Source organism: Camellia sinensis, chromosome 8, assembly GCF_055761805.1.
Source record: "Camellia sinensis isolate YWXY chromosome 8, ASM5576180v1, whole genome shotgun sequence".
NCBI lineage: Eukaryota > Viridiplantae > Streptophyta > Magnoliopsida > Ericales > Theaceae > Camellia > Camellia sinensis.
Window position 1 is genome coordinate 122,552,957 of NC_138968.1, and position 72,089 is coordinate 122,625,045.

Genomic DNA, 72,089 nt, shown 5'->3' on the forward strand with positions numbered 1-72,089 from the left:
AAGAACCTGTGCCATTAAGGCGATCCACAAGAGAAAAGAGATTTGCAATTTCGGATGATTATATTATATATCTCCAGGAACATGAGGTAGAAAATGGAATGTTGAAAGATGATCCAATCAACTTTTGTCGAGCCATGGAAAGTTCCAACTCTCATAAATGGATAGAAGCCATGAATGAAGAATATAAGTCTATGCAAGACAATAAAGTTTGGGAACTTGTCTCATTACCAGTTGGTGCGAAGCCCGTAGGTTGTAAATGGATATTTAAAACCAAAAGGGATTCAAATGGTAATGTGGAGAGGTATAAAGCACGTCTTGTAGCCAAAGGCTTTACTCAAAAGGAAGGAATTGACTTTAAAGAAACTTTCTCTCCAGTTTCTTCGAAAGATTCTTTTAGGACAATTATGGCGCTTGTTGCATATTTTGATCTTGAGTTGCATCAGATGGATGTCAAAACAGCTTTTCTTAATGGTGACATTAAAGAAACAATTTATATGGTGCAGCCAGAAAACTTTGTGTCAGAAGACCCAAAGAATATGGTTTGCAAATTGACTAAATCCATCTATGGACTCAAACAAGCTTCTTGTCAGTGGTACTTCAAATTTCATCAAGTTCTCACTTCGTATGGTTTTGAAACTAATGTTGTTGATGAATGTGTGTATCACAAGTTCAGTGGGAGTAAACACATATTTTTGGTTTTATATGTTGATGATATATTGCTTGCCACAAACGATATAAACTTATTGCATGACACCAAGAGATTTCTATCTAAGAATTTTGAAATGAAAGATCTTGGTGATGCTTCCTTTGTATTAGGAATCGAAATACACCGAGATCGTTCTCGGGGTATTCTGGGATTATCACAAAGGAGCTATATCGAAAAAGTACTCAATAGATTTGGCATGCAAAATTGTAAATCAGGTGAAACCCCAGTTGCTAAGGGAGACAAGTTTAGTTTCAGCCAATGCCCGAAGAACAGTCTTGAAATTCAAGAAATGCAGAAGATTCCTTATGCCTCGGCTATAGGGAGTCTAATGTATGCTCAAGTATGTACACGTCCGGATATTGCGTTCATAGTTGGCATGTTAGGCAGATATTTAAGTAATCCTGGCATGGATCATTGGAAAGCAGTCAAGCGTGTTATGCGATATTTACAGAGAACAAAGGAATATATGCTCACATATAGGAGATCAGATAAGTTAGAGGTCATTGGATATTCCGACTCCGATTTTGCTGGATGCCAAGACAGTAGGAAATCCACATCAGGCTATATTTATCTGTTAGCTGCGGACCAATTTCTTGGAGGTCTGCAAAGCAGACGCTCATAGCTTCATCCACCATGGCCGCAGAGTTTGTAGCATGTTATGAGGCATCAAACCAAGGGATATGGCTGCGGAATTTTGTCACTGGGTTGCGTATTTTGGAAGGCATTGAAAGGCCACTTAAGTTATATTGTGACAATAAGTCTGCAGTTTTATATTCCAATAACAACAGGAGCTCGACAAAATCAAAGCATATTGATATCAAGTTCCTAGTTGTAAAAGAAAGAGTGCAGAGTGGACAGATTTCCATAGAGCACATTGGGACAAACTCCATGATAGCGGATCCACTTACGAAGGGACTTCCACCCAAGGTCTTTCATGAGCACACTGCTCATATGGGTGTTGTTCTATTTGAGAACATTTTGGTTTAGTGGGAGTTTGTATTTATATTACTGCTTTATATCAGCCTTGAGTTTTATCTATGTAATTAGATTAATTTCTGCAGAAATGAAGTACTCAGTTTATTACACTCTGTTACGTATTGTGAAGTATTGATCTCAATAAAGTTAAGTAGGACCAGTTGGAAATAGGCATGTATGGATCACAGTACATGTAATTTCCATGCTACGCATCCATGATTGATCTATGTTATTTAGCTGTATTGGTATACGTGACCATTGGTGGGTCGAGTTACGATTAATGTAACGAAGACCGCTTTGATCCTATATCAATATAGTTAATGGACAAGATTGTTTGGATACCCTCAGGTCATGATAACAAATTTCAGAGCTCACTAAAGTTAAGCACATTTTTCAGGTTACATATGTGGTCCAGTGGGAGATTGTTAGATAATGTCTCAATGGGACCACATATTTAAATGTGGTGTTGTCATTTATAAGAAGCCTGCAATTTAAGTGATTCAATTTAGTTAATAGGCTTAAGAGTATATGTGTCATGGACCTAATGTGTAGATACTAGTTGAGTAATTTCTATTTCTATGAGGGACAGAAATAGAAATTAAAACATATTGGTTAAGTTGGTTTTCATAAAAAAAAAAATGCCACACGGTTGTGTTGTTGAAAAACCTATTTCAACCTTATATTGTTATGGTCCCTAATCCTGCCAATGGTGAAGAACTGCCATTCTTCTTCTATTTCCTCTCAAGGAGAATTGATAAGGCACTGGTAAAGGAAAGGATTAGAAGACAATAACAAAATCAATAACAAAGGGTTTATTAATAATCACGCTTCCGTTTAACCGTTTATCGATGGATTCGGGTAAGTTTTTGTCTTGATTTCTTGATGATTCACATGGTAGATGATCCAAAGCATAAATTTTCATGTTCTAAAATTAATGTTTACAAACCATACACCACGCCCTTCCAACGCGTCGTGTGTGGTCACCAACTCTGCTGCGACATCACCGTTGGTTCCGGCCTCGCTCGTCCAATGTCGACCACACACGTTTGCCCGCTCAACGCCATGTGTGGTCCTCCCTAGCATTGTTCGGCTTCAGTTTGCATTATTATTCATCTCTTTCTTGATCATTGTTGCCTTAAATCTGCTTCCTCAAATCTGTGGGTAAGTATATATATGAAAATATATTTAAAACTTGGTGCAAGCTTTTTTCTGTGTAAACCCACTTCAGAACCTCTTGTAAAAAAAAAAAAAAAAAAAAAAAAAAAACCATTGATGCTGAATTTGATATGTGTTGTGGGCTTTGCTTAAATATATATTATTTTTTGGGTTGAAATTTGATCTCCTGATCTTGAGATAACCACCACTCTTGCTGAATTTTATTTTTGTAAGAAATCTTGAGGTGTGAATCTTGACATGGAAGATATATTCTTGAAATTTGTATGATAATATGTTGAATCCTGAACCTATGAGCTTGTCATTTACACACTTTGCAGAGCAAAAATCAAAGTTGATAATCTTATACAAATTGAATCACTGATGTTGAATGTTGTTGTTTGAACATTATAGCTTTATGTCGGCTTGAGAGGAGCTGGCCCGAAGGGACAAAACTTTGATCGTTGCATTTTCATGAACTCACTCAAAGGAATAAAATTGTTGCAGCTTAAGTAGATCATTACTATTGTTGATGTCACCTCTATTTCGGTAACGTTTGAATCATAATCTGAATTCGATATTGTTTGTCTCATTTGTTGGCTTCACTATTTTTAGGCAAATGAATTCTTGATCGAAATCCACGACCTCGGGGCCCTTAGAACTCACACTAATTAGAGCAAGGGCTGTTCCTCGGAAGTCTGAACGGAAGCAAGACTGTCCCTCATGAGTCCGAAAGTAGCACACACTCTACTTCGGCAAGAGAGATCCCTTTGGAAGATAACTGATTCTACCAAGCTTGCACCAAAAGAAGTAAAGATTGTCTTTCGAAAGTTCGAGCAGAAGCAAGGCTCTCCCTCCGAAGTTCGAACGGAAACAAGGCTGTCCCTCGAAAGTCCGAGTGCATGCGCACTTCTACTTCGGCAACTAATGGAAGCAAAGGCTATCCCTCGGGAGTTCGAGTAGGAGTCCACTCTACTTTGAAAAGAAAGATCTTCGAAGCTCGTATCGATGAAAGTAAGGGCTGTTCTTTAGACCCACACTAATGAAAGTAAGAGTTGTCCCTTGGCAGTTCAAATGGAAGCAAAGCTGTCCCTCAGGAGTTTAAATAGTAGCACACACCCTACTTTGGCAAGAAGATCCCTTCTGATAGGCCACCGATTCTCGAGGGCTGTTCTTCGAAAGTCTGAGTGGAAGAACACACTCTACTTCAGTAAGAAAAATCCTTGACACTCTTTGAAAGTCTGAGTGGAAGAACACACTCTACTTCAGCAAAAAAGATCCTTGAGGCTCGCACTGATAGAAGCAAGGTCTGTTCTTCGAAAGTATGAGTGGGAGCACACATTCTACTTCAACAAGAAAGATCTTCGAAGCTCGCAATGATAGAAACGAGATTTGCTCTTCGAAAGTCTGAATGGGAGCACACATTCTACTTCAACAAGAGAGATCCTCGAAGCTCGCACTGATAGAAACGAGATTTGCTCTTCGAAAGTCTGAGTAGGAGCACACACTCTACTTCAACAAGAGAGATCCTCGAAGCTCGCACTGATAGAAATGAGGTTTGTTCTTTGGAAGTCCAAATGAAAGCAAGGGCTATCTCTCAGAAGTCTGGGCAGAAGCACACTCTTTTTTTTGGCAAGAAAGATCCCTCCTGGCTAGCAATCGAGTCTACCAAGCTCGTACTTACGGAAGTAAAGATGTTCCCTGGAAATCCGAGTGGAGGCAAAGTTGTCCCTTGGAAATCCGAATCTTCTTGATACTGTGCTTCTCAACTGCTATCAAGACTAAAATAAGAGCCTCATACTCGGCTTCATTATTCGAGCAATGGAAATCCAGTTTATAAGACAAATATAACTTTTCCCCACTTTTGCTTGTAAGGACTATCCCGGTTCCTCCTTTACCTCCGGCTGCTGCTCTGTCAAAGCTCAATGTCCAAAAGCTTTCATCGGAAGCCATAGATGCATGCACGTCTCCTCTTAATTCTTCATTTACTGGTTCATAGTCACCACTTGGAAATTGGGCAAGGAGATCGGCTAAGGCTTGGCTTTTGATTGCCTTGGGAGCTACACATGTGATCTCGAATTTACCCAGTGCTAACAACCAACTTGCCACCTTCCCAGTTATAGCAGGCTTGCTGAGGAGGTATCGGATTGGATCACTTCTAGTAACAATCTGAATCTGATGTGCTAAGAAGTAATGTCTGAGCTTTTGGGCGGTGAATACCAAAGCTAAGCAATGTCTCTCTATCGGAGTATATCGGATTTCTGCTCCTCGAATCATCCAGCTGATGTAATACACCGAGCGTTCTGCTCCGTCTACATCTTGGACCAATAATGCCCCTATGGATTTGGGGGTTGAAGTTAGGTACAACATTAGAGGGACCCCGGGCTGCGGGGCTATCATGGTCTGAGGTGAGGTCAAGGCTGCCTTGATTTCCTCGAAGGCCTTTTGGTGCTCTTGGTTCCACTAGAACTTGGCATTTCCTTTTAACAATGAGCCGAAAGGGGTAGAGATCTCTGCAAGTGCTGGGATAAACCTCCGAATATAAGACACCTTCCCAAGGAATTTCTTTAACTCTTTCTAAGAATGCTGGGGAGGCATTACTCTGATAGATTTGACCCTGTCTTCATCTGCCTCGATACCATGCCTATGTACAAGAAACCCGAGGAACTTTCCGGCTGTCACCCCGAAAGCACATTTGAGAGGATTCATCCTTATTTTGAATTTCTGGCACCTCTTGAATACCTTTTCAAGGTCTCGGAGATGGTCCTCTTCTTTCTTGGATTTCACCACTAGATCATCAACATAATCTTCCACCTCATGATGGATCATGTCATGAAAGATTGCAGTCATAGCCCTTTGGTAAGTTGCTCCGACACTTTTCTTGAGTCCAAAAGGCATGACCGTATAGAAGAAATTTCCGACAGGTGTTCTAAAAGCAGTCTTTTCTGCATCCTTTTCAGCCATCTTAATCTGATTGTATATGCTAAATCTATCCATGAATGAGAATATTTGGTGTCCCGAGGTGGCATCCACAAGGGTATCGATGTGAGGTAGAAGGAATTCATCCTTTGGGCAAGATTTGTTCAAATCTCAAAAGTCTACACATACTCTGATTTGACCATTCTTCTTCTTTACTGGCACTATGTTTTCCAATCACGTGGGGTACTGTATTGGCCGGATGAAACCTGCTTGTTGAAGTTTCTTAATCTCCTCCTTAATCTTCTCTTCGAGATCCGGATGATATTTTCGAGCAGCTTGCTTAATTGGCTTAGGGTTTGGGAACACATCAAGATAATGGAAGACTAGGTCAGGATCTAGTCCAGGCATTTCCTTATATGACCAAGCAAACACATCTGAATACCGGCTTATCAACTTTAACAACTGTTCCCGCTTCTCTGGGCTAAGGCTCGAACTTATGAATATCGGCCTTGGAGCATCTTGTCCATCACTCAGATCTATTTCAACAAGTTGTTTGGGCTGAGGCTGAGGCCCATCTTGCATGCATTCTGGAGTCACTTCAGGCTTTATTACTATGTCATTGTCGGGAGACTCTTCTTTTGACTCGGAGTCAGTGGCCGAAGAAACCGACTCCTCGCACCTTCACAAATAGTACACCATATTGCCCCCTTCTCGGACTTTCATTACCTTCCGAGGAATAGGCGGACTTTCTGGTCGAGACATTGCCCGTTTACTTGATTCTGCCTTTGGCTCCTTGTCATCTTTGACATCCTCCCAACGAGAAATTTTTACCCCCCGAGGCTCAGAAGTGGTGGGAATTTCTTCGACAGCCAATTTGGTGAAGTAGATGGCATCAAAATAATGAGCTTCATGGATCTCGAAAGGCCTTTCTGTAGCTTGAATTGTTACCATCTTCTTTCCCCATTTAGCCTTAACACATTGATGATAACTCGATGGTACAGCCCCATATCTATGCATCCAAGTCCTCCCTAGAATGATGTGGTAGTTTGCCTCGGAATCGATAATATGGAACTTGGTGGCCGAGCGAATCTCTCCGATGGCTAAATCAACTATTACGCATCCGATAGTAACTCTCATTTCTCCACCGAAGCCAGTGATGACTAACGGCTGCTTCACAATGCGTACTTTAAAGATTCCGGCCTTTTCTAGAGTAGCGCGAGTCATAATGTTGATAGAGGCTCCACTATCTAGAAAGGCCCTTTTGAACTCAACCCCGTTAATAAAAGCAGTCACATAAAGCGGGCGATTGTGAGAAAAAAGATACTTTCGATCAGCCTCGGAGAAAGTAATGGCACTAGATTGCTCTTTTGCCTTCCTCGGGATAGATCCCTCAGTCGACATGCATTTCTCATGGTGTGCCTCGGCTATATTAATGATAGACTTGGTGATTTCTGTTCTTGCCTCCCTAGAAAGTCCAAGCTGGTCGAAGAATTGCTTGAACTTTACACAATCTTGCAGGGTTTTGGCATAATGATCTGGATCTTTTTCCACTCTTGAAGGCTCGTAGTTAACCATCTCTTCGGTCTCTTCAAAATAAGATGCCACATAAACATGGTGTCCTCCTCTTTTGTAGTACTCTTCTCCTCCTTCTGGATCAAAGGGATCGTCGACATGAGTTATGAAGGTTCTGCCCTCTAGATCGAGAGCACTTCCATAGTAAACGTGCTCACCCTCGGGCTCGAGGATGTCGTCCAGATAATAATCATCGTCATCGAGATTGGCGATAGCCTCAATCATCGGGCCTTCATAAGCTATCATAGCAACATTCTTGCCTTTGTCTCGATGCTGAGGACGTGGTTGTTCTCGGATGTCTTGAGTCCCTTGCTTTTTGAACCTCAATTCGTCTACCTCGACTTTATCTCTGAAGATTTTCCTGAGAGTCCAACACTTCTCTGTCGGATGTTTCAATGTATGATGATAGACACAAAATTCAAGGCTCTCACGGTCCTTTTTTGATGGCATTTCTTCGACATAAGGCAATTTTGACTCTCCATCGGCCACCCATTCCTTAACTAGAGCTTTTACTCCCTCGATTCCATATGGATAAGAAGCATTCCCCTTTTCACCATTATATTGCTTTCTCTTCTGGTCTCTATGACCTCCTCCTTGTGACTTTCGAGTATCTGGGGCAGAGGCAGCAACAACAACAATAGGTCCACGAGACGATTTGATGCTAGTCTTGTAACTGGCTTTAAATTCGGACTCCTGAGCCTGAGGAATGCTAATGTTCCGAGCTGCTTCTATTAATGCCGAGAAAGTGGGTAGTTTGTGATTAACTAGAAACATTTTGTACCTGTTCAATGCCCCTTCTAAACAGATTTGAACCAAATAACTCTCCTCCACTGCTTCATGGCAATCCACGGCCTTGTCCTGAAACCTTTTGACGTAGTCAAGGATGTCTTCACTTTCTTGCTGCTTTTCTTTACACAATGTAAGTGTGGTCACCTTCTTCGCCACTTGAAAGAACTTGGAGTGGAATTTGTTAACCATTTCCTCCCAACTTCGGACAGAGTTTGGGGCCAAATTAACATACCAACTATATGCTTGATTAGTGAGGGACTTAGAGAATTCTCTCAGCCGGAGGACGTGGTTTGGACCATGAATACCCAGAGTCTCAATAAATCGCACAACATGTTCTTGAGCATTTCCTTGTTTGCCATCGAACTTGATGAACTTTGACACTATATACCCCTCAGGGTATGGATAGCTCAGCATCTCAATGGGGTAAGGTGGCTTGACATCCGGATCAGGCAAAGAGGGTAAAGTCCTCTTGCCCCGTTCGAGATCGAACATGGCTTGCACATCGGCGAGAGTAAGAAACTGTTGAGGGAGAGAGTTTGATGGTGGTATTCCCGGAACTTGGCTTATGGACCCAAAGACTGAGCTAGGGGCGACTTGGCCATTCTAGTGCTGCAAATTCATCATTGGTGAGGACATTTGACGATACTAGCCATCAGCACCTATAGACAAGCCAGTTGGTGATGGGGCATTGAATTGAGGCCAGTAAAGTCCACCGCACGGCGCTGCTATACCGGGTTGTGCTTGCAAATTTGTTGTTGGCACCAAAGAAGGCCCGCCTGGTACTTGAGTAACATTTACTGGTGGCGTAACAAGATTAGGTACAGGCAGAGCTCCCTTTTGCGCCATCATGCCCCTTATATTTGCCTGGACATCAATAGTAGTTGGAACGCCATTCATTACACCAGAACTTCCCCCAGTCACCATTGGATCTTGGCTTGGCACGCCATGGAGCCCAGGCGTGGGCAAACTGCTGCCGCCTACTGTGGTTTGAGCATGTGTTACTGTGGCCGTGTTGCCATGAGCCATAGGCTGACTGGGGCCTACTTCTCCTTGGATTTGATTTTGCACTCCGGCGGGAATAACTACACCACCAGTTTGATTTCCGTTTGGCGCCGGTGCAAAATTAGAACTCATCACCAACATGGTGTAAGTGAGATTCTGAAGAGTGGTAAGAATCTCCTGCTGAGTATTTTGAAGTCCTTGAATGGCTTCAAGCAAAAGTGGTTGATCTAGAGCCATGGTCCTGTCATCACCACCATTAGAGGATCCTTGTTGGTGAACTTCATCTTCTCCCGCCATCCTTGTTGGAGTTGTGTGGATTCCAGATCTCGTTGAGACCATTAACTAATCCGCCTCCCCAGTGAAGTCGCCAAATCTATGAGAGGGTTCAAGAACATCGTTGGAAAATTCGAATATCTTCGAAGATCCTTGAAGAACAACTTCGAATTCTCTAAAAGATGATGAGAGGCTTAGATTCTTCAATAGTCTCAACTCAAGAACACAAGAGTAAAGGAGATGATAGAGATAAGAGATTGGGTGAAGAAGAAGGCAAAATGGCTAGAGAGAGAATAATGGCAAGGCTCTTCCATGGATCTCCCACTTTCACTCTCAAGGTTGATAATGGAGAAGGGAAATTAGTTCTTTCCCAAGAATTAATTCTCCAAAATCCATCCCTTGTAAAGCTATGGGTAGGTGCTATTTATAGGTGCCTCATGATGTAGGATAGAGCCCATGTGCAAGGCACATGGGGAATATTCTCTATAACCACCTTGTCTGAAGAGGTGACCTCTCCGAGGATGAGGAAAACCCCGAAGAGGAGATCAACCTCTCGGCGAACCCTTCTTCTTAGCCACACCTAACCAATGATCCCCAATCATCCCAAAGGGTCAAGGGTAGTCCCAGAGGACGTCCTGCAGCATAAGGGCCAAGGGTAGTTCAAGAGAACGCCCTGCCGCAAATATTGCCGAGTCTCAGGGACCCCCTAGATCGTGCCACCTCGACCCGGGTATAAGCTAGTTTAACCGAAGGGTGAATTTATCTTCACTCACCGTCCTCGGGATCGGGTCCTTCGTTCGAACTCCATTACGCCCATGGTTCTAGTGCGTAGATCCCGGAAAGCTCCGAGCCCGCAAGTGTTCTGGGACTCATTAACGGAGCGACTTCTAGATTGTGTCTGAATCCGTTCGTAGCCAAGTGCTTCGGATCTCTAGGTTCGTGGATCCGAACCCTTTCGAGTCTGAGCCTGAGTAAGTCTCTAAATTCGTGGATCCGAATTCTTTCGAGGCTTAGAGAGATTCGGCCCGTTTGACGATGATAAATCCGGGCCCACCAATCTTGGACTTGCGATAAATTCGGCCCACCAACCTTGGACTTTGGGCCTAATTAATTTAGTGGGCTCAAAATTAGCTCCTCTTACAATTTCAAAAGAAAAATTATGTTGTTTTTTTCTCTCCATAATTTCATAGTGACTTTAAGTCTTATTTGATAAATTTTGATGAGAAGATTCTAAAAATATCAATTTTATAAAATAAATAAATATTCACATCCAAAGTTTTGGAAAATTCCAAAAGATAAGGTACTTCATAATGAATTTTTATTATCTTATTTTTATATTGAATCTGTGTCTTATTTTGATTGTTTTTATATTGAATATGTGTCGTGCTTAATAGCTATCATTGAGAAAAAATTTAAAATACTAAAATTTATTAAAAACAAGCATCTACATTAATGCCTCATTTGGGAATAAGTTATTTTAATAACTTTTAATTAAAATATGAGGTAAAAATAAATAAAAATAAAATAAAAAGGGGGAAAATCACTATTTAGTGGTGCAGTAAACAATTATTACAAATACATGGTAAAGTTTATAATTTTAATTATTAATATTTATAATGTTTACCATTTATTTGCAATTAGTTTTTGCTGACATCACTGGAGTGTAATTTTTTCTAAAAAAAAACTAATATGTTTGGAATACTTTTTGATCTTTTCCAAAAAAAACAAATAAATAAAGTACAAAAAGTACAGAAAAAATGAAATATTTGATATTTTTTTGTGAGGAAATATCATTTTGCTCCCTAAACTATCACTAAAAAATCAATTCAACCCCTTTACTTTCAATTATATCAATTTTACACCAAAACTATTCAATTTTGGATCAATTTCACCATTGCCGTCGTCATTTACCGTAAAAAATTAGTTCGAATTTGCTGACGTGACACTAAATCTCATTTTATCCCTCAAATTATACCTCAAAAATCAATTAAACCCCCAAATATTTTTAAAAAATTAAATTTAAATATTAAATGAATAATTTTTTTATCTAAAAAATGAAAAAAAATAATTTTTAAATAATTTACTTTGCAAAAAAAATATTTAAAAATATTTAAAAATTCTCATTTAGAATTGTCTCTTTAAGTCTCAAATTATCTTGAGTCAATCCTGAAAAAACTAATTGAGTCAAAGATTCTTTGGCTACTCTATGTGTGTGTGCGGGGAACAATTTTAGCTAGCTTATTTCCCAAATTAATTTCAATATAGGGTCCTTCGGGAGCAACCGTTTTTAGTGACTGATTGGTTTTTTGGCTTTTAAAATGATATTTTGATTTTTTACAAAAAATTATGTAAAGAGTAGAGTAAAAAGGAATATTTTACTTTTTGGTATTTGTTGGCATTTTGGATTTTTTTATGACTTTTTGGCTTTTAAGCTACAATTGTAACTGTAACAACCCAGATTTTTAATTATTCTATAGAATTTATATTAATATTATTTAATCACAGTTAGAAAAATATATAATTATTATATATTATTATACGTAATTTTGTAAAATAATATAATTATTAAAAATTTAGGGGTCAAAATATAAATAATAATAATAATATAGATAATATAAATAATAATATCAAACCTATCCTATGTGATAAGGTTAATTAAACTAGTATTTAATTAGCAAGATTTGTAAATTCTCAGGAGATTTGTAAATCCTCCAAGGAAAAGGGTGCTATGCCACATGTAAGGTCTAGGCTTAGGCGAGGTGAGTCACTAATTGTTAGGCACAGGTGGTGTGTATATAAGAGTGAGTGGGACTACGAATTGCACGAGGGGATGAGAAGAAAAGAAGAATAAAAGAAAGAAGAGAGAGAGAGAGAGAGGGGAAACGAAAGGAAAAATAATGGAAACTAAAAGAGTTTTTGGTAGTAGAAAGAAAGAGTAAGGTATTAAAGTTGAGGTGAGTTATATTATATTTAGAGTCACTAAAATGTATTTTACGTATGTTTTGACTTATCAAAATCTATTCTATATAAGTTATGTTTTATAAATTATTATAAACTATATTATTATTTCAGTTATGTGGTTTTATTTTTTAACCCTATTTGCTTAAAGTGAAATACATGGATATGTTTGTTTATATTTTAAAGAATATTTGACTATGATCTTATAAACAATTATGTTTTATAAGTACCACCACGGGAGTCCCACGCCTTGGAGGACTTAAATAACTATTGGCTTCTATTTGACCACTTTGTGGTCCTCTGTTTGTTATGGATCCATTGACCTTAAATAACCATTGGCTTCTGTTTGACCACTTTGTGGTCCTCTGTTTGTCATGGATCCATTGACCTCTGTTCTGTACGGACCTGTACGGACCAAAGTGCTGTACAGAGCTAAGTGCTACACTATTGTGGGAGCCACCTCTAGAATCCGTACAAGCCACCTCTTGAATCCGTACCTCTGTTCTGATTGTCACATCTGTGACCTCTGTTCTGTACCGTGGTTATGGTTATCTATTTATATAATATCTGTATTTCAATTTCTGCTACTCAAATGATTTGTTTATGTAAATGTTTTAGCTACATAACTATCTATGGTTATTTTGTGTCCCTTATACTCTTGGTATAATATTTCTCACTCTGCCATGTGCTTATAGTTGTTTACCAATTTTCAGGAACATGCAATTCAGAAATAGGTTTTGAAAAGTCTTAAATGCGAGGCTGCGAAATAGACACACATAACACTTTTATTAGTATTTTTATATGTAAATATCGGCCTTTTTGGTCAATATATTTTGTAATAAAAATAGAAACTCCAATTATTATTTTGGTATCCTTACTCAAATATTTCTTCCGCTTGCGTTTATTAATTTGTTTATGAATTGGTCGGAGGTAACCTCAGTTACTGGCCATTACGATACTTAACCCTTGGGTACAGGAAGCGGGTCGTGACAGTAACTCCCCAAATAACCCCAAAATTGATTGACTAATAGTTATTTCAAAATTGAGTGGGTAAAAATTTAGACCACATTTATTATGAGAGTAACTTTTTTTTTTCTTTTTTTTTTGACATTTGAAGAATTATATTGAATGATGAAAATGAATATGTTGAGATCTGCCCATAAAATTAAGATTAGTACCTACGGGATTGTATCATCGATTGAATGACAATTTAACACAAAAATTAGCAATTACTCTCTAAAGAATATTCTACAAGACTAATACCCAATTTTTTTTATTTAAAATTTATTTTTCTTACTTTTTTAAATGAAAAATTGTTGTTAAATATTTAAATTTATTTTTGTTTTCTATATTAGGGGTCTAATTGATTTTTTAGGGATAGTTTGGGGAGCAAAATAATATTTTAAATGAAGTTTGGAGTTACACCAGCAAATGCCATCCAATTATAGAGGGCAGATGACAGAAGAGGTGAAGTTGATCCAAAATTGAATAATTTAGGTATAAAATTGATAAAATTGAAAGTATAAGGGCTGAATTGATTTTCAAGTGATAGTTTGGATGGCAAAATAATACTTTCTCTTCTTCTTTTTTTTGGTATAATTTATTGACTTTTTAACTTTTTAGTGACTTTTAAATTAAAATATTAACTCCCCAAACAATACCTAAAAAATAAAATAAAAATTAAACTCGCAAAAATCAACTAGATAAATTTTAGTATGTATTTTATGTGTTTGGAACACAAGTTGTTCTTGATGCATTAAAGACATTTTAATACATATTTTGTGAGTGTTGATTTCTAACTTCACAAGCAAATAGATTTATCTGTCGAGATCTAAGGAACTTAGCTGGAGAGCACGCAGCAGAATAAATTAAGCCAAACACCTGAGCACAAGAGAATAAGAAATACCGCAACAGTTCATCCACTCAGAAACACTCCGACGATCCAGTCAGTCAACTTATCTCACAAGAATATTAACTCAAATAACAATTCCCAAGAATATTAACTCAAATAACAATGCACAAGTCAAAAGCATACCTTAGACCCACGGGGTACCTTACTTTTATTATCAACAGTGTTCTTGTTCCTTAGACGTATCACTTTATAGGAGTCAAGCATAACACTTATCTTGGATTTTCTGTTTGATAAGAATGATCTCATTTAAGAGTCTCATCTTTATCCGAATTGAGCGCCTCAACTTATCTAGGACTATTGTCCTCTATCTGACAATCTCGAATTCCAATATTGCCGCACCATATCTCGCCAATATGGCTCATCCACATGGCACCTCAGTTAATTACCTCGGCCATACGGATAACCCAAAAAATAGGTCCCCATATATCTATTACTCATAATGAAAACTGCAAGGACACATTTTTTTTTTCGAAAAGAATTATAAATCAGTTGTGTCATCTTAAAATAATTATGGATTTATGAACTTTTTTATAAATTTAATTATTAAAATTTGTAAAGTTCACCACTAATTTGATTTTTTTTTTCAAACTTATATTAAATTGTTATTCCCTCCCTTTTTTTTTCTCCTATCCTATCTGCTTCTCTTTTTGTTATTACATATTGACCCTTCTTTTATCCTATTTTTACTTCTTTACCCAAAAATAGAACTGCTAAGGTCAACTGCCACAACATTTCAGGTGGTTAGTGGGCTGGTGCATGATTATTGGCAAGCCCTGTCTAATGTGAAGGTGTGTTGCAGAGATGTGAAATGGGAGTGCTTCAAATTGAATTTTGATGGAGTGTTTAGGCATCTTAGGGCAGGTGGAGTGGGTGTCATTGTGCGCGATGATAAGGGTGAGATCATTGCAACGTTATCAAAACGCATCCCTTGCTGAAATGAGGCTGATTGTATTGAAGCTATTGCGGCTGATATTAGGATTAGCCAATTTGCATTTGGAGGAGGGTGAGTCACTTAGGCTTCATTTGATTCACCGAATGAGTGATAATGAAATAGAATGATCAATTTTTTTAAGTTTTCATATAAATGATTATTCTTTTAAATTGGTGAATGATAATTCTATTTATAACGTATTTTCTCATTATTTTGTTAATCAACCAAATGTGAAAATTAATATTTTGATAGAATGATGATTTCATTTCGTTTTATTCCAGCAAATTAAATACTATCTTACTGTTATAATAAAGGCTTGTTTGGGTTTGGGCTAAGGTCAAGAGAGGTGATCTCTTCATTCTTAAAATGGGCCAACCCTTTACCTAAATCTTGCCACAAAGAATTCAAATTGTGAGATGGAAAAGGTTGAAAAACTGAAGGTGTGCCCTGTGGAAGCGAAAGAAACTTCTCTCGGGTGCAAAGCAGCCGAATGCTGTTTATCTTGAGAATTTAGAGACCAAATCAAATCATAAAAATCTTGGAATTTAATAGTGTGAAATTTAAATTGATAAAATTAAAAATTTATTTTTTAATTTATCATTGAGATAAAACATCAAGTTTTTTTTCTTCTTTTCTATAGAAAAAAAAAAAAAAAAGAATCCCCGCAATTGAAGTAGGGGTGAGCACGATTTGGTTTAATATGATCTACAATTCTATAAAATTTGAAATTAAATCAAATCATGAAAATCTTGAAACTTAATTAAATCGAACCAAAAAAATATAGTTCAGTTCAGTTTGGAACCACAATTTTCATAAATTTTGTTATCATTCGTAACATAATCACAACTTGCTCAAAAATAAAGTAATATATCATCATTTTACAAACTGTCTAAATGATTGCTTAGGATCAGTTATACTATTATTCAAATACATTTGTAAGTGTTAACAAACTTTTATGCATATATATATATATATATATGATACTAATAAAATACTTGAGTATCTACCATAAATAAAAATTATATATATATTAATGGTTCAGTTCAGTTTTAAACTAGAACCATAATTATAAAATTACGGACCAAACCGTGAGGTTCGAATAACTTATTTTAAGAACGAGAACCAAATCATGTATTGAGAAAATCAAACCAAATAGTGCAGTTTCATCTAAATTGAATCCGTTTGTGATTTTTTGATTTTTTTGCTCAGCCCTAAATTAAAGTCACATGACATGAATTAGGAGATTTGGCCTAGTGGTTATGTAGCACCACTCTATGGAGTAAGTCCAAATCCTATAGAAAATACTTTGATATTCTTTGTAGTGCTTATTTTTCTGCCATTATTAGGTTGTATAAAGTTATTTATTTCTTTTTAAATTTGGGCTAAATTTTCCATGGTAACTGTGACGGAAAAAATATGAGTCTAGATCCAGGTCCACTTACATCAGCCAAAAAAGAGGAAAGGCCCAAAATTGGCTCCTTAAGCCCATAAAGGACTGTTGGATACAGATATAGGTTCGTGAACAGTTAAGTGCGAAGATAATCATTGGATTGAGCTTCAATCCAACAAATAAGAATACATATTAAGAAACCTAGAGATGTAGGCTCGGCCTAGTTGAAGGTAAAGCCGTCTGATCAAACTCATCATATGGCTATGATGCCCAGCAAGTTGGTTGCTAAGCATTTGACGTGATCTTAGCCATCCATGCGGTAAGGTTCTAACAATCAAGGATAAAAGCAACTTAGCAATTGGTCTGGTCATTGCCACACGAAGGCTGAACCCTTTGATCAAAAGATAAATAAACGAACAAGATTTAAACCAAATAACTATAAAATGATAAACAGGTAAAGCACAAAGAATAAGCCAAGATAACCCAAGAAACCCATTTAATACTGTCAATACAAATTTCTCATAATGGCCAATCAGTATATTGACTTAATCATCGGAGAGTCCTCCCGATTAGCCCTGACATTTGGTTTCTCTTTGCAGAGATAAAATAAGGGACACGTCATCTCACTTTCCTTGTAGATATAATTTCATCTTCTATAGTTACTATTGGGCGTGATAACTGTTGATTTTATACTATTATCAAACTCTAGTGGTTTAGTTTAATATAATACTTCTCATATATGTAATTACCGTTGGACCAAAAAAAAAACACAAAAATCACGTGGCATGATTCACGTGAGTATTGTGAGGGTAGAGGGTTGTCTCTAGTTGGTTTCTCAACTGGAGAATGTTGTTAGGTCTCTGTGGGCTCATCGTAGAGCCCATATTGATGATCTGAACCGTTCAATTTGTAGAGCTCACCGAGTACTTTATCTTTACAAAAAAAATATGTTAATCGGACATCAATATACACTTGATCAGATCATATTTGCGTTAACAATTTATTTTAAAAATCATACTTACTGTTGACACAAATATGATATGATCAAATGGCTACCAATATCCAATTAACGTGATTTTTTGCATGAATGAAGTATTCAACGAGCTTTACATATTGCATGGTTGGAATTATTGATGTAGGCTCAATAGTGGACCCATAGATGCCCAATAGTACCCTCCATTTCAATAGACTAAAGAGAAGTCTATCCCTATTGTGAGCATAGAATGCAGGGGAGCCATCTCTTTATATGTTGGTCATATATGCAGTGGAAAGTGTGTTATTAAGAAAAATCTATAATGTGCACCTTATAACTTTACACAAAAAATATAACATTGTATAACTTAAAAAAATTATTACAAATTTTGTGCAAAAGGACAGAAAAATCGTAGCTTCTCTCACAATATATATAATACATCTCACAAAAAGTACAACATTCAAATTTTGACAATTTTTTTTGAAGACGCAAAAATCGTAATTTCGTCCACAAAATGTATAACACCACTTACAAAAAGTATATCATTTAAATTTTCGCAACTTTTCTTCGAAGATACAAAACCGTAATTTCGCTCACAAAATGTATAACACCACTCACAAAAGGAATAACATTTAAATTTTTCACAACTTTTCTTCGAAAACACAAAAAATCGTAATTTCGCTCACAAAATATATAACACCACTCAAAAAAGGTATAACATTCAAGATTTTCACAATTTTTCTTTGAAAACACAAAAAATCGTAACATCGCTCACAAAATGTATAATACTACTCACAAAAAGTATAACATTTTCGCTCACAAAATATATAACACCACTCACAAAAGGTATGATAGTAAGGTGCATATGATATACAACTTTAAGTAGGTGTACATGGTAACTGGACCCTTAGTATTATGGCTTAAAAACAGCTATCACGTATGCACAACACTTCACTTCAACAGGGGCACTTCAACAGGGGGCCATGGCCCCTCATCGTCTCCCCATAGTTCTGTGAATATGATGATATAAAATTATTTAATAAACCCCTCACTGTCTCCCCATAGTTCCTTGCCATGTAAGCAATATCATATGATATTCTAAAATTATTTAATAAATTTTCAAACAGTAGTTGGCAATTTGACAACATCCAACACCCTTATAGCAAGTAATTAAGACGTTCCCAAAAAAGCGAGGCACATATTGGGGAAGAGCGCAACAAAAGACACATAGCTATAGCACATCACTCAAACAGGTGGCTTTCACAACCTGCAGAACAACCAAAACAGAGCACATGGATTGAAATTTAGATTGTCATATCATGTGAGTTACCATAATGACTAAATAATTAAATTTAGTCTTACACTCTGAACATATGAATTAAGATTTGACTCTTTTAACTCCATCAAGACAGTGAATAAAATCAGAAACCGAGTAATCCTTGATCATGGCCTTGGATTTAACACACTAGGAAACTCAAACTAAATCAGACAATTTCATCCAAATGAGTGTGATGTGAGGTATCATCGAAGATTAGATCATTTCTTGAAGTCTAAAGAGTCCATAGAATGGCAAAAGGAAATGATTTCCCTGATCAGTCTTTCGATTAGAATCAACAATAATGTTTTGGATTAATTACAACTTAGAATCGCTACACTTTCATCTGAATCTCACTCTGGTCTCTTTATTTTTAATTGTGACAGTTGGCCCCTACACTTTAACTAAAGTTGTAATGTGACCCTTCCGTTAATCCACCATTAGTGAGGTTGACGAAAATTCAAAATGAGGGACCAAAGTGAGATTTTAGTGAGAGTATAAGGACTGAAGTGAGATATTGATGAAAATATATGAATGCTAATGAGATGAAAAAAAATGTCACGTTTAGCTCATATGACAAGATCCGTTAGTGTAGGGATGCTAAATGATTAACTCTAGTATTTCTTTTCACTTCAAGGATGCAAATTTGACAATGAAATTTTATTGATGAGGTCTTCTTACCAACTCATAGTGCAACTGTGTTTGCACTTCTTCTCCCTCCATGCATTCCAACAAGAATGTTTCTGATCAAATGCAACTCAACTACAACATCACTCATATCCATCCTTTCTCTTGGTGATTCTACTGAACAAGAAATACCAATTTTGAATATCGAAATCAAGCACTTTCGAATTGTCTCTCTGCTAACATGGTTTTGACTATGCGTGTCGTTTGTGTTTGTGCTTGTCTCTCCTTCTTGTTCAAGAAGTGTTGGATCAGCAATTTCTTCCACCGTTTTTGGCATAGCCATTTTAGCAAATTTATGAAGGCTTAGGTTGTCCTTAAACATCTCATGGGTAGGTTTTTTTCCGGTGAACATTTCCAACAAGAGGATGCCATAGCTGTACACATCGCCATATGTCGACACCTCACATCCCATTCCATACTCTGCAATTCAAAAATCAAGCAGTGTACATAATTTAGAATATCTTACTATGCAACCACAAGAACACAAAATAAAAAAATACATGTAAATTACAAAAACACCCTATGAGATTTACTTAAATTACAAATTACCTTATGTGGTTCTACAAATTTCATTCTAAGGTTTCTAATTTTATAGCAAATAAACATTTTTATTAATAAATCATTAAGTTAATTAATAGTTTTTAATTATGTTAAAATTTTATTTCAATTAATAATTCAAATAATTTTATTATTGTATAGAAAAACAGTTAGAAATTTCATTTTTTCAGTTAATTCTGTTAAACAAAAAATTCTGACAGGAGGTATTTGTAATTTTCCAAACTATAGGGGCAATTTGCATTTTAAGCAAATCTCAGAGAGTGCATTTGTAATTTACCCAATAAAATAAATATATATTTGATAAATATTTTGTATATGGTTTGAATTTAGAAAACAAATAACAATGGCTGTTTGTTTGTATCAATATGTCAACAAAAAATTGTATGGATATTCAAAGCACTTGAAAAGCAGTATATCACAAAGTAGAAAACTCCAATGGTTTAAAGAACAGAAAACAAAATAAATTAAAGGAAAAGTTAGGGATCATGAAAATTTTTTCATAAAAATGATCATGAAAGATTTATGATCTTTGGAATACCTTGATTACTGTGTGGTGCTTTATTCTAAGGCCATGTTTGTTTGGGCGGACTAGATTAGCATTCCCATGACTAATAGTGTTAGGACTACAAATCCGTTGGATTATGCATCCTATCTTAACTAATAGTCAAGTTTAAAATAATTAGTCTGTATTTCAATTGTTAAACCAAACATCAGATTAATAATTTTATTAGACTATTAATCCAATCCCAAGCTCATGTCCACCCAAACAAACATGGCCTAAGTGTAATCCAAAGTTTTCATGAAAGGTTTTTCATGATACCTAGCATTGCTGATAAATTAATTAATTAAAACACTGATATGATGGGGTGGATGACTCAGGTTAACCAGAAACTCCAATTGTGTCAAAATAGCAGTATATCACAAAGATTTGTTTTGTTTTTTATTCTTTACGTTTTGTTTCATGAAAATAGGTGTAAATTGTGTCAAAATAGCAGCATATCACAATGTGTGTGTGTTTCAATTTTATTTTATTTTTTTGGTTGCTCTTTGTTTGTTTGTTTGTTTTTTCATGTTATGTTACATGAAAATAGTAGTGAAACTGGGAACAGAAAGGAAAGGAAATTATTGGAAGGGCCTAATTACCTGGAGCAACATAGCCAATAGATCCTCTAATTCCAATGGAGCTCGTGCCTTCATTTCCAAATAAGTTACTAGTTCCTTGTATAGCGAATCTTGCTAACCCAAAGTCACCAACGTGCGCGGTCATTTCATCGTCCAGAAGAACATTGCTTGGCTTGAGGTCACAATGTACTACTGGCGTTTGACAACCATTATGAAGATAATCCACTGCACATGCAACATCAATGGCGATATTTAGCCTTTGAAGAAGATTTAACTTCTTCATTGGCTCTACATTTGCCTCAACATCCCAAGCATTTACATGCAACCACTCCTCTAGATTCCCATTCGACACAAACTTGTAAACCAAAGCCTTGAACTCATTTCCTTTGTAATCAACACTCGAACACACTGTTAGTACTTTCACCAGATTCCGGTGCTTAATATTCCTCAAGGCCTCACATTCAGCTATGAAGCTCTTTGATGCATTAGGACGATGAAGGTTAAGAACCTTCACAGCAATTACTGTTCCATTTTGGGAATCAAGAATTCCTTTGTAAACAGACCCCGAACTACCGGAACCAATCAAATTGGTCGAAGAGAATCCATTGGTTGCTTTAAGGAGAGTTTGGTAAGACACCTTCAAAAGCGAACTTTCTTGTGATATTGATGGTGGCCTTGTTCTTCTTTTTCGAAACCAACCAAACAGTAGCAAACAAAGAGAGAGTCCCATAAGTCCAGAGACAGTAAAAATTATAATTTTCACAGTCAAACTCAATCTTCTCCTTGTAGACCCTTTAAGGTTGCATACAGGAAGTTCTAGTTCAAGAACACCACCACAAAGCATATTGTTTCCGATCACTGATACAGCGCTTGCATTCTTAAAGACACCTTGTGTTGGTACAGAACCCTCAAAGTCATTATAAGATAGATTAAGAGTTTGCAAGAACTTCATGTCCTCCAAATAATCCGGAATTTCACCCGACAAATTGTTGCGAGAAAGGTCTAGAAACTGAATCCCTCTCAAAGAACTCAAAGATGAAGGAATTGTCCCCTGAAAGAAGTTGCCCTGCATATACAGTGTTTCCAATCGTACACAGCTACCGAGACTGCTAAGGATTTTGCCCGCAAACATGTTGTCTGAAACATCCAATTGCTCAAGATTGATCAAATTTCCGAATTCCATAGGCAAGGAACCGGTTAAATTGTTTTGGGATAGGTTCAAAACAGCTAGTGTTGTGATACTAACAACTTCCTTGGGTAACACACCACTCAATTTGTTTTGAGCAAGTCCTAATCTTACTAAATTTTGACAGTTTCCTAAACTTGAAGGAATGTCGCCTTGAAGATCATTTTTCCCAAGATGGAAGCCGATTAACATACTTAAATTTCCTAGAGAGGAAGGAATGTTTCCGAGTAATTTGTTACTAAACATGCTCAATACTTTCAGATTCTGAAGATTTCCAATATCATCAGGAATGTTTCCTCCAAATTGGTTGCCCCGCAAATCTAGGGTCTCCAAGTTAATGAGATTCCCTATCCCAGTTGGGATGCTTCCAAACATCCGATTATTGGCCAGTGACAACCTCAAAAGCCTAGTTGAGAAGTTGCTAATTGAATTTGGTAACACCCCTCCTAAATTGTTGCCATCCATAGACACCTCTTCTAATTCAGTTGCATTGGTCAAAGAGGAGAGCAAATCCGAGTCATCGGCTTCACCAGTTCCAAGATCATTGAGGGACATGATTATATGGTGAAGTTTAGGCAGCCCTTCAAGGGTAGGCAATTTTCCAGAAAAATTATTAACAGAAATCATAATATTCAACAGACTTGAGGCATTGGTTATTGACACCGGAATGGGCCCACTTAATCGGTTGAAACGGATAGCGAGAGTCTGAAGTTTTGGGAGATAGATCCCAAAATCCTGGGGAAGACTCCCCTGGATGTTATTGTATGAGGCATGAAATTCTTTGAGGTTAGTAAGGTTGAAAATGGAGGCAGGGATGGTATTGGACAAGTTGTTGTAACCTAATCCAATGAATGTAAGGTATGTTAGGTGTCCTAAAGTTTCAGGGATGGCCCCACCAAGATTATTATAAGATGCCCTTAAGTCATTAAATGAAGATAAGTTCCCTAAAGAAGAAGGTATACCTCCAGTGAAGTTGTTTTTGTCCAAGTACAGGGCTTGGAGGTTTGACAAGAGGCCAAGCTGGACTGGAATGTTTCCAACAAGCATGTTGATTGCGAAATTGATGCGAACGAGGCTAGAACAAGCGGATATATTGACAGGAATTTGTCCAGTGATCGAGTTGTTATGCAGGCGTAAAATCTGCAGTCTTTGCAAATTTCCAATTTCTGGGGGGATTTCATCCGTGAAACTGTTATTGTAGAGTTGTAGAACTGTAAGAAAGCTTAGATTTCCAATATGGGGCGATATGGAACCCGCTAGGTTTTGGGACTGGAGGTCGAGCATGGTGACTCTGTCAGCACTGCAGGTGACACCGTGCCACTGGCAGAAGTGGATGGACTCATTCCATGAGGTTAGAATGCCCAGGGGATCATCAGTGACTTTGGATTTGAAATCAAGGAGTGCTAATCTGTCTGTTTCATTTCCTGCTTGAGCAAACGCAAGCAAATTGGTGAAGCAGCAAACAAGAACGATGATAAAAGGAAGTTGCATTTTAGTTGAGAAAGGTCTTCAAAGATTGCCACAACAACCATGCACCAACTATAAATTAAATTCACAATAGAGTAGTTAGTGTTAGTATTTATTAGGGGTGGGCGCGGGTCGGTTACGGCCACGAAACCTCTAATCTGCCATCCGTCCGCCATATTGGCGGATTAAAGAAAATCAATCCGCATCCGTCCGCGAATCCGGCGGATGTGGATTGAGCGGATTGGCGGTTTGGCGGATGGATGCGAATCGGTTTGGCGGTTTAAAATTTTATAAATTTTCAACATAATTCAACTTGTGCACTTCCTTAAAAAAAAAAAAAAAAAAAAAAAAGTATTACAGTCAATGACTTAAAAAAGTATTACAATCACTGTATGCCTTATCTAAAGAAAGAAAGTTTGAAACTTTAGAATATCACGATCACTGTATGCTTCATCCACATATTACAATTACAGCATGATTCATCCCTATAAAGTATTACAATCTGTGATTCTTAAAATATAATAACAATTCAAACCACCAAAACCATAAACAGAGCAGTAGTAGAGATTGAATGTCTCTATATTGTTACATTTACATATGTTTTTGAAAACAAAAACCAACCAGCATATATCATATTTTTTATTTATTATTTTTAGAGTTAGATTTAAAAACTAAAAAATATAGATGAATAATATGTTTATTTTTTTCAATTCAAAAATATATTCAAGTTGAAAATTTTTTTTCAACAGAATATTTAAACTCTTTTTCAATTGAAAACACAAACATAATATTTAAACAAATTAAAAATACAAAGTCTTATAAATTACTACAGGTGCTCGCGATTTGGCGGTTTGGCGGTTCGGTTGCGGCCAAAAAATCTCAAATCCGCCATCCGTCCGCCAAATTGGCGGATTGGAGAAAATCAATCCGCAACCATCCGCTCATCATCACGCATCCGTCCAAAATGCGGCGGATCGGTTCGGTTCGGTCGATTTTGGCGAATCGATATATCCGCTGCTCACCCCTAGTATTTATGATGAGATTCATACTACCGAAAAGGGGCAAGAGGAAGTTTCGGAGAACAGAATGTGGTTGATCATTCCTCAAAGACTGCTATGAATAAGAAAACAGAACAAAACAAAACAAGAAAGTGAAGAAAATCAATGAAAATAAAGTAGTGGCAGAGTCAGCATCACGGCAGGTGGATTTCATGACATGATAAGACGACTGTACATTACAATTATCAAAAAAAATCAAAGAGCAGTTAACGAATGGGAAGTTCTCAGAATATACACGTAAGTTACTTTATAAAATTATGTAACGTAAGTTGATCGATTAAAATTTAAGAAATCATAACTTACGTATATTTGTGATAATTTATGTGATTTTGTAAGATAACTTATATTATATATTTGTAAACACTTACACAAATGCATATGGTTTGTACACTCAAACATTTTCAAGAATGTTTTTTTTTTTTTATTTTACATTATATATATAGAATTCTTATTTGGATTAACTCGTTTGGTGCTGACCATTTTTGTCCAAATACTTGCAACATAATCTGCATTGTGGGAGCGGCGGCGGCTTGAGAATAAAAAAATGAGTAGACTATTTTATCTCTTAAAAACAAGTTATGTGTGGCTTAGTTACTTTTATATTTTTTGTCAAAACACTTATCTGACATTAATGATATGATTAAATTGAGATAAAATTAAAACAAAAAATTAAAAGATAAATTATGAACAAAATTGACGTAATTGAAATTAGATAGACTAAATATTAAGGAATTAATTTAGTAGATGAAATACTTTCTTATTAAGAAGTTTTTACTATTGCGAGTGCATCCAAATTTATACAAAGAAAAATACAAAAATTGTTGATTTAATTTTTTAAAAAAATATTATAGATCAAAATTTTCTTACTTATGTTAGGCCACAAATGAAAAAAAAAAAAAAAAAAAAAAAAAAAGGTCGTTTTGCAAGTGGATTTCATGCAAATCAATGAATTTTTATATAGGAATTCAAGGGGGGGAGGGGGGAGAAAGTATATAATAAAAAGAAAATGAAGTACAAATTAAACTTTTTATTTGTTGACTGAGTTAAGAAAACCATAGGATGTTTATTCACGTAAGTCGAGAATGTTTGACCACATAAGGTTGCCATGACTTGGGTCCTCCATTAGCTTTTTCTCTTGCTTTGAAAAATGTGAACAAATGAGTGTCAAAAAAAAAAGTGTGAACGTGAGACCTGTGAAAATTGATATTAGGAAGTTTGTTCACATTAGGATGAGGATCCAATTGAGAAGAGGATGTAAAAAGATAATAATGGTTACCAAAGAAAAGAATGTAAGAGCGATTATATGTGTTGGGGTTGTGGGTTACTGGTTTAATTAAAAAGAAAAAGTCATATCACATAATAATAAGACTTAATGGCACAAGGAGGAGAATGTCAAGGGTGGGTTAATTTTATTTTAATCTCTTAAATTATCATCATTTTTTAAACTATTAATTTATGTATTTTGATTCCTAAATTTTTTAATTTGAGTTAATGTTACCTAATTGAAAAGAGTCAGCCAAGTTAAAATCCAATTTGATTGACAAAAAGATTACTTCAAAATGTAAACTATTTTAAACCCTACAAATAAGCACTTCAAATTTTTTTTGTTTATTAATTTAAAGGATAAATTACAAATACACTCCTTATATTTGCTTAAAATATAGATTGTCCTATATTATTCTGAAAATTAGATCACGCCCTTCAAGTTTTTAATTGCATAACAAATGACCTATTTTATTAATAAATCATCAAGTCAATTAACTATTTTTAATGACATTAAAAATATATTTCAATTCATAATTCAGGTAATTTTATAATTGTATAAGAGAGGTTAGAAATTTCATTTTTTCTATTAATTCTTTTAAATATTTTTTTTTTTTAGAAGACAATATTTATAATTTCTATAACTACAAGGGCATGTGCTATCTTTTTTTTAGAGTAAAATTATAAATTTATTAAACTCGGTGAGTTAAATTCAATCAATTCAGTGATTATCTTTTGTCAAAAACACTAATGACATTTTCAATTAGCCGAAATTAACACAAAATTTTAAATTAAAGGTCAAAATTGAACTAATTGAAAGTGGAGGGACCAAAATGACTCAAGAAAAAAAAATGTAGAGACTACCATGTAATTTATCATTTTAAAAAAGTCACTAATTGTCAATTTTTAGTGACAAATTTAATTAAGTCGCTAATTATTAATTTTTAGAACTTTTTGGTCTATACAAATATTTGTTGGACTTAATAATTATTGGGTAGTCCAGGAGTATGAGAGAATATAATAAATAGTAATTGATAAGAAAATGTGAACACGTAGCCCTCCAAAACTATTGTATAATTTTCCCTTAATGGTGTCCTTGTAAGAGAACCTGTGAGTAATTAACTCAATTAAAGAACCTATAACCAAACATGGCCTCTTAACTCACTTGAAGCCCATATGTCAAATTCACAATGAAAAAAAAAAAGTGATGGGTTAGGGCTAAATTAACCCCAAACCCAACCCAATCCAATGTATAGAACCCAAAAAACAATAATATATCAATTTGATATGTGGACTCAAAGTACTAGAGCAAAACAACCATGCTAGAGATAGCCAAAAAAAAAATTTGTCAAATATTTCATATGTGTGTAAGGTATATATGGGGTCTATATGATATGGATCTCACACCTATATAAGGTATTTTAGTAAAAAATTTAGATCTCTTCAAAACAAAATACAAGTTAATATCATCAACTTTTGTTTCACTTTTACAATGAATCTAATTATTTGATATGTAATTGGAAAAGTTTTACATCGACCTTAGTTTTATTTTTTGATCACAATAAATCCCTCCAAAGCCAAGTTACATTGTATTCACTCCTGCAAGATAAATCGTGAATACTAGCAACTAGTCACAAAGTCACAAATATTATGTAGTCAAGGTGTTAGTTAAGGGTTATTTTAGGTATGATTTATTTTTTTATTTTTTTATTTATTATAAAAAGATACACTACAAGAAATCAATTTTTTAAGGATAAATTTATTTTGTACCTAAAAATGTAATATTTGTTGGGAAAAACTTTAGCCAACTAATTTCCTCCATCGCAAAATTTGTCCTAAATGACCCGTCCAGAAAAATCAAAAAATGACTTTTAGAGATAATTTTGCATTTGTCGCTATAAATAAACTTTTAGAGACAAAAATATGTGATTGCAAAAAGTTCTAATTTTGAGACAACCAAAATTTGTCTCTAAAAGTCTAATTATAGTCAAAAGTTTAGTTTTTGAGACAAATGAAAGTAGTCTCTAAAAGTTTTAGTTTTTAAGACAAATGAAAATGGTATGTAAAGGCTATAATTTTTTTGAGACAACTAAAATTGGTCTCTAAAAGTTTTTTTTTTTTGGCTTTTTTTGGCTTTTTGATTTTATAACAATTACTCTAAAAATACTAGTATGAACATCAACGTATATTCCTTTCTTGATTTCTCAACAACCAAACATAAAATATCAAACATATCACCAGACCATATGTTAGTCTCTAAATTAAAATTCAATTACACGAGAAAAAAAAAAAAAAAAATGTTCGTCACATTCAAAGAGGCTTAATCAAAAGATATTTCAATAACAAACAAATGCCATGCTCTGACTCATTAGTATGTAATATCTTGATTGCATATCATAAAATGATAGAGATTTCAAAAGTATCATTTTCAATTTATAGGGTTAGTGCCATAAGCATTGTTTGTAGCATTCAACTATTCAATGAACATATTGTGATTGGAGTTATATCTACCTATATAACAAAACAACTCAACTTATCACATCTTCTTTTCAATGGCTTCGTTGAAATGGCATTCAAAATCTAGCAGAGAGCTCACAAGCTTCAAATCGATGCAAGCTTGCACGACCTGCATAGAATAGGCCAAACTCTCAAATAGATTACCAATTGTAGTATCTGTAGCAATCACACATAAATCTTAGTACACAAAGCCGTCCAAAATTCACTATCAATATTCAAGAGTTAACAGAGATTAAACTAAATCAACTTGCTACAAAAATTTAAAAATAATTACTCCAAGATAGACAAAAATTTAAAAATAATTACTCCAAGATAGACACAGTTTACATCAATGTTGTGAAAACAAGATGATGAATGGTTACCTTGCATGGTTCATAGTTGAGCTCAACATTGTGTTAAAATAACTGATGTATTATTATTGATTGTTGCTTTGATGTATTACAAGATTGTTATATTACAATTCCTATACAATCTATATATAGAAGAAAATGTGGTAGTAGGTGTAGTGGAGGTGGTGAAGTGGAGTGTGTGGTGAAGTGGAGGTAGGTGAAGTGGAGTGTGTAGTGGAGTAGGTGAAGGTAAAGATGGGAAATTCTAACAGCCCCCCGCAAACTCAAGGAGGAGAGAAACTAACCAACTTGAGTTTGGAGAGAGTAACAAAACAAGAAAATACATAAAAATAAAAAAGGATAGGAGACACTGTATGGTCGTGTCAGACCGTTGGTGAAGACACTGTATGGGGTGTCATAACGTTGTAGAGGACACTGTATGGTGGTGTCAGACCGATGTAGAAGACAGTTTATGGGGTCATGTCGGACCGTTGTAGAAGACAGTTTATGGGGTCATGTCGGACCGTTGTAGAAGACAGTTTATGGGGTCATGTCGGACCGTTTGTAGAAGACAGTTTATGGGGTCATGTCGGACCGGTGTAGAAGACAGTTTATGGGGTCATGTCGGACCGTTGTAGAAGACAATGTTGTGACAGTTTACGGAGTCTTGCTGGACCCTTGTAGAAACTAACCGGAATCAATGTCGGGACAGTTTACAGAGTCTTGTCGGACCCATAAAGGAGCTAACCGGAATCAATGTCGGGACAGTTTACAGAGTCTTGTCGGACCCATAAAAAATCGCATCCTCAAAAGGTGCGCTCAATTTTTCAAAAGGCGTGCCATCAAAAGGCGTGCCATCAAAAGACGTGTCCACTTTATCAAAAGATGTGCCATGAAAAGGCGTGCCAGTTTGTCGGGCGGCAAGAGGCGCGCGATGCGCGTGGCTGGCCCTGGCTATTTAAAACAAGGTTGAGGCGAAGGCTGTGCATACGAGTCTGAAACCTCTGAACGCTCGGAGAGCTTGTCTCTGCAAATCTTGAAACACCCGGAAACCAACCCTTCTCTGAAACACTTAGCAACTCAAAAACATGGCCTCTTCTTCCCGTCCAGTTACCCAGAACCTGCTCACGCTCTTTCCAGAACTGAACGAGCCCACAAGAGAAATAACTGGTGCGGTGGCCAGGGAACCGCAACCAAACACCTCTGGTTTTGCTCCATTGAACTTTCCGATGCGGTCGGTGGAGCAAAAAATGGCGATGCAAACTGATATTGAGGCTAATCAGTATACTCTGAAGTCATGCGTGGAAACCATGACGGCGGTCACAAATTTGTCGAACCGGCTGCAGAGTAGGACAAATGAAGTGCAGCATTTAAACTCCCAGCTGGCTCTGCTCCAACGCATGTATAAGGATGCGCGAGCAGAGATAAGCGTGCTAAGGGCAGAAAACAAGGAGCTGAAGCGGAAGGCAACCGTGATGTTCCGATTTGGACGTCCGCCATATGCTGCAGTGGAGGAGTATGGGGGATTGAACGTGCTCGGTGGACAAGGAAACACGGAGGCAACACCGGCAAGGGCCGTTCAGGACGGCGGCAAGAAGAAGAGACCTGCAGTAGAGTAGAGAAGAGGAAAGAAAAAACCCACTGTGGGTGTGGTTGTTTTGTGTGTGTGTGTGTTTTTTTTTTTTTTTTTTTTTTTTTTTTTTTTTTTTTTTTGCTGTAAAATTGGGATCGGGGTTGATCCTAGTGTAAAAATGTGATCGGGTTGAAAATCGAGGTGGTGAATGGAATGTGGAATTTTTTTTTTTTTTTTTTTATTTAAATATATATATATATATATATATATATATATGAAAAACGAAAAGAATAAAGAAGGGAATAAGAAGAAGAAAAAGAAAAGAACTTGGCAAAAGACTGAAAGACATGGCATGTGGGCGTCATGATAAGAAAAGGCAAAAGAAAGAAAAACAGAAAAGGAAAAAATTCAAATAAGAGTGGAGACAGGTTGGGTGGTATGTGGTGAAGGAAAAAAGTAAAGTGAGAGAGAGAAAAGCTGTCTGAGAGAGAGAGAGTGGGTGATAACATGGCCGAAAAAAAAAAACATCACGAATATCAACAAGTGTACCACTGAAAGGGCGTGGGTTCATATCCCACTCTCAACACCAGAGAATTAATTATTTATCACAGCAGCTTTTGATAACATCCAGGCCAATCTGAGTTGGATCCGTGTGTAAATGGAGAGAGAACAGCATGTGTAAATATGGGACTTTGTTGTTTGAGAGAGAGAGAGACCGTGGGTTTGGTCTCACCAAAAATCAGAAATATAGAGAGAGAGAAGAGGCAAAGAGAGAGAGAAGTTCAGGATGTGCATCCCGTACAGGTCGGCGGCGCTTGCGGAGGCGATCGCGGCGGTGTCGCGGAGGTTGTTGGTGGCGTGGTCGGCGTTGGATGACGATGGTGATGTACCCCGTGCCACTGCACCTCCGTGATAAGGATTACTTCCACCTTGATTTCTACCTCGCGGCGGTGATGGTCGAGGCCGATGAAGTCTCAGCGGTGCGGTGGTGGCTCGGCAGTGAGCAGTCACGGCTGGAAGCAGTGGCGAGGCTTCCGGTGACAGACAGGAGGTGCGTAGGCCGTGCGAGCTCGCTGATCGAGCGCAAGGGGCAGAGCCGCGTCTAGCTGTCGTAGAGGCCGTCGGATAAGATGGTGGAGCCGAGGAGGGCCAGTTTCAACTAAAGACCAAGACCACCCTCAAACTCAATCCATCTGTTTCAAAGATGATGCTGAGTTTGTGGATCCGGATCCGGGTCACTCATTTGAAGCTGGTGAACAACAGGTATTTGGGTCTGGTCCCATCCCTTCAATGACTGGCTTTGTAGAACAAGCTCTTTCCATGTCTCAGAACCTCACTGAAACTAACTTGTCGGTGATCGAGCCGAGATACTTTGACATAAAGGGACTGCCTGCAAATGATGATCATCCATCACATGATGTTGCTAATGGGCAGAAGCTAGTGAAGGAGGTTTATGAGACACTGAGAGCTAGTCCTCAGTGGAATGAGACACTATTGGTTATTACTTAAGATGAGCATGGTGTGTTGGGTCTGTTGGACATAAAACCAGCAAGAGAGAGGAAGCTTGTATTAGTTGGAAGATGAGAGGTCCGGCGGGCGGCCAAGGCGAGGCTGCCGCCCGCCGGTGAAGCGAAAATATGAGGTTCTTAACAAGGCTCTGATACCATGTTAAAATAACTGATGTATTATTATTGATTGTTGCTTTGATGTATTACAAGATTGTTATATTACAATTCCTATACAATCTATATATAGAAGAAAATGTGGTAGTAGGTGTAGTGGAGGTGGTGAAGTGGAGTGTGTGGTGAAGTGGAGGTAGGTGAAGTGGAGTGTGTAGTGGAGTAGGTGAAGGTAAAGATGGGAAATTCTAACACATTGTTTAATTTGCTTCCATTCAACATTGGTCTCTTGACTCTCACTAAGTTATGTTTAACAATTTGCCCCAACAGTGTAATGTCTTGAAAGTTCACTTTGTCATTTTTTATATTAGTGTGGGTTTAACATAAAGTGAAAGAAACAATAATAATTTTCATCACCAATTTAGCGCTATGAAAGGTCAGTGTCCCATATTTCAGATTATGCAAACTTGATCACAAATAGATTACTAGTATATAGAATAGAAGTTGCACAGGTAAACATCTCAAAATGAACAATTATGCATCTTATCTTCCTGATTTCTCAATTTGTTTTATATAATTCATAGTCAATCATAAGAAATTAAGCAAAAATAGAGGGTAGCACTCAAGATAAGATGACAAGGCAAACCTACATGTTTAATGTAACTTATTCAATACTGTTTTAAATATGAAGGAAAACCATGTTGATCTATCCTACCTGTTCTGTAGCTTTGTTCTTAAAAGGCCCATATAAAGCTGAGACGATCTTATAAGATTCAGCAATATGAGCTTCAAGATCAGCAATAGAAGGCATAAACACCGTATGATCATTTTCTCGATGCTTTATAGGACAAGGCTGGCCCTGATTTGATAAGCGAATGATATGCAGGAGAACATGAGCCAGTAATACAAGATAAATTCATCTTAAACACAATTATACCAAATTCCTGGCAGAATAACACCAAGAAACCAAAATCTCACATGGAAAGCTGCTTTCAATTAATCAAAATATTTATTTAATATGCTATTAGTTAAAATTGATCACAACTTGTATGTTTCTAATGTCGCAACACTATTCCAGGCTAATAACCATGCAAACATCATTTACCTGAAAAGGCATTGCAGGTATATCCGGTAGTCAGCGTGAACTCCTTCCTCATGGAAATGGAGAAGTGGATTATGAAGCAAAGCAAAAACTAAGCGAGGTAAAGGCTGCAGTTGTGGGCATTGCGAGAATGCGACATCAATGTGAGAAGTTGTTGAATTTCCATGCTCATACTAAACAACTTTACAAGCATCATTATACAGAGCTGTGAGGATTACAAGCCAATCATGTAACAACATCCTGCCTTCCCAAACTCCTTTCTCCAACGATGCTGATATGACCTGGAGAGTGAATGTTATGGTGAAGCAACAAGTTATTAGAATGTATAGAAGCATCACAAGCTAAGATTCTAAGCATTTGTTCTTGATAAACATTCATGCTTTCCAAAAAACTAAACCACTCTCTTATAATTTTGTCAGAGAAAGTTCAATCAAACCAAGGAACAAATGAAATAATAAAACCTGTAATCACTCAACCAAAAACTCAGTTAATCCATTGTAAAAAGACCACCTTCCATAGAATTGACAAATCAGATAATCAATTGTTAAATAATGAACTTAATATTCTACACAAATTTTTTGATAAACATTTATGCTTTCCAAGGAATAAACCTCTCATTTTGTCAGAGAAAGTTCTCTCAAACCATGGAACAAATAACATAATAAACTTGTAATCAGTTAACTAAAACCTCATCTAATCCACTGCAAAAAGGTAGCCTTCCATTCCATGAACTGATTGAGGAATCAGATAAGGCTATATGCAAAGAACCTGTTTGCATAGTGTCTTTTACAGTTTACACTTGTCACTTCAGAAGTTGAGATTAAGTTGATGTTTTTCAGTCTTCAATTATCAGAAAAAGTGTTTCACTTTACACTCGCCACGACCACTCTCTCTAACGGCTATGTTGGCCTCTGGAGCTTCCCTACCAAAAGCATCTGAAATCTCATCGGAAGAGGAGGATCATCTCATCCGTAGTACTAAGAAAGTGAAAGAAATGGAGCATATGGCCCCTGACGAACACATGCTGGATCCTTCCCCCATTGTTTCGAGTAGCAATTTAGGGGAAACTGCTGGTAAAGACACCGCTGATGTCAGAGAAGACGGAAAACCTAGATCTTTCAAACAAGTGCTACTCAATGCTCGACAAAATGAAAAAGCGTTTGATAGTGACCTTGAGAACCTCTCCTCTGATGATGACCTCTTGAGCGATGGTGAAGGGGATGAGGAAATCGAAATTCAAGAAGAGTGGGAACAGATGAACCCCGATATCCCTAAGGTAACGTTCCCAAGAACCTTGATTCGAAAAATCAGGCGACCATGGAAGGATTGCCTCATCGTGAGGCTTTTGAGCAGAAATATAGGGTTCAAGGTACTTAGTAACAGAGTTCGAAACCTGTGGGGTCTCCAAGGAGATTTCGAGGTGGTGGATCTGGGATTGGGGTTCTTCTTGTTTAAATTTGAAATGAAGCAAGACTATGGGAAAGTGGTCTCTGAAGGCCCTCGGATTTAACTGGATCATTACCTTACTGTACGCAAATGGGAAGCAGATTTCAAACCATCTGCAGCACAAGAAAGCTCAACAGCAGTTTGGGTGCGCTTTCCCCAACTTCCAATCGAGTACTATAATGAGAAAGTGCTCTTCCAAATTGCTAAACTCATGGGCAAACCACTGAAAGTTGATCTAAACACCGCTACATCGACCAGAGGTTGCTATGCTCGAGTTTGTGTGGAAATCGATCTAAGCCAACCTTTGAAGTCAAAATTTGCAATTGGTAAGTATATTTACACTATTGAATATGAACATCTTCATTTATTTTGTTCCTCGTGGCAGGGTTGGACATCGAGCTGATGTATGTAAACTCTCTCCGACGACGGCAACAACTGGTCAGACAAGGATTCCGGTGACACACGAGGGAGACAACACCCAATCCAACATGCAAACTAACGGGCTGGAGGCTCAACACAATGATAAGAGATCTACTGGGTCTGATACTGGTAATGGGTCAACTAAATTTGGGCCATGGATGCTAGTAGCTAGGAAACCCAATAAAAATATACAAGGAAGAAAGCCCATTACAGGAGCTGGGCCAAAGGGCAGTAACCGATTTGGGCCACTTGTAGAAGACACAAACTCTGGAGGTATGGAAGGTCAAATGGGTGGTTTCAGGTATACTCAAGGGTTACCCAACAGAAGAGTTCAAGAAAGTCAAGGTCAAAATTCACAAAAAAATTTAGGCCCAGCCCAAGCAACTTACCAGCCCACTACTGTCTCAGATTCATCCAACATAGAAAAGGTTGTAATGCTAGCAGATTCCACTAGTGCTAAGCAGGTCAGTGAAGACAGCTGGTGGGATAGACAATGCAGGGACCTGCTCCTCTGCAAAGCCTGATGCCATGGAGATCTCCAAATCTCCGACTTCTATTCCTACTCTGGGACAGCACCCCTACTCTTCACAGCCTAATCCTAATCCCTCTTTTGCCTCATCTCAACCCCAACCCCTCTTTCCTTTCTTGACTAATCTGAAAGAAAAACCTCCTGACCCAATATCTCTTCATCCTCCTTCACTCTCCAATGGAGATCCCAGAGATTGTTCATCATCGGATGAACTACAATCATTTGAGCCTATCACTCGAACCCGAAAGAGAAGCAATTCACCTAGCCGCCATAGATTGGTGGATCGAGGGAGCTTGGCTACAAGTAGAACCGAACTGGAAGAATCTCACAGGGCACTTACAACACCTGGTGAGGCTGGCTCCGATGAGAGCAACAGTGGACGATTACCGCAGGGTTAACATCCTTATGGGTCAGCCGGACTACCAAACACCACCAGATTTTCCCAATAGGGAATCCATGAAGTTGCTTTTTTGGAATTGCCGGGGAGCCGGCAACAACACCTTCAAGAGAAATTTGACTGAAATCCTGAGGACTCACAAGCCTGCTATTTTAGTTCTTATGGAAACAAAAGTATCCTTGAGTTCCATGGGGATGTTTTTCAATAATCTGGGATTCACAGCCTCAACAAGTGTTGATCCTACAGGGAGGGCAGGAGGTATTTGGATTCTATGGGATACCCTAACAGTCAATGTCAGAGTGTCTCATGCAAACTATCAGGCTATTCATGCAACAGTTCACAAAGAAGACTATGAAGACTGGGTTTTATCAGCTGTCTATGCAAGCCCTTACTTGAGAAACAGGGACCAGCTTTGGGGTGATATGGAAGCAATGGCAGCGAACATGACAGCTCCTTGGCTAGTTGCGGGTGATTTTAATGACTTTGCTACTCAAGGCGAACGAAGAAGCTTCATACCTAACAGCAATGTGGGCAGAAATAACAAATTCTTGGAGCGGATTAGCAACTGTAACCTCATGGATTTGGGTTGTTCAGGCCCTGAACTTACATGGACGAATAACCACCAAGGAATGGCAAATACAAAGGAGCGGTTGGATCGTGCTCTTTGCAATTCTGCTTGGAGTTCTCTATTTCCTGGTTGCACTGTTCGAAATCTTCCACGAACCTACTCCGATCATTCTCCATTTGTCGTCTTTACTGAAGGTATGCATTCTTTCACCCCCTTTAATAAAGTTTTCCGTTTAGAAGCAGCTTGGATTACACACCCTGATTTCAGGAGTGTAGTCCAACAAGCTTGGAATAATTGTGATTCTCATTTACTTGATAAAGTCAATCACTTGATGTTAACTACTAAAATTTGGAATAAAGAGGTTTTTGGGAACATTTTCGCCAAAAAAAGTAGACTTCTTGCTCATATTGAAGGCATTCAAAAAGCCCAGGATGTTCGTTTCACCCACAACATGTTTTTGCTGGAAAAAGATCTGGTTAAAGAATATAATCAGGTGTTACACCAAGAAGAGATTTTATGGTTCCAAAAATCTAGAGTAAATTGGATTACTCAATGGGAGAGACACCAAGTTTTTTCACACGGCTACCATTGCTAAAAGGAGGAAAATTAGGATCAATATGCTCATCCAAGATGATGGTACCTGGATTTCTGAGGTTTCGGAGCTTCAAGCACATGTTCAAGACTACTTTATGAATCTTTTTAAGGGTGATAACACTGCTACAACTCCTAGAACTGTTGTTTTGGGGGCTAAAATCAAGGAGGTGGACAATCAGTTTCTTTCATTACCTATTTCTAACAAAGAAGTCTGGGAAGCTGTTAAGAGTAGCAAGGCATACAAAGCCCCTGGTCCGGATGGCATCCAAGCTGTCTTCTACCAGAAATTTTGGCACTTGGTAGGTACCTCTGTTTGTCAATTTGTGAAGAATTGTTTTGCTACTAACAAAGTCCCTGAGGAAGCAAATAAAACCCTCGTATCTCTTATTCCTAAGGTGGATAATCCTGATATTATTAAGAAATTCAGACCCATCAGCTTGTGCAATGTGAGCTACAAAATTGTCACTAAAATTTTGGTTAATAGGATCCGACCTCTTCTTGATAATCTTATCAGTCCTAATCAAAGTAGTTTTGTTCCAGGTAGATCAACAAATGATAACATCATTATTACCCAGGAGATTATCCATTCTCTCCGGCACAAGAAAGGGAAAATAGGCGGCATGGTGATTAAAATTGATTTAGAAAAAGCCTATGACAGAATCTCTTGGGCTTTCATTCGACAAACCCTTTGTGATCTTAACCTTAATAGTGGTTGGGTTGAGCTGATTATGAGTTGTGTCACTTCTGTTAACACGGCTATACTTTGGAATGGTCAAGCACTCCCTGACTTTCCCATGGGCAGAGGCCTTAGGCAGGGAGACCCACTTTCCCCCTATATATTTATTCCCTGCATGGAAAAACTTTCTAGTATGATCAATAGCAAAGTTAATGGTGGTGATTGGAAAGGTATCAAAGCTACTCGGAACTGTCTTCCCATTTCACATTTATTCTTCGCCGATGATCTACTACTCTTTGCTAAAGCTGATACAACTAGTTGTGAGGTGATTTTGGATGTTCTTCATGAATTTTGTGAACTCTTGGGCCAGAAAATTAATCCCCATAAGTCCAAAATTTTTGTTTACCAAAGCTAGAGAACTCAGCAATATAAGTGGTTTCCCACTTACTCAAAACCTTGGTCGCTATCTTGGTACACCAATTCTTCATGGCAGAGCCAGCAAAAATTATTTCCAATTTATCATTGAGAAATTGCACAAGAAATTGTCTGGTTGGAAAGCTAGTGTCCTATCTATGGCAGGTCGAGCCACCTTCATTCAGTGTGTCACTTCAACAATGCCTTCTTATGTGATGTCCACAGCTAAACTTCCAAATAACATTTGTGCAGATATTGATAAAATCAACAGAAATTTTCTGTGGGGAGATCATGGTAATGTCAAGAAAGTTCATCTTGTCAACTGGGATCAAGTTTGCAAACCTAAAGACAAAGGGGGATTGGGTATCCGTAAGGCTAAAAATAAATCTAGCTCTTCTTTCCAAACTTGGGGGGAGCCTTTTATATGGAAATGATACACTTTGGACTGACATGCTTAAAAGTAAGTATTTACAAAATCACAGCCTGTTCACTTGGCCTACCAAGCAGAGTAGCTCACATATTTGGAGAAGTATTGTTCATTCTAAAGATGTTCTTAGGAAAGGTACTAAGTGGACCATTGGGGATGGAGCTATAGTGTCACTTTGGAAAGATTGGTGGTGTGGCAATCAACCTCTGGTAGACACTTCTCCTGGAAATCACTGTGATGACACAACTATCAACGCCATTTTGATAGCAGCCTGAGTTGGAAACTTGGTAGCATTGAGAATTTTTTAACCCCTCAGGATATTACCAGCATTAAAAGTGTGTTCCCGCCTAGACTCACTAACTTACCTGATAAACCCTGCTGGGTAGGTACTTCCACTGGCTCTTTCACTTCTACCTCAACTTATGATTTAATCACTGAGGCTGGGAACCCTGAAGCAAGTTGGAAATGAATCTGGAAACTCAAGTTGCCCCAAAAACTTAAGGGGTTTTTCTGGCTCATTTTGCAAAATAAATTGCTTACAAATCAAATGAGGGTTGTTAGAAGACTCACGGAAAATGTTTTTTGTCCCCGTTGCAATATGCATTGCGAAGATCTACTCCATCTTTTTTGGGATTGTACTTATGCTAGGAACATTTGGAAGATTGTTAGAAATGATCAATGGCAAAGGGAGGCTGAATCTACTACCTTTGAGAATTGGATTGTATCCAATCTTAAGGATAACAAACAAGAATTTAGAGGCATCCCTTGGAAGACTTGGTTTGCTGCTCTGTTATGGCAAATCTAGAAGGATAGAAATAATAAAGTGTTTGCCAATTTGGATGGTAATGCTTCTCATAGCATTTTCCAAGCCTTCCAATATGCCTCTAATATTCATGAAGCTTTTATGTCTCCCCCTTGCCACTGATCACCCTGTCCCCAAACTAATTGCTTGGTTGCCTCCTTATGCAGGTAAACTAAAATTAAATACGGATGGCTGTGCCAAAGATGAACCAGGTCAAGCAGGCTTTGGTGGTCTGTTTCGAGATGAAAGAAGACAGTGGGTGTTAGGCTACACTAGAAAGCTGGAATCTGCTACTAGTCTAGAGGCAGAACTGTGGGCAATTTATCGAGGCCTGACCATTATTCTGGAGAAAGGTTGGAGAGACATCCAAGTAGAGACAGACTGTCAAGTGGCTGTGAACCAGATTTCCACCCCAAACGAACAACTTCAGCACTACCCATTTAGAGCTCTTCTCTTTGACATCAAGGCACTTCTCCAACGCACTGAATGTGCCATTGCACACATCTATCGTGAAGGGAACAAATGTGCTGATGAACTTGCCCGTTTAGGAGCTGCTCAAGCCGTGGACCTGGAGGTGTATGATGACCCTCCACAATCCCTTAGACCTTTACTTGTGGCTGATATGGTCGGGTATCGTGTATGAGAGGGTCTAGCCCTCTTTAGCTCTTTGTTTGTTTTTGATCTTTCTGTTATCATTTCCGAACCATCTAAAAAAAAATTATCAGAAAAAGCTTCTCAATTTTGCTTCTTTTAAATCTATTTCTCTTTTGTCCGAATGCAAAACTTTCTTAAAGAGTAGAAGCACCATAAGGTCAATGTGATAGAAATGCATCATTATTATGAAGAATTCTAATAATAGCATCACTTCACACCAAAATACCTTGGCAGCTCCAGTACTGCTAGGGATAATGTTAAAAGAGGCAGCTCTTTCACCTCTCAAGTCCTTCATTGATGGACCATCAACAGTCTTTTGTGTTGCTGAAAGGCATGAAATAATAAGATAAAAAAGTTCACTTTATCTCAAGAAAAAAGGACAATGAGTAGTACTCGCACGAGTAATTGAATGCACTGTGGTCATAAGGCCTTTGACAATGCCAAATTTGTCATTAATAACCTGTAGCAATTTATATGCAAGAAACGTAAGATAGGCATTCCAGTCCTTTGTTATGATATAAACTGAAACCAAGTACAAAGCAACATTCGCCAATGGAGCAAGACAGTTGGTAGTGCAACTAGCATTGGAAACAATATCAATATCTGATTTGTATTCCTTCTCATTGACACCCATAACAAATATTGGAGCATCCTTACTCGGAGCAGAAATGACAACCTTCTTTGCGCCACCCAAGTAATCAAACAAAAAATGGGGCAATACTGATTAACGTCAACAAACCAACAAAATAAATAAATAAAATTTGAAAAATGACCCTCAACACTGTCCAACTAAGCATAATATGCAAAGAACATTCAGATTTATGTGCGGGAGATTGCACCAGAACAAGTATTGGGGGTGTTTGGTAGGGCTTTTTTGAGCCAACTTATGACTTCTGGCTTTTAAAAAGTTATTTTGAATTGTTTGGTTAAACTTATTTCAAACAACTTCTGATTCTAACAACTTATTTTAAGTCAAAAAAGTTGATTCTGAGAAGCTGCTCACCCCTTGCTTCTGATTATCAGCTTCTACTGTGGACATGTTAATTTACGGTTATACTCTTAAATTTTTTTATTTTTTTTTTTCTAAAAATAGAAAAAGACCCAAATGGACTATAAAATATTATTATTATTTTTTATGAGAAATGTAGACAAATAGTGAATAATAAAAAATAAAAGTTAATTGAAAAAGCTACTTCACAGCTTATTTAACAAACATTACTCAGAAACTTAAATCTATAATCCAACAGTTATACCAAACAGATTAATAGCTTCTGATTAAAGTCATAATCTATAATCTGTTAAGCTATAATCTATAATATGTTTTAATAGCTACATCAAACAGCACCATTATATGAAGCCATTACAAGATTAGATTATGAATATAATAATAATAACTAAGGTCAATGTAGCCAAACATGAAAACAAATTCAACGTGTGCATGAGCCAAAATGCATCAATACAGATGAATTTCATCAACAATATCATTCAAGTATGTGTGCATGAGCCAAAATGCATATTAAGAGAGCAGCAAATTAAGGCAAACCTTCAAATGTGCAGCAGCTTTGTCCTTGTCAGTAAAAACTCCCATGGACTCAACAACATATTCAGCTCCAACCTCACCCCACAGAATCTCCTCTGGGTTTCTAAATAACAAGCAAAGAAATTATAATCAATAATCAGAGGATGTGATCTTTAAAAAATTGAAATATAAAGATAGAGAACCAGTTTATACCTTGAACCAAAGACAGCGACAGGTTTGTCACCAAAGAGAAGGGTCTTGGAATCCTTAACCTTAAGCTCATTCTTTTTCCATTGGTTGTGAACACTATCATATTTAAACATGTAGGTCCGTACAGCACAAAATCTAAATCAAGTTAACAAAAGATGGATATCCAATAATTGATTTCATGGCCTAATGGTGACTTGGGGCCACTGAAATGGTTACAATTCATTGTCCATGATAAAAAGAGAGAAAAATAAATAAATAAATAATTATGCATATTATATAGCTATGTGGAAATTAAAAGCTAGAGCAAAACAATTCATCTAGATAGTTTAATGCTAATTTGCTTAGGAAATTTTTTATGCATATTATATAGCTATGTGGAAATTAAAAGCTAGAGCAAAACAATTCATCTAGATAGTTTAATGCTAATTTGCTTAGGAATTTTCTTTGTCACGAAGTTTCTTCAAAACTCAAACAAAGGCAACCTCACACATTCTATTTCTATATACATGTGCTTGTTATGTATGTGGCATGAATTCTATTTGACTCTTCAATTTTGCATGATTAAAGTTCTCTCACAACATTTGATTAGACAAAAGCACATCCTAGGACGAAACTAAAAATTTCCAACAACACATAGCGTGGTTGGGCTAGTTCCATGAATTTACATATGCAAACATTATATATAGACATGAAATATACTCCATCCAAGCAAATAACATGAATACAACAAAATCACAGAAATTCTGAAACGAATACATAGTTTCAGATTACAAACATATCGTACTAATACACATCTCCAAAATAAGAATCATGGATCACATAAATCTATGATGATTAGTTCAGATCGAAACAACAATAGATCAGAAATTTGAATGGCGACTGATTGATGCGTTTCTTACACTAAATGCCGATCAAAATTTAAAAAAAAGAAAAAATAGCGAACAACGAGACATTCAGCGATCCATATAATCATGATGGGTATCATCATCAATAATGTGAGAGAAATGGTGATTTTTACCATGTAATCAGTAGTAATGAACAGATCGTTAACGGCGACGAGTTCAACGTTGTCGCTCTGAAGAGCGACTCTCACCACCAAACGGCCGATCCTTCTGAATCCTAAAACTACACAACACAACACAACACAAATAACTTCAGATCAAAATCGTATTGTGTTATGCCTAATGATTGAATGAAAATGTGATGAACAGATCAGATCAGATCACTTACTGTTGATTCTGATCTTTATTTTGCCCATGGTCTTTGCAAAAAAATTCTAAATGGATAAATCTTGATTTTAGATATTTAGGTAGATAGATCATTGGTAGTCCCAAACCCTTGAAAGGGATCAAAATTCCTTAAAAAGGCCTTGGAGCAAAAAATCAAACACAGGTGTCCATCTTCTCGACTACTCCCAAACAAAAAAGTGAAACATTATAAAATTATAAAAGCTTAGTTTACTGCATTAAACAAGCCAATAGACAGTTTTGCAAATTATGCAAAAGAGCTTTCCAATAATAATGGAAAAGCTTCGCTTAGCATCACTGTTAAGTTTGAGTTTGTTTCTCCAATCTGGAATTTAGGAATAATGCAAACTTTGATATGTTAAAATGCTTTCTATAACGATACACCAACAACCTTTCCCCACCCCCTCACCCTGACGTTTCCAACCGTTTAATCAAATGTATCTAAAATGTAGGTTCCAGAAGAGTGGGTGGAGACTATCAATTAATTATTGAAAACTTGATTTTGTAGTAATGTCAAAACTGGTCCAATCGGAATATGAGATGTGTCTAAATAGGGTGTTACCAACAGCCATCACATTTCTAAACAGACAGTTAGCAAATTTTCACATACAGATGCAACAATGTAATCAAAGATGGCCACAAGAATGTTGCCTGCCAAATGTTGAACACATTGACTCTTAATTAGTAGCAGAAGTATCTGTAAGGAAACATCAAGAACTATTTCACCTAGAGGCGTCTCTCAAGTTTGCCGAAATTAACAGAATCATCAAATCTTAGAATCATCAAATCTCAGCACCAAAATTAATACTACATTTCAAATCTCAGCACCAAAATTAACAAAATAACAAGTAGTAGTATTCGAACCAGCACATCATAAATCATCAAATCAACACCAAAATTAACAGAATCATCAAATCACAGCACCAAAATTAATACTACATTTCAGCGATCGTGTATTCGAACCAGCACATCATAAAATCAGCACAACGAAGTGAAATCATCAACACAAACATTACACCGACAAATAAGCATTTTCGAAGAATAAATACGAACAATAGATAAAAAACCAAATCTATGAGACTGAGGTCTGGTTTGGCATCCTAAAAAAAAGCCAAATAACCAAAAAATTACTAAAAAAGTTAAAAAATTATCACTATTCACAAATTAAAAATATAAAAAAATTAATTTACATAATATTTTAATACAAATCAACCAGTTGACGTGATTGGTACTGAACTGATGAAAGTGGGCTGTCAAAGGAAAAAAAAAAAAATTAGGTATATATATTCATTAAATTGAAGGGTAATGATAGGCCAGTGGGGGCCATCACGGTCTTGTTTTGATAATTTGAACCGTTTAATATGTAGAACTCGTCGAGTACTATATGCCTGTAAAAAATCACGTTGATCAGATATCGCTAACTACATGATCAAATCAACTTTGTATAAAAATTGGATGGTGTTATAGTTAACAGCTGACAAAAAACTAACACGATCATATAGCTATCGATATCCGATCACCGTGACTTTTTGCAAGCATATAGTACTCGACGAGTTCTACACATTGCACTAGAATGATTTTTAGGATTAAGATTTTCCGTTTTAGGTTCCTCCAGTCACTGCATTTGCATGCTAGCCTTGTCTGAGAAGGTTCAAATATACCAACTGCAAGTCTGAAATTGGTCAACAATGTGTCAAAGGCTCATGACTGGATAAACATGCCAGATTACAGTTATGCTGCACCATCAGCATCAACAGATCAGGTTTAAGACTTAACTGGAAGCATTGAACCAGTTGGGATTATACTTCAAAGGACAAAATTGAGCAGTGTCAAATTTAAATTCTGATAATGGTCCTAGAATGTGAAATTAGCATAACCCTAAAATGTGAGATTAGCATTCTGAAGAGAACAAGCAGGTATCCCTTTCCTTTGTCTTGCTAATTTGTAGTAAGCTTATATATTTTCTCAAAATAGATTTATTCATAGGAGAGGAAAATAAAATATGAATATTTTGGATTTCACAGGTGAGGAATAATCACTCCTCGAATATCTCAACAATCCCCCCCCCCCCCCCCCCCCAAAGCTAAACCACACCCCTCATATCTCTCCAAACTTAAGCTTTATCCCAAATCTACAAGTCATCCTAAGCGTTACCTCCGCAATACTGCAAAATTTCATCCTTCAAAACCTTAAATGCTTACACTATCCCACAATCTAATATACCTTGCTTCCAGTAAGCTGAATACTAATCTATTACATAAAAATTCAAATAACTTGTGGATCCAATCAATTAGCCTATTGCTAAACAAGGTATCTCAAGGTACAGATTCTTTAAACTTAATAATTTTTTCTTAAATTAAAATTATATACAAGCTAATATTTGCATTCAAGTCTATAATATATAATGTGAAAATAAAATACTCTGAAATGCTGAAATATAAATTGAAAATGGAAAGCACATACCTGCTATTAAACGAAACCACTGAAAAAGCAGAAAACTACCACCATCATAACTCTTGAAATTTAGGCCATGTTTTACAAACTCAATCAATTGAATCAGCTGAGGATACGACTGGGTTGGACTACCACTTGTGTGGCCTTCTCCCTCTGTGAAGAAACCACAAGCCTTTTCTGAAACCAGGGAGAACAGGACAAAGTAACAAGCATCAACTCAGCCTGAAGTTTTTCATAGAAATTCCTGAACAGTCCCTTAGATACAAGGTCAGCAACAACCATTCCATTATGAGGCATCATTTTCCAGAAGCTGACTATCATCACCGTCCATGCATTAATAATTGGCTAACGCAAATACTTATTTGTCCCTTCCAAGCCATATTTGATAAAGGTCAAATGCCTTGTTAAAATCTCTCATCTTGCAGTACTTTTTCATGAGTATTAGAAATGGAACATGATCAATGGGTAAACCAGACCTCTGTATCTTGGCAAAAAGTTTTTCAGCCTCCATTACTTTACCTCTCATACAATAACCTTTAATGAGCTCGGTATAAGTTATGATGTCTGGATCATAACCTGTCCTCAGTATTTCATCATGTAATTGGAGTGCAGAATGAATGTGTCCAACATAACAAGCAGCACCTAGCAACAGATTATAAGTGACCAAATCAGGAGAAAGACCATTTACGAGCATCTCCTTCTTTAGAGAATGAGCTTCAACAATTTTGCCTCGTTTTGTGTGTGCATGGATCAATGCATTGTAAGTAAAAACGTTGGGCAAGACACCAAATGCCACCATTTGATCTCTAATGGAGAGAGCATTTTGAATATCTCCACTTCTACCATAGCCATCAATTATAGAATTCCAGATGAGAGGCTCAGGTACAATCGAATTTTCTAACATAGAAACAAGAAACTCATTAGCCTCAATTACATGCCCCTGAATACAGAGGCCTTGAATGAGCATTTTGTATGAGATATGATCAGGAGCCACCCCCATTCTTGACATAACACTGTAGATATAACAAGCCTCATCAATCCTTCCTTCCTTACAAAGAGCACTTATAAGTGTATTGTAAGTGAAAACATCAGGAATAAGGCCACTCTTAAACATTTCAGATAAGTATCTATATGAAACTGTCATGTCTCGGCTCGAACAAAATCCATAAATAATAACATTATAGGAAATAACATCCATTTGGGTACCCCTTTGGAGCATCTCATCCCAAAAAGCAAGAGCCTGCACCGTATCTCCATTCTTGAAGTGACCATCCATGAGTATTGTAGAAGTGATTAAATTTGATCTTCCCTTGTCACAATTTTCATCTAATATTTCTTTAAGAAGCTTCCTAGCATCCTCCAATAGTCCTTTCTTGCAAAGTGCATGTACTAAAATGTTACAGGAAACTCTATTTGGCGTAACACCAGAATTCGCCATTGTAGAGAAAACATCGAGAGCTCTGTCCACATTATTAATTAGGCAATAACCCTTCATTAAAGTGTTATAGGTAGCACAGTTGGGACTAGTACCACAATATAACATCTCACTAACAAGCCAATTTGCCTTCTCCAATTCACCAGTTTTACAAAGTCCATTAAGAAGATAATTGTGTGTAAGCACATCTGGAATTACACCATTCCGAATCATCTTCTTCCTAAGCCATAGGGATGCTCCCAACTTACCTTCCAAACACAAAGCCCTAATAATGGCTACATGCTGAGTGTAACTGCCTTCAAAAGTGCGACTGCATAGGCCTATGTGTGCCCATGATATGCCTTCCCTACAAAGTTCATAGAAACTATTACGAGATGACATTCAAGAATTTAGAAACACTCTATTTAGTTTAGAGCAATTGTAAATTTACGAACTAAATAATTTCCTACAATGTATAGGCATAACGTAATCACACCAAATGACAAGGGTGAAGAACCTCTAAGTGTCCATGCTTGCAAATAAGAAAACCAAATGTATAAAACAACTAAAAATGGAACTGATTAGACAAAAGAAAAAGGCACGAGAGTAACCATAAAATGGAACATATCAAGCTTCAACATGTAGTTTTATCCTATACAAATTTAGTCGGTTGATTCAAAAATACATCAGAAGATTCAGAACTTTACGCATTTAAGACATGACAGAATAGCACCTGAGAGTGAGCTCTGCAATGAATTTTACTATTGTACTTTCCATAAATTGGCTCTGAATTGTGAAACACCAGGGGTGCATCAAAACATGATGTCAGGAAAAAAAATTCTCATCCCTATCAAAGCTTCAAAGCAAAAACTGAAGTGCAATCTATACAATCTATTCATATTGCATGCCACAAACTCAAAATTACCTTCTAACCAAACTAGGCAATTTAAGCAACAACAATAACTTCACATCCTAATCAAACTACAATATTAAGCAACAATAACTTCAAATACATAGACACTTGTGCAAGTTCAAACAACAACAATCTCAATAATGGATATAAATATTTTAAAACATATCAATTGAAAATTAGCACAAATGGAATTATTAAAATTAAGAGCTTCCGTAATATTTTCATCTTGTAATGGGAAGGACTATAATGTATAACTTTCCAATGAGCCACTTCAAAAATGATCTAAAATCAAAATCCTGACCTCATCGTCTTTAAACGCTCCAAACTATCTTTCAGCATTGTGTCCAATACATTGAAAACTGCCCACAAATCTCTTTTATCATTGCAATCCTTTCTTTGTGAGAACCAATCTTCATTCTGTTGCTGGCGCTGATCACCAACAGTCTCAATGATATCTTGAAGAGCACAAGGCAGTACTCCATTGCGCCTATACATATTCACAATGTGGGTTGTAATGCAAACTGCTAAAGATTTCATTGTAAAAAGGAAAAACAAAAAACAAACAAGAAAATTTACATGTACATACCTAGATACACACATATAATTTGTGAGATGACACAAATATACGTAAGAGTTAATTATTAAAAGAAATGTAAGGCCAACTCCAGCCCTTTTGAGTAACACTGTGTTTAGTTGAACGATTTGGAAAGGGAAAGGCAAAAGTGTGTGAAACTAGTGAAATGTAGCTATATTTTATTTACATTTCACCTCCATTTTCCTTTTTCCTTCCCAAATCCCTTAACCAAAACCAATCACGGCATAAAAGATTTATTTGATAGAAAGTGCTCCAATAGACAAACTCAGCTATAAGCAGGAAGCACTCAAAATTTAAATTTGATACAGATTTGGGTGAAAAAAACATGGGTAAAACTCAATTTGGTATAAGTTTAAATCAAGAATGAGCCATTTTTACCCAAATTTAAATTTTAAAAAAAAAATCAATAAAATTAGATACCTTTGATCGAAAAAATCAATGTTGGATTTGCCACAGAAAATGTCAGCAAAGGACCGAGCGATACAGTCCTTGATGGAGTCTAGGGTTAGGATGCTGCCTTTGAAGAGTCGAAGAAGAAAATGGGATTCTTCAGTTGCTATTAGGAGCTGAAAATTCAAAGACATTCGCACCAAATAATCAAAATATCAAAAAAAATAAATCTGCAACAATATAGGCACAAACGTAGATGTAGATGCATATACACACGCATGTCTGTAGAGAGAGAGAGAGAGAGAGAGAGTACTGTTTGCATTTTCTGTACGAATAGAGAAGCTATGTCGCCGAAAACAGGTGAGTTCGCCGCCAACTGTGAGCCGACGACGCGACCGTGCGGAGAGTGGAGGAAGGGGTGCGAAGAAGATGTGACCAACGATTCAAGCACCGTTATATTCGAGTCCGGATCCTCTCCTTCTACACTTCTCAATTGGTTTGGGCTCGGACCGGCCCACTGAATTGCAATTTTAAATAGAATCAATTTATTTTTTGAACATGAGCTTACAATTTTGGAGCAATGATATTTGATTTTATTTTCCAATCTCTTTACATATTTGCTAAAAAAAAGTTAGTGAATTGAAAGACTATTCAGTATGTTTGGTTTTAATTTTTTAGAAATTTATTTTTTTTATTTATATTTTTTATATTTTTTTATTTTTAATAAATATTTTTTAAATTTTAAATATTATTTTACTTTTTTAGATGTATCTTACTTAAATATATCTAAAAAGCAAAATATTTGTATAAAATATTTTTAAAAATTAATAAATACACAATAATATGAAAAATGTACTGAATTCTCGTATATTTTTTTATTTTTGGTATTTCCACATATATTATTCTTTTTAAGTGTATTTATGTTAGGTGTATCTAAAAATTAGAAAAAAAAAATTGCTTAAAATATTAAAAAAATTGGTGAAAATAAAAAATTTCAACTATCTGAAAAATAAATCCTGAAAATCCACACTAAACAAGCTGATTACTATTCAATTATGTTACATGCATAGAAAATTTCAAACACAAAATTCGCATATAGAACATCTATGATCTATGCGTTATGTATTTAAAATTTTATGTGTTTTTAGACTTTTTCATTACAAAAATGCTATGGTGCGAGAAAAATGATTTTTTTAAGTAATATATTTTTGTGGTTAATATTTATTGGCCTTGTTTGGAAAGGATTATTTGAGTTAAATAATCAATAAAAATAAAATGGGTTACAGTAATCAATAAAATAAAATGACACATTAAATTCATAATCATTTTGATTTTTCTTTCACAATCATCAAATTAACATTAAAAAAAAAAGTCCACTATATTTCAAAACATAACTTTCTTAATTAAATTAAAGTAGTAAAAAAATTAAAAATGAATTACAATAACCAACTTTTCAAATGGGACTATGGATTCGTTTGAAAAGTGGGTTGGTCTTTTGACTTTTTTAGTCTAGGGCTAAAAAGTCTCATTTAAGAATAGTTTTTTTAGCTTTTTTGATTTTTTGTAAAAGAAGTAATATAATGATTATAAGTTAGATGTGATGTTTTGTTTTATTGGACTAAATAGTCTATTTTATTTATTTTTGAATGTTTTGGCCAAAAATGCCTAACCATCGTATTCCCAAGCAAGTTCTATAGTGTGAATTTAAGTCGAAATGAATTTAAATCGTAAATGACTAAAAATTCATGGGAAAGCATGTGTTTGTTGTTTTCAGTATGAATAACCTTTTATATATATATATATATATATATTAATTAGTGTATTAATAGAAAATGTGACCTAATTTTAAAAATTTTGAATATTTGTAATTTATATAATAGATGAGATTAATAATAATATCATCACATATGTTAATACATTTATTAATAGGGCCTAGCTTCCCTCAGCTCTCAGATCGGGCTGGAGGGTGTTGTTGGGCCCGTGAGGGTTCACCACGGGACCCGTTTCGATAATCGGAACAGTTCAATGTGTAGAATTCGTTGAATACTATATGCTTATAAAAATCACATTAATCGGATATCGATAGTTACATAATTGGTACTAAACTGATGAAAGTGGGATGTTAAAGGGGGGAAAATAGGTATATATATTCATTAAATTATGGGGTAATGTTGGGCCAATGGGGGCCCATCACGGGTATCATTTTAATAATCTGAACCGTTCAATGTGTAGAACTCGTCGAATACAATTTGTTTGTAAAAAATCACGTTGATCGGATATCGCTAACTATGTGATCAAATTAATTTTTTATAAAAAATAGATGGTGTTATAGTTAACGGTTGACAAAAAACTAACACGATCAGATAGCTATCGATATCCAATCACCGTTATTTGTTTACAAACATATAATACTCGACGAGTTCTACACATTGAACGGTTTTGATTAGCAAAACGAAACCCGTGGCGAGCCCCTAAGGGCCAAACAACACCGTCAAATTCAAGCCCGAAAAGAAGGCAATCATTTCCTATCTCCTAATCCGCCCACTGCTCTGCCAGACTATACGAGCTACATCACTAACTTCTTCTATACATTTATTTATACAATTTTTTAATACACATTTTTTCATAAAAAATCAAAAAGTTAACCGAAACATCCATATTTTTTCCATAAACTTTTTAGTCCAAAAAGAAAAAAAAATGCACTTATTTAGGACACCCTAAACAACCCTTGAAATTGATTAATCGATCGAACTTGGATGCTGAAATCATAGTGGAGAGAGATGCTATGAGACTCCTCGAGGATGAAATTGTTGCCAAGATCATAAGCAATCAACTTGCATTTGCGAGAGAAAAAAAAATTAGGGATTTGATAGAGAGAGAGTGAGCGTAAGCGATGAAATAGAACCTGGATGTTTTTGTTTTTTTTTTGTAGATAGTCCCGACTATTGAATTCAAAAATCAATATATAAAATAAAATGATATATGGTTTGGGTTTATTAGGGACAAACTAATATTGTAGGTAAAAGTGATTAATCTTTTTACAACCAAATAAATTTGTCTAAAAAAACGTAATAACTTTATTAAATATATATATTTTAAAATTCCTTCATTTTGTCCTTAAAAGTATAATTTTTGCAGACAAATTATTTTTGTCTCTAAATATTTGTCTCTAAAATCTTAATTTCTTGTAGCGATATGTAAAAAAATAAAAATATAATGTGATAAAATAAACTAATAAACTAATAAGCAACTTATTTGGGGAGTCCCCAAATCAAGCCTTTGAGTTAAACACAAAAATCTAAAATTTCATGATGCGAAATCTTATAGTGTGCACCCATTTTAGGGATATATTATATCACAAAATATGTAATTTTATCATAAAATTTCGTAATATCACTATAAAATGCATAACCTCGTTATAAATTGGTGTAACAAAATGTTCAAAATTTTGTGATTGATGTTGCAAAAGTTTGTGACTTGATTACGATATTTTTTGTTACGTTAATTTGTGACAAGATTATATATTTTGTGATTAAAGTTATAAAATTTTGTAATAAAATTACAATTTTGTGACAAAGTGTACACCATAGCATTTCCCTTTTATGATTGCTTTTAGGATAAATACTATAATACACACCCTACAAAGTAAGAATGGATTTAGGGGGTGTAGGTAGACATGTCGCACCCCTTAAATTTTTAAAAACTATGTATACTAAACTAGCAGATGTGGCCCATAGGATTAAGGCGGGATGGTGTAAGTGGAGAAGTGCGTCTGGGGTATTGTGCGATAAACGAATACCTACTAGACTCAAAGGTAAGTTTTATAGAACGGCTATTAGACCAGCTATGTTGTATGGGACGGAGTGTTGGGCAACTAAGAAACAACATGTAGAAAAGATGAGTGTGGCTGAGATGAGGATGCTAAGGTGGATGTGTGGTAAGACTAGACAGGACAGGATTAGGAATGAGTGTATTCGGGAATGGGTAGGAGTAGCACCGATAGAAGATAAGTTGAGAGAGAATCGTTTGAGATGGTTTGGTCATATTCAACGGAGACCAACAGAGGCAGTAGTGAAGAGATGCGATGCTGTAACGGTAGATGGAAGTGTTAGGGGACGAGGTAGGCCTAGATTAACGTTGACTAGCGTTATAAATAGAGATATGAAGCTACTTAATTTGACCAATGAAATGGCCTTTGATAGGGCCGCGTGGAGAAGAAGGATTCATGTAGCCGACCCCATTTGATGGGACTTAAGGCTTCGTTTGGTTTGGTTTGGATGTATACTAAACTAGCAATTAGTAAGATAATTTTAAATTGCAGTAATTCTCACCATCAAAATTTCAGTAGTTTGTACCCTTTAAATTATTTATATTATAAATATTACAAAATTTGAAAAATAGTTTATAAATTGAATTTTATCAAATATTGATCTATTCTATTTGTTACCTATAGTATGTGTTATATTTATATATTGTTTAGAGTTACTTATATTCTTTTATTTATTACTATTCTTATTTTATGTTCATAAGTCATTTATATATATTTTTTCTTTTATAAATCACACTTCACTAATATCCAATTATATTTTTGTTGTCAATTATGTTAACAAAGAATGTCCAATTAATAATAATAATTTTTTTTTGTGCTGATATAAATCAAAATTTAAAATTTTAGGGCAAATTAAAAAAAATAAAAATAAAAAAACTAGATTTTGGTGTATTTTTCAATTTAAACCCTAGGATTTTAATTTTAACAATTAGTTCCGTGTCCCAATTAACTACCCCGGTTTGATGTTACTTCCGTGTCACAATTAAAATATTATAAAATAAAAATAATTCATCATATTATTTGAACTCTATAAAGTAATTTCTATTAAAAAAATAGTTTAATAATTTTAAACTACTATTAAAATTTAATTGTTAAAAAAATATCAAATTTCGTTAAGGATCTATATTGATTAGGTGAATTGTCTACTAAGTATATTTGATATAGGAGTATCAACCGGGCTAGGGTCACAATTGAGTTGAACTATATAGAAGGATTATGTGTTAACTCAACCGCAACACAATATCAAAATTAATATAGCCATCTTAAACCCGAACTTAAAAAATTCCTAAATGAATTTGTCATTTTTAATAATGATTTTAATTTGGACGATTAGCAAAATTCAATTGAAAATGAGTTTGACTTTTTAACGAATGTTTGAGTTTTTTTTTTGTTTTTTTTTTTTTTTGAGTTTAATCTCTAAAAAACACACACAGATTTATTTTCTTATTGTTCATTTTCTTATAAATGTTTTGGAAAAGTAAATAAGGAGAATGTTAAAAATAAATTATTTGAAAAAATATTTTTTAGTTCAAAAGCACAAAATTTCTATAAAAAAATTGATTAAAGAAAACTAAAAGGAACCAAAATATTAATTTTGTAACATTTGCACTTCAAAGAATTAATGTTAAGATAATCAGTAATCTCATTACACATGTACTTGCTAAATTCATACATGTGATTTACTTATATATTTATTTATTTTTATAAAGAAACTATAACTAAGTTAATTAATAAGTATAATTTTAATTTGGCTATAAAAAAAATTGGCAAAATCATAATATTTCAAACTCAAATACATTTTTTGAGTTTTTTTATTTTTTATGTTTAGTAAATTTTTTCTTATTTCAATAAAAAAAATTTAAAAAAATTAGATACGCCTAATCTTCTAAATGCACCTAAAAAGTAAAACTTGTGAAGAAATCTGAAACAAAAAATCACTAAATATGAAAAACTCAAAAATAAAAACAAAAAATGGCACGTAGTTTTTTGTCTTTAGTAATTTTTTAGAAAAATTTCATTATTATTAATAATTTTCTATGTAAGAATTTTAAATATAATTTGAAAATCTTTCCATATTAGTCTGCCCATATCATTTTTCTTAAATTATGTTACCATAATTGCAATATAATATTATTTGAAAATATTTTTTTTTTGTATTATTTGCAAATAATTCTTAATTTGGAAAAGGAAACCTACACTTACAAAAGTCAATTTGAAAATAAAATTAATTTTAAATTAATCTATTAATAATGACTTTACAAATTTCCTTTACTTATATTGCTTCCAATGACTAATATGGAAAGATTTTCAAAATTTTATTTTAAATTCTAGAAAGGTTTAGGCGTATTTCCAAAAGAATTATTTGCAAATAATACAAAAAAGAATTATTTTCAAATAATATTACATTACAATTATGGTAACATAATTTAAGAAAATTGATATTGATGACAATATTATGGCAGTATATTTTAAGGAAAAAAAATTATAATAACAATTATTATACCTAAAGTGATACTTTTAGAGAGTTTAAAATTTAAACTTAATTTTTTGGAGAATTTATTGAAAAATCCTTTTTAAAGTACTTCTATCACAATTAGTTCATAAGATATTCTTATATTCTAATAAATCCTATTATTTTGAACATTTAATTCATCAAATCCTAATTATCATATTTAAGGTATTTTATGAAAGATTTGATCCTTATAAATATTTTTTGAACCCTTAGTAACTTAGTGTGCACTATTTTGGACTATTTTGAATGTCATGATGTGAACATTCGCACTGTCAATGTGAATATTAACGCACGCTTCACCCTATTATTATTAACGATATTTTGGTAACTACGTCACCTATAGGACTTATCGAAATATAAAAAAATAATTTAGACTAAGTAGAATATAAGTAGGTGAAGAGAAATTTATAAATAAATGTCTCATTTTTTTATTTGAAGTGTTTTTTTGGGGCGACAGCGGTGACTCTTTAAATTCGCCACTGGGTAGTGAAATGATGGTATGGCGATGGCAACGGTGATAGCGACGATGATGATGACAGTGGGCGTGGTGATGGTGGTGGAGGTGAAAGTACCAGTAGTTGGGGGTGGTCGCGGTTCGGTTTTGGACGATTTACGGATCGGTTTGGACCCGCCCGCATGTATGCAAATTGGAGAAAATTCAACTCATAATCGCCCGCAATTTGGGTTGCGGTTTGTGCGGATAGGTTTGCAGATGTGCGAGCGGTTTGCGGATTTGATTTTTTCCTTTAAAAATTTATTTTGGAGCCTTTTTTTCATTTTGTAAATATTTATTTTGGACCATTTTCCCTCCATTTTCTAAATGGATATTTACCAATAAATCTCTTCTCACAAACAAGTACTCCAATTAGTTTCAAGTTTTTTCTATTGATCTGTTAAAAGTCTTGTTAGTGGAGAGTTTCTTTCCGTGTAGTCCTATTTTGATTTTGGTAGTGTTTTGATGAACAGTTTTACCCTTTTATTAATGTAACAGGTATGATATAATACTCTAATGGAGCAGCTATTAATGTGACATTCCAACGATGTGACACTCCAAAAAAATTAAAAGTTTCTTAGTGTACTTTTCCTAAATGTGACAATGTGACAAATATGATGTGACACTCCAAAACTTTTACTCAAAAAAAAAAAAACTCTTTAGTGTACTTTTTCCTAATGTGACAATGTAACGGGTATGATGTGACACTTCAAAAAAAATAAAAATTCTTTAGTGTACTTTTTCCTGATGTGACAACATGACGGGTATGATGTGACACTTCAAAAAATAACAACTCCTTAGTGTATTTTTCTCAAACGTGACAACTTGGCAAATATAATGTGACACTCTAAAAAAAGTTAAAAACTCCTTAGTGTACTTTTCTCAAACGTGACAACGTGGCGGGTATAATGTGACACTCTAAAAAAAATTAAAAACTTCTTAGTATACTTTTTCCAAACGCGACATGTGACACTCCAACGTGGTGGGTATGATATGACACTCTAAAAAAATTTAAAACTCTTTAGTGTACTTTTCCCAAAAGTGACACTCTAACGTGACGGGTATGATATGACACTAAAAAACTCTTTAGTGTACTCTTTCCAAATGTGACACTCCAATGTGGCGGACAACTGAGTTATTACACATCCAAAAAGACTAAATGGATCACGGGAAAAAAATGGTACTATATGGATTACAAATCCAAAATATGAGATTTATTGGTCAATTTCCCTTTTCTAAAATGCTCCAACATTAATAATTAATGAATTAAAACTTATAAAATTAAAAACACAACAAAATCAATTCTTAACACAAATAAATCATTCGAAATTCTAAACTTTTAAATCAAATCATAAACTAATATAAGCACATCTTTCAAAATCCTAAATTAGATGATAAATCTAATTCACTATCTACTACCCAACAATACAATTAAAAAAAAATCATTTAAAATCCTGAGCTTACCTAAAGGTAATTCTTCATTAACTTTTACATTCATCCAAAATGCAATAATAAAATAACAATGATCTAGGTTTTTAAAAAAAAAAATTAAAAAAACAAAGTGTGGGCTAGTTCTTGCGAATGCGGGTTAAACCCGCAACCCACCCACAACCCGCAATCATGCCATAATTTGCTCGCATTGTGTTTATGAAACCGCCAATTTGTATGTGGATCGGTTCGGGTTGGGCGGTTCGGATAATCCTATGTCCAACCCTACCGGTAGTAGTGTGATGATAATAGTAAGTTTTTAGTCAAAAAAAATTTTTTAGTCTTTTAAAAGTGGAATTTTTTTTTTTATCTATATAGATTTGTTTTTTATTAACCATCAAAAATATTTTTCATTAACTTCATTTTTTATTGTACTAACTATTAGAAAATACAAATATATATATATATATATATCACCCAAAAAACGGGGTGTAAAATACGAAAACTTTTCCTTTTACAAATGCAATGCTCAATCAAAGGAAAGACCAAAGGAGAACGTAATACCTAAGTGAAACCACAGTAACAGATTCGTATAGAAGAAAGAAAAAAATATTTGACAATATTGTAGAACATATGGATAAAAAGAAAAATGATTCATACATCGAATTTGAGTTTGTCCGAATTGTCCAAATTATGTAAGTCGGACGACCGCTCGGATGACTGGCGTTACCCTTGTTAACCAGCATCTTTCCGTCGAATTTGAGTTCATCTGAATTGTCCAAATTATGTAAGTCGGACGACCGCTCGAATAACGGGTGTTACCCTTGTCAACCGACATCTTGCAGATGAGTAACTGGACGACCTCCCAGATGATTGGCCAAGCAACCGGTATGCACAAATTCAAGCGATTTTGGCGAGGCCAAATTCAGTGGATGCAGCATTGCTAAGCTAAGATAAAAATATCCAATATGTTTTTTTCACATAGTTTGGATTTATTAAAGCTGAGGATTTCAATTTCATGTGTGAAATTAGCGCATTATGGGATTAATTTGTACTAATGTTAATGATTTAAACTGTTCATCTTATATGACAAATTAAGAAGAATATGCATGCAAAAAATTAAGTTGATTAGACATAAATAATCACATGATCAAATCACATAATAATACATGTACAATTTATTCTTAAAAACATATATATCGTATAAATAAAAATGATTTAATAGTATGACAATCAATGTTGTATCACTTGATTTTTTGCATAGATAATTTTCTTAGTTAATTGTATAACATGAACGGTTTAGATTACCAAAGTGAGTCTAAGTTAATCCGATAATGTGATGTTCTGGGTAGATCACCTATTTAATCTTCATTTTAATTTCGTTTAATTTCTTAATTTCGAAATTTTGATTTAAATCTGAGATCTCATTGGCAGTGTGAGTTCACCATATTCAAAAAATTTCTTTTATTAAAATCCTAAACTAGTTCTGTAGTAATCTGTTCAGGGACACCGCTTGAGTGGTCTATTGATTGCTCGAGCAGAGATGTGAGGCCTCTAGTATCTTGCTAGTTTATAGACAAGACTGCTTGAACGGTAAAGTGGTCGCTCAAGCATAGAAATTAGACTCTTAGTATTTTCACTGTAGCACTGAAAACTTCTAAGACCCTGTGTTTACCACTCGAGCAGTGGATAGTTAGCTTGAGCAATCTCTTTGATTTGAACACTTCGCTCGAGCGGTGGAAAGTTTGCTCAAGCGATCTATTCGGGATAGCACACTTAAAAGTCGGTCCAAACACTTTGTCTCTCAATTTTTTCCATATCTTTTCTCTCTCTCTCTCTCTCTCTCTCTCTCTCTCTCTCTCTCTTTGTCACACACACACACACACACCCATTTCTGAAACCCTAGCCCCTAAACACTTGGTTCCCTTGATTTCTACCAAGATCCATGTTAGATCTTCAAAGAGGGTTAAAGAACAAGCCTAGATCAAAAGTCCTACTGATTGTTTTCTCATTTTTTGAAACTCGAAGTTGGGTATTCACCTTTTGCTTTCAATCTTGAGGTAGGGGTACTTTTAACTTCTTATATCTTTGATTTGAGGTATATATGTAGTATTTTCATTATATCTATAAGGATATTTAGAAGTATGAGGATTTGTGTGTTACCTAGTGAGTTTGATTAGAAAGGGGGTCATTTCTTATAAATTTCTTGAAGCGTTTGTGTTTGTGTTGATGATTAAGTTATATGTGATAAGAATTGACCATCAAATGCTTCAAAAAGGAAAAGCCTCAATTTTCTTAAAACCCTAGTTTTCTAATTTGCTCAATAAAAAGGGATTTGGTTCAATTGGACCTATAATCATGAAATTGGATGTATGGACTTGATTATTATGGGAAAACATGTAATGTTGGGAAATTTTCTCACAAAATCTTGAAATGACGATGGGTATGACTTGGGAAATGACCTAAATTGAAAATGTTTAAATGGTTAGATTGTTGTGAACTGAAATTACCTTAGGGAAATTGGGATTTGTAAACTCATGCATCATATGCATTCATTAATTATGTCGGTGGCTTGAAATTGTCAATAATTGGAACATATTGGAATGGGGTAAATCCCGTATGAGACTGGGTTGTGAGTCGAGTCTTGATTTGAGTTGTGTTATGTATATTGGTACCCGCGCGGGGAGTCAAGGTGCCAATTTGCCCTGTCTTGTGCATATTGCCAGACGAATATGGGAAAGGTTTTAGGGTGTCCACGAGCCTACTGTTTTTAGAGTCGGCAAATGTGGAAAATACAATTTTGGGTGTCCACGAGCCTGCCATTTTTAGAGTCAGCAAATGTGGAGGATGAGGTCTTGGGTGCCCAACGTCCCGTCGTTTCAGGAGTCGGCAAATATGGAATTGTTCTTACATATATTAATATATATTTTTGAGTTTGCAGTTTACGACTTTTGTATCTAGACATCATAGCGTATTTATACCCCATGACTTTGGAAGAAATGAATTTGTTATAAATATTGTTTAACTTGATTTTTCATCGTTTCGCAAAGGTATGGGCATGGGTTTCACATTCATTGCATATATGTATTTCAATTAATTATATAATTTGTTAATGGTATTTCCTATTGGGCAATTGCTCACCCCAAAACTAACAGCCTTTCAGGAGATGGTGTTGATGTGCTATCCAAGTAATTGACTTTGATAAGTAAATTTTGGATGGAAGTGCAAAGGCTCCTTTTTTATGCTATGTAATGAAGCCTAGGGCGATTTTGTATGGAGTTAGAGCTCCATCTTTTGTGTACTTAAGAAAAATCCTTGAAAAGATGTAAGCCCTTAGGGCATTTTGTTGTATCTTCTCTTATCTTTTGAACTAGTAATCCTTTTGATAATTTGTTTAAACAATGATGTAACCATGTGAATAGTTCAGATGAGAAGAGATGACTTTGGTATATGTAACAGATTATTCAATGCATTGGATTGTCTATTTTGGTTATGATATTCATGTATTAGTATGTTGATGTGTGGCATAATATCAGTGCGTTACAAGTTCGGGATCTAAGTTTCTTTTTTCGAGTGCGAAGATAGAGCCAGGGTTGGTAAACACCTAGTTGGAATTAGGAATCCATCCTTGTAAACATAACCGCACATGCGGAGGGTTGAGTCGTATGTGCGAGAAAGGTGCCGTACGTGCAGTGGAGTTAGATTTTCGAAGGGTGGCTACTAGAATAAAAGCAAGTGTGGGGAAGAGCACCGCACATGCGGAAGGGAAAAGAACCACACGTACGGCGGGGGGCCCGCACATGCAAAAATGTTTTATTCAGTCTGAAATTTTCTTTTCTCTCCTTTTTCTCTTCACTTGTGTCATATCTCTTTCTTTATTCTTATTTTTATTTCCCTATCTCTCTCTTTACATTTACTCTACCAACTACCATTTTTCTTTGATTTCTTTCAATCCTTATATCTTTTGACCCTAGTCCTTTAGGAAAGTTTGGAGAGCTCATCAAGAGCTTCGTCCTGAGCGGTGGAGATCAAAATTTGGCACCGTTAAATTTGGAAATTTCTTCTCGTTTCCTCTTCATTGTAACAACCCAGATTTTTAATTATTCTGTATAATTTATACTAATATTATTTAATCACAGTTAGAAAAATATATAATTTATTATATATTATTATGGGTAATTTTGTAAAACAATATAATTATTAAAAGTTTAGGGGTCAAAATATAAATAATAATAATATAGATAATAATAATACTAATAACAATAATATGGGTGTGGTAGTAAAATAAATAATTTATTTTCTGTGGATATATGATAAAGTATAATTTAATTAAGAATTGATTTATTTATATAATTATGTTAAAAAATTGGGTCAACATGTAATTATCTTAATTATTACTTAAGATAACTATGAATCTATGAATGAATCAGGAGAATTATGAAATAATCTTTGAAGTGATACGGATTGGCCACGTATTGGTTTGCTAGTGGCGTTACCTTCCTATAAATAGGGAGGAAGGGATCAGTCTGTAGGAAAAAAAGAAGGAAAAAGAATAGAGAAAGAAAGGAAAAGAAAATGGAAAGAAATGAAGGAAAGGAAGGAAAAAATAGTGGAAGTTGAGAGGGTCTTTGGTAGTAGAAAGAAAGAGTGAGATATTAATATTAAGGTGAGTTATATTATACCTTGAGTCACCAAAATGTATTTTACGTATGTTTTGACTCACCAAAATTTGTTTTATACAAGTTATGTTTTATTAGTATATTAATAAAAGTTATGTTTTATAAAGGTTTCAGTTATGTGGATTATCTTCTGAACCCTATTTGTTTTAAAGGAAACTCATGGATATGTTTGTTTATATTTTAAAGAATATTTGGCTATGACCTTTTATACAATTATGTTTTGTAAGTACCACCACGGGAGTCCCATGCATTGGGGGACTTCAATAACCATTGGCCTCTGTTTGGTTACTTTGTGGCCCTCTGATCCATTGACCTCTCTTCTGTGTGGAGCAAAGTGCTGTCCGGAGCTAAGTGCTACACTATTGTGGGAGCCACCTCTAAAATCCGTATGAGCCACCTCTTGAATCTGTACCTCTGTTCTGTGCGGAGCTAAGTGCTACACTATTGTGGGAGCCACCTCTAGAATCCGTACAAGCCACCTCTTGAATCCGTACCTCTGTTCTGACTGTCACTTTTGTGACCTCTGTTCTGTTCTGTACCATGGTTATGGTCATTTACTTACATAATTTATGTATTTCAGTTTCTGCCATTTACATGATTTGTTTACCAAATTACCGTGGTTATGGTTATTTATTTACAAAATCTCAGTTTTGCTACTTAAAGGATTATTTGTTCCGACTAAGTTATCTTAAATGTTTTGGCCTAATTAACTATCCATGGTTATGTCGTATCCCTTATACTCTTGGTATAATATTCTTACTCTGCCATGTGCTTATAGTTGTTTACCAATTGTTAGGAAACAATGCAATTCAGAAATAACTTTTAAAAAGTCTTAGATACGGGGCTGCGGAATAGACACACACATAACACTTTTATGATATTTCTATATGTAAATATTGACCTTTTTGGTCAATAAATTTTGTAGTAAAAATATAAGTTCCGATGATTATTTTGGTACCCTCATTTAAATATTACTTCCGCTTGCGTTTATTGATTTGTTTAAGATTTGGCCGAAGGTAACCTCAGTTACTGGCCATTACGATGCTTAACCCTTGGGTACGGGGAGCGGGTCGTGACATTCATAGCTTGAGGTAGGGATTTTTTTGAGTTATATATGCATTTTTACAAGTCTATTGTTGTTGGGGTGTTAATCTCTATGAGTTTTGTGTGTTTCAAATAGGGTTTTTCATGAAATTTCTTCAATCTTTCAAAACACATGAATTATGAGATTGTTGGTAACTTTATTTGTGTAAAGATATTTCAAAAATGATAAAAATAGTTTTGTGAAAACCCTAGAAATTGGGAAATTGGGAAAAAATTTAAGGCATTATGAGATTATGCTTGGTAAACCTCATTTTGGAATAATGATAGTGAAATTGCTATGTTTATACCGATTTTTGAAATTCCATGGAAGAAGGAGAGATTGATTTTTAAGAATTGCGAATAGCTTGTTGCTTTGCTTGTTTTGAAAAGATGAGATGGGAAATGATGGTGGTTATCACGTTGAGAATGTCTTTAATTGAATGAGAAGAAAAAGCATGTGATGATACATAGTTAATTATCTCTTGGAATATATATTGCGTATTTATATCGAGTAGAGATGTGGAATTGAATTCACAATTGAAGATTGTGTTGTTGAGATTGGGATTTGTTGAGGAAATTAGAAGATTTCAATGTGTTATTATATGAATATTGCATTGTCATTTCATTCCATTACCATTGCTTTTCGAGTTGGCATATTTGAGATTTCTCTTTGAAATGAAATTGTTTATGCGAAACAAGATATCATTTTGAATTGTTTGAGGTAAATACGTTTCGTATGTCCAAATAATGGGCGTACAGTTGAGATTTAAGTTGGCTTGAAGTCCATGGTGAAAGTTCAGAATCCCGCACAGCAGGCACCAAGTTCCTTGCGTTAAGAGCTTGTAAAGTGGCGATTGGGTAGTGCTTGATATGGCTACCTGTAGACACCATCCTAGGAATTACCAAAGTCGTATTTATCGCTCCCTTAGTTATACATTGAAATCATTGAATTGATTATGTTTTCAAACGAGCATTGTGCATAAAGTTTTTAAATGAGAAAGAATTGTAATAATGAAGTTTTTAAATGAGAAAGAAATGTAATTTTGAGCATGGCATGATATATGCATTTATTTCATATGTGTTTGATAACCATTTTGTGTAACCGGGCATACGCCTTAGAATTTGTAGCCCATTGGGCATTATTTTGTGTTTAACTCTTAGTACCACATACTATAGATTCATATTTTAGGAAATATTGCATGTATAGTTGCATGTGGGATACTTTGATGATTCTCTTAAATACAATGAATACAAGTATAGAGATTTGATGATGATGTTAAATGATGAGGCGTTATATTTTGTTTATATATAATGTAAGTGATTAATCGGAAACTAGATCATATTGATGGATTAATTTGGGATTTTCCAAATGTTAATAATTTTGGGGCTTTATAGATATATATCAATTTCGTTGTAAAGTTGAGATTTTAATAAATTCAAACTCTTTTTCGTAATATAAAATATAAAGTGATGGAAATAAAACATTAAAATCTTTTAAGTTAGACTTTTCACAACTTTTGACCAAAAAAAAAAAAATCTATAAAAAATATCAAAAAAATTAAACAATAATTTTTGGCAAATTACCTGCATATCCTCTTTGAAAGACGTGTAATCTATTTAATCTCACAACCTTTTGGATAGACCCAAAGGCCCTGTGTGCTTTCCTTCTTCTATTTCTCTTTCTTTTTCTGATATCCGGTGACCACGCCTTCATTTTTCTCTTTTTTTTTTTCTTGATACAATCATCGACGACTGGCAACTACGATCGATTAGGGTTCACTGGCAACCATCGACCACTAACTTCTTGCTTCAACTTCACCGATGGCAAATGAGATGAGTTTTTGATGAAGGAGATGAGTAAATCTACTTAGATTTGAGTATATCTACATTAGATCCAACCAAATCAAAACAAAAAATAATTGTCGAAGTACAATTCTCTCTTTATGTCTGTCTCTCTACTTCGATCTCTCAGTTTTTTTTTTTCTTGACTACACACTTCTATTTTCATGTTTTAATGGAGAAATTTTTCAAGTTTTGAACAAATTTTTTTTGGCAGGTAATGAAAACTGTACAATTTTCCAGTTTCAGTTTTTTAGGCGCTGAAATGAATTGAGCTTTAAAATTGCAAAATTTGTGCAACTTTATAACATGCTTTAAAACTGTAAAATTTTGCAGTTTCATTAATAAGAAAGATTGCTCAATAGAATCATACTTTGAAACTGTAACAAATTTTACAGTTTCAAAATATGCTTTTCAGTTTAATCAATACAGAAGATTATTTGCCTAAACCCTACAAAAATTGAAAAATAACTTATGTTTTTTTTTTCCCTATTGTTGCTGCTTCTTGTTATTACATTTTTTTTTCCTTTCAGTTTATCAATATTTAACACATTTTGCTATATTTTTCGCTCTAATTTCTTTATTTATTCTTTTTTTTGGGCAATATTCTAGATATTCCAGTGAGTCTCTGGCGATATTTTTGATGTCTAACGATGTTATAGACATTTCAGCTACTTCCGGTGGCGTATATTTTGGCAAATTTCTAGCGACTTCCCGATGATGTTGAACATTTCGGCGAGTTTTCGGTGATTGTCTAACGAAAGTCCGGCGGTGGTGGGATGTGGCAACATCTCTAATTTTTTTATTTTATTTTTTTTAAAAGTTACTTTTTGGTAAGAATTAAAAGCATGTACGACTAATTGGTGCAAGTATTTTGTTTTGGGATTAGATGAGTTTTGAACTTTGTATATAGGACCTACCAATCAGTGTCCCAATTTTTTTTCTTCTATTTACAACTATATTTATAGTTAATGGGCTTCATAACTGGGATTGGAATTATGCAAAAAAAAATTAGGAAAAGGCTATAATACACACTTTACAAAGGGTGTGTACCATATGCACCTTATAATTAAAGAAGAAAATGACATAATTTCATACTTTTTGAGTCATAACTAAAACAAAGTCAAACCAAATAACACATAAGGTATAATTAAAGATCTCATGAATCATAACTAAAATAAGGTCATAACTGAAGAAGAAAATTGATCATAACTAAAGAAAAAAATTGATCATAACTAAAAAAGAAAATGACATAATTTAGAGATGCATATGATAAGGGGGTGTACCGTAAAATTTCCCTTTTTTTTAAAAGGCTTGCAAATTTAATTTAGGTCCAATCATCTAGCCGGGCCAAATATAAACTAATATATCATGTTGTTATTATATATGGGAAATTACTATTAAGTGGTAATATTTAAAAAATATTATACTTATAATTTTAATTATTAATAGTTATAATCTTTATTATCCTTTTGTAATTTTTTTTTTGGGTTCGCGAGTGATAAATCCAAATTTAGATTTTTTTTTTTTGTGTGTCCAAAGGTCTAGACTCTGAAATAATATGTCCATAAGGATAAGCTTATGCAAAAATGATCAAACTACCCATATATATCCTATGAACCAACCTAGAGGTAATAAATTTTTATTCTCTCTTTCTTTCACTCCTTCTTATGTTTCTCTCTCCTAGTGTAACAACCCTCATACTGTTTACTGATTAGGGACTGATTGATTACCGATAATCACCGATTACTGCTAAACGGAACTGATAATGACTGATAACTGACTGATAATTGAACTGATTAAAGTACTGAACTGACTGACTGAAATTGGAAACCGAATTGATTGAGTATATGTTAGTTAAATTGCATTCTATCTGTTGACAGTATGATTATCTGTTCATGCTTATATGTTTAAACTGCTAATTGAAGGCCTTATCGGCGACCGAATTAGGAATTGATCGGTGTTTTATGATCAACATAATTTATGTAATTTTATGGAATATTTATCTGAAAACTGATTAGGTATGATTAAATTAGATTAAAATGAGTTAATCGCATGAATTGGACTTATTTACCCAACTAGCCTTGTAGTGGGCCACTACCTCAAACCTTTTGAGGCTTATTACACTTAATGCATCTGATTAAAAATCAACATTTCATCAGCTCTTGTGTTGCCTATAACCGACCTAGAAGAGAGTTAGAGAGAGAGAGAATTGTTCTTGTTGTTTTAGCTTGAGAATCTTGAAGAATTGAAGGAGTTTTTGTACATTTGAGCTTCCCTATCCTAAATACAAGACTAAAGGTAGCTCCATTGTCTCCTTGTTCATGTTTTGAGTTGATTCTTGCATGGTTCATGTTAATTTGTAGAGCTAAGTCATGATTTGGTTCATTAATGGTGGATTGAAGCCCAATCTTTGCATGCATGTTAGTATTGTTGGATTTTGAGTTGAGTTCATAGCAAAATGTTACATGCATGTTCATGTCTTGAGTGCAGTCCATGATTTCATCATGTTTTGAAAAGAATTGGCTCTTTAGAGCATCAAATCGAAGCTTTGAAATGGTTTGAATTCATGCATGTTTGCATGTTCATCTTGTGCTTGGAAAAAATGGTTTAAATTGAGTTTGAATTAAACACCTTGGGCTTTGATTTCTTAAAATTGAGCTTTGAAACATGATATTCTATGCGTTTATAAATGTTTTCCAGAAAATGGGCCCAAGAGGATTGGTTTTGATGCTTTTGAGCTTGGTTTTGAACCTGGAGCTCGAATCTGGGATTTCCAGATTTCAGTCGTCCGCTCGAGCGGGGGAAGTGCCGCTCGAGCGGGAAAATCGAGCTTCCAGCATCTTGCACTGTTTTACAGTCCGCTCGAGCGGAGGATTGGGCGCTCAAGCGGAGTCATGTCTCAAGCTCGAGCGGGCGTCGAGCGGGGATTTCACCCATCCAGTACTTTTACAGTACGCTCGAGCGGGAAAGTTTACGCTCGAGCGTGTACCTTTGTTTGCCTGTACGCTCGAGCGGGGAAACCTGCGCTCGAGCAGGACTCTGTTTCTCTGAAAATCCTGAAAATGCTTTTAAATGTGCATTTTTGCATCCTCATCCCATCCTAGGCATTTTTAGGCCTAGTTTAAGACATTTAGATGAGGATATCGTTGTAGAACACACCAAGGCAAATTAGGGATTACGTTATGATATTTCCCAACTGTGTAGCTTAGTGTGTTCAACCTGTGAACTGTGTAGGGTTGGCAACTGGGGAGACACGCTCTAGCACACTGTAGCCCAGAACTGAGTGAGTAACGATTGTGTAAAGATATGTTCACAAATGATTATTTTCTGAACAACGGAACTGTACTGTTTTCTGAACTGATTACTGGTATTACTGAATGAATGTATGTCCTTTATTTCTGAACTGTACTGTGGCATCCTTAGTACCTACTGTTACTGTTACTGTTACTGCGACAGAATTCTCTGTCGATTCCCTCGTGGAACCACTACTGTTTACTGACTGATGGCCATCATTACTGTTCGGTCTTTCAAGACCTACTGTTACTGTTATGCTAATGGATGTACCACATATGACTGTTTACTGTACTGAACAACTGAAATGCTGATTGAACTGAACTGTTTTCATTACTGTAAGGACATTCATTCTAAACCCTTTACGCTTTATGTTATTCACTGGGCTTTAGCTCACTGCTCATATATATATATGTAGGTGTACAGGCACCAGACCGCAGCTAGAGGCGTAAGGGTAACTCCAGTTTTGTCAAGCCAGCCTTTGTGCCTCACTGCGAGGTTCAGAGCCTATCTGTTAAGGCTTAGGGGTCTTTTACAATTCCCCCTTCTGTACTGTTTTACTGTTCTGTATAGACCGAGTGTTACTGTACTGTTATATAGGGTTGAGTCCCTAGTCTGAATGATTGTAAATATTGTGTATACTGTTCTGCACTGTTTATGTATAAATGTGTGAAAAGTCCTTTTGCATACAGAATGTCACAGCTCAATGGACACTATTTATTTACTGTATTGGCTTCCGCCAGGCCCTGTACTCTGTCTTACTGTATTACTGTTCTGCAGGCCTTCGGTAATCTCGGATTACTGGCCGGTTACGGTGCTAAACCCATAGGGCCGGGTTTGGGTCGTGACACCTAGGTACCACCACCTTCATCTGACTTTCAATTGAACTCTAAGGTTTTGTATCATTTGCTAAGCTAGGGTTTTCAAATCTCTCTCGAAAACTTTCAATCAACTTTTACTTATTCAATATTTTCCTTTGTTTCATCATCTTTTTCATTGTTTTTCCAACAACTGCTTGAGTTGAGTAGCAAACTAAGGATGCAGGTAGTAGTAACAATGCTCTGATTGCCAATTTTGGTTGTGAGAAAGAGCTTCTTGTGAGAAAAATAGGGAGAAGAAAGAGAGAGAGAAAAAAATAGTGAGTTTGTGGCTCTCACTCTCGGTAATGCTCAATGACGAAAAGATATTTGAAATGGGAGGTTGGTTGGTTGGGCAGAGAGAAGAGTCAAAGTTGGTGGTAGTGGAGACGAGACTGGCTAATCCACTACCCATACTTCAAAAGGTTCTTCGTCATCATATCTGTGAGTTGAAGTTAAGGTCATCGTCCTTCGACCAGGAAAGAGTCAAACAAGATGGAGGGATGAGATTGGGGAGAATCGAAGTCGGTGGTGATGGTTGTGTAGATGAAGTATAGGTCAACCATTGTTAGGGTTTTGCTGGGAGAGGTTAGTGGAGCTGAATATTGTTTCTCTCTTTATCACTCATTATCTTTTTGTCTTTCTGTTTCTTTTTTGCTTCTCTACAACTTCAGTTTTCACTCCGATTTTACCTCAAAAACCTTAGCTCTGCTTCAGTTTCTTTCTTTTGAAGATTTTGAAGATCTTATTTATAGTCTTCGATTTGTTTGAATTTGATTATTTTTGGAGAAATTGGAGCTTCTTTTTTCTTTTCTTTTTTTGGTGAGAGTTTTGAAATGACGAAGGAATGTGTATTGTCGTTCTTTGCAGTAGTGTCTATGATAAATGATGTTCTTTAGCAGCATGAGATTCAAAACTAAATAGATAGAGATAGAAAGAGGAGAATTTGAACATATAGGTTACTGATACAAATTTGAACAGATAATTTGACTTTTTTTGTAGTGTTGTTATTGGGATCTGTGACAGATAAGATAAAAATTTAAACAGATAGGAAAAACAAAAGCTTGTTGCAATTCAACAGATAGTTTCAATAGATAAGAAAAAAATAAAAATTTAACAGATAAGAAAATATTTGAACAGATTCAAAAAAATTAAACAGATAAAAAAATTTCAACAGATAGTAATTTCAAACAGATAAAATATTTGAATAGATAGTCAAAAAAATTAAACAAATAAATTAAGAGATAAAATCAGAAACAAATTGTCCTCCAAAATAATAAAATGTACTTCTCACCAAGATATTTCATAAATAGTATGCTTCTTTATAAAAAAAGTAAATAAAAATACTCATGGGATTTAATGCCTTATAAGCTCCTTAGATTGGACTTTTCAATAATGTTTTGATTTTTTTGGACATCCATTGTTAAGTTATTTGCTCTATTATATAAGGTAAGCCCGACCCAATCCGAACCACATTCGACTAGTTATTAACCGAACTCATTATTATTATTAGGGAAGTGTTTGAGTATGTAAGGTGTATACCATATCCACTTGCTTAAGTTCTTACAAATATGCACAAGTTACCTCACAAAATCACGTAAGTTCTCACAAATATATGTAAGTTGTGATTTCTTAAATTTTTATGAGTTAATTTACGTATGTTTGTGAAAACTTATACGATTTTATGAGATAACTTATGTATATTTATAAAAACTTACGCAAATGCATATAGTATGCACTTACACACTTAAGAATTACCCTTATTTGTTATTATTATTTGAGAAAATTACATAAAATTTTCAAGGTTTGACCTCTATAACAAAATAAATTTTGAATTTTGAATTTTTTTAATTTAAATTCTGAACTTCTAATTTATTTTTAATTTGAACCATTTGCATATTTTCGCTAAGTAAAATTTATAAAAAAGTAAGTATTTTTGTCACGACCCAACTCCAGGGGCTTAGGGTTGAAATCGCAACTTACTAACTTATTCTATTTGTAGCAAATTAAACTCCGCAAGCGAAAATAAAAATAATTAAACAGAAAATTACGCCATTTTATTATTTTAATAAGAGAAAATACATCTATAGGGCTTTTATTATTTTATTATTCAGTGACCGGCCCCGAGTAGAAATAAAAGGGAGCAAAAATATAAAAGGAAAAAAGAAAGAAAGACAAAACAATAGTTCAACATTAATCCTCATGCGGGTTCTATTACGTGAGGTTATGGGTTTCCTCTACATCTCGTCACCTGAAAGGAGTAACAGCTATAAGCACACAGCAAAGTGAGAAATATTATGCCAAGAGTATAGAGAATACAAAATAACTGTGGGGATATATTTTCTGAATACCAACACGTGGCATGGTGACGCCGACGTGTTAGCCGAGATGCCACGTGTCCTGGAAGTTATACCGAGGTGATCTCGGAGTTGCCGAGGTTATCTCCGAAGATATCGGAATCCGAGATAAGGGACAAGAGTCCTAAGACAAAGAGAGGACTTAACCAAGATAAGGATATAGCTCTTAGGGAGTTTATCTTTATCTCTTAAAGAGTCCCAAAGTAAACACTGATTTGGAGTTCATAGAAGTCATACTTCCAATGGGACTTGGATTGAATATATTATAAAAGAGGGGCACCCCCGTGGGTCTAAGGTATGCAATTTATGTTTTGAGTATTCAGTTTAGCACTTGATTATCTTTTAGAGATATACTGACTTGATCGTCGGAGTGCCCCCGGGTGGAAGAACCACCGCCGGAGCTTTCTCTTTCTGTTACAGGTTGCTGGAGCCGTTTATTCTGCCTGTGCTCTCCAACTGATCACTAAACGGGCAGTGTGGTCAGATTTTCACCCACACAATTTGGCGCCGTCTGTGGGAAAGAAGGAAGAATAGATGGCCAGTAACGGACAGCAGGAAAATATTGGGGATGACGCTCCCTCTGGGAGTGGCAGACCAATTGACCTTGACATTGAAGGAGACAACCACAATGCAGAAGCCCGTGACCAGGGTCACAGAGAGAACGACGTCATCCCGGAAGGCGACACGTCAAAAAGAACAAA

General features: G+C 35.4%; 3 protein-coding genes and 1 pseudogene across 10 annotated transcripts; 2 read left to right on the forward strand and 2 right to left on the reverse strand.

Moving 5' to 3' along the window:
• Positions 1–18,378: 18,378 nt before the first annotated feature.
• Positions 18,379–23,971, reverse strand: LOC145797081 (uncharacterized). The gene is made up of 3 exons (XM_082883283.1): positions 21,256–23,971; positions 19,549–19,974; positions 18,379–18,819 (listed from the first exon to the last, which is right to left on the reverse strand). Exons 1-2 carry the CDS (start codon positions 23,909–23,911, stop codon positions 19,553–19,555), a joined length of 3,078 nt encoding a protein of 1,025 aa, XP_082739409.1. The 5' UTR covers positions 23,912–23,971; the 3' UTR covers positions 18,379–18,819; positions 19,549–19,552.
• Positions 23,972–28,545: 4,574 nt separating this feature from the next.
• LOC114257501 (uncharacterized) lies at positions 28,546–49,484 on the reverse strand. Of its 8 annotated transcripts, XM_082883285.1 has the most exons (11): positions 49,331–49,484; positions 49,048–49,193; positions 48,334–48,519; positions 45,715–47,486; positions 43,235–43,412; positions 43,023–43,129; positions 42,008–42,100; positions 41,819–41,918; positions 33,352–33,629; positions 32,962–33,105; positions 28,546–28,834 (listed from the first exon to the last, which is right to left on the reverse strand). In XM_082883285.1, exons 1-4 carry the CDS (start codon positions 49,337–49,339, stop codon positions 46,064–46,066), a joined length of 1,764 nt encoding a protein of 587 aa, XP_082739411.1. In that variant the 5' UTR covers positions 49,340–49,484; the 3' UTR covers positions 28,546–28,834; positions 32,962–33,105; positions 33,352–33,629; positions 41,819–41,918; positions 42,008–42,100; positions 43,023–43,129; positions 43,235–43,412; positions 45,715–46,063. The 8 variants fall into 8 exon arrangements, with proteins under 8 accessions (XP_082739411.1, XP_082739412.1, XP_082739414.1 ...); XM_082883286.1 differs by lacking the exon at positions 43,235–43,412; XM_082883288.1 differs by lacking the exon at positions 32,962–33,105 and having other exon boundaries at positions 28,546–28,881.
• LOC145798023 (non-specific phospholipase C6 pseudogene) lies at positions 31,506–32,136 on the forward strand (annotated as a pseudogene).
• Positions 36,149–37,303, forward strand: LOC145798024 (uncharacterized). Its single transcript, XM_082885469.1, has one exon. The coding sequence runs from the start codon at positions 36,149–36,151 to the stop codon at positions 37,301–37,303; it is 1,155 nt and encodes a 384-aa protein (XP_082741595.1).
• Positions 49,485–72,089: the final 22,605 nt, after the last annotated feature.

Excerpts from the sequence above, each read along its gene's own strand:
- LOC145798024 (XM_082885469.1), top strand. The coding sequence starts at position 36,149 with ATGGGTCAGCCGGACTACCAAACACCACCAGATTTTCCCAATAGGGAA.
- LOC145797081 (XM_082883283.1), bottom strand. The coding sequence starts at position 23,911 with ATGCAACTTCCTTTTATCATCGTTCTTGTTTGCTGCTTCACCAATTTG. Across the intron at positions 19,975-21,255 it reads TATTGGCTATGTTGCTCCAG|AGTATGGAATGGGATGTGAG; the intron begins GTAATTAGGCCC and ends TTTGAATTGCAG.
- LOC114257501 (XM_082883289.1), bottom strand. Across the intron at positions 48,520-49,047 it reads ATTGATTTTTTCGATCAAAG|GCGCAATGGAGTACTGCCTT; the intron begins GTATCTAATTTT and ends GAATATGTATAG. Across the intron at positions 47,487-48,333 it reads GAGCGTTTAAAGACGATGAG|GGAAGGCATATCATGGGCAC; the intron begins GTCAGGATTTTG and ends TGAACTTTGTAG.